This window comes from Gracilinanus agilis, chromosome 5, assembly GCF_016433145.1.
Source record: "Gracilinanus agilis isolate LMUSP501 chromosome 5, AgileGrace, whole genome shotgun sequence".
Lineage (NCBI taxonomy): Eukaryota > Metazoa > Chordata > Mammalia > Didelphimorphia > Didelphidae > Gracilinanus > Gracilinanus agilis.
Window position 1 is genome coordinate 22,631,941 of NC_058134.1, and position 72,089 is coordinate 22,704,029.

The 72,089-nt window shown below is 40.1% G+C and overlaps 2 protein-coding genes across 3 annotated transcripts in view; both read left to right on the forward strand.

Moving 5' to 3' along the window:
- Positions 1-10,177: 10,177 nt before the first annotated feature.
- Positions 10,178-57,250, forward strand: DYNC1LI1 (dynein cytoplasmic 1 light intermediate chain 1). Of its 2 annotated transcripts, XM_044679956.1 has the most exons (13): positions 10,178-10,356; positions 10,784-10,857; positions 35,643-35,762; positions 36,594-36,824; positions 40,168-40,334; positions 43,501-43,594; positions 45,373-45,508; positions 46,475-46,586; positions 49,611-49,670; positions 49,832-49,876; positions 51,895-52,015; positions 52,399-52,554; positions 55,040-57,250. In XM_044679956.1, the coding sequence occupies exons 1-13, from the start codon at positions 10,226-10,228 to the stop codon at positions 55,150-55,152; spliced, it is 1,560 nt and encodes a 519-aa protein (XP_044535891.1). In that variant the 5' UTR covers positions 10,178-10,225; the 3' UTR covers positions 55,153-57,250. The 2 variants fall into 2 exon arrangements, with proteins under 2 accessions (XP_044535891.1, XP_044535892.1); XM_044679957.1 differs by lacking the exons at positions 35,643-35,762; positions 36,594-36,824 and having other exon boundaries at positions 10,184-10,356.
- A 10,225-nt stretch (positions 57,251-67,475) lies between these two features.
- CMTM6 (CKLF like MARVEL transmembrane domain containing 6) overlaps positions 67,476-72,089 on the forward strand; it is a 17,660-nt gene continuing 13,046 nt past the window's right edge. Inside the window, 3 exon segments of the mRNA XM_044678398.1 lie at positions 67,476-67,497; positions 67,500-67,553; positions 67,833-68,116. Coding sequence (XP_044534333.1) covers positions 67,476-67,497; positions 67,500-67,553; positions 67,833-68,116 — 360 coding nt within the window.

Sequence of the window (72,089 nt, forward strand, 5' to 3'; positions counted from 1 at the left end):
CCTAGTAGCCATGAGGACTCTTAAGTAACTGCTGAGGCAGAACTCAATGGATATATATGTAAGAGAGACTCTCTAACCCTCAGTCTTCTTTTTCTTGATGGTTTTAAAGTGTGAGGACAACTCTAGGAACTCCAGAGATATGGAGGTTTTACCCTTCCTCCTTCTGGCTCAGGGCCTCCTAGTCAAGCCTGTGTCTGAGATGGGGCCACCACTTGTTTGTGTCTTCTTTCCTTTGATGCTGAGCCTTGCGAGATCTTGAGAGGCACTGTCTCCCAGGCACCTGGGCTTTGGGATACCACCTACTAGAGGACTTGTGCACAGGCAGACTGGCTGAAAGGGAAAGAATTGCCTATAAAGAGAGAAAACAGCATGGGAACACTTGGGAATTGATTGGTATCTTTTCTGCTTACTTCCTCCTACTAAGGATGAAACCTTAGGCTAGAGCCAAAATTAGAATGATTCCTTAGGAAGCTGAGGTGGAAGTGGAACTTCAGAGCTGGGAGTTTAGTTTCTCTTTTGGAGGAACAGACAACCAGGGACAAATCTCTAAGGCAAGTCAAGGACAAGGATGGTGGAAGATCATTGACCCCCATACCTTCAGCCAAGTGGTGCCAGGCTAGGCATTCTACTAGAGTAGATTTAGAGATTTAAAAGCCAGTATTTATATAATGCTTTAAAAACACATATATTATCTCATTTCTTCCTTACAGCATCCCTATAAGGTAAGTACTATTATTATTCCCATTTTACAGATGAGGAAATTAAGGAAAACAGAAATTAAGTGATTTTCCTGAGGTTAAACAGCTAGGAAGGGTCTGATTCGAATTCAGATATTCCTGACTCCAGGCCAAAAGCTCTATCTAGAGACTCCTCTTCATGAGTTCAAATCTCAGCCCCTTCCTAGTTGTGTAACCCAACATAAGTCAATTAACCCTGTTGGCCTCAATTGGCCATCTGTCAAATGAGCTAGAGAAGAAAATGGTAAATCATTCCAGTATCTTTGCCAAGAAAACCCCAAATGGGGACACAAAGTCAGATACAACTGAAACAAGGGAACAATGACAAAAACTTGCTCCTTCAAGAGTTTAAAGCGTTTTAAGGATTTCAAAGTGCCTTACCTATATTATCTTGTTTGATTCTCACAACAACTCTTGGAGGAAGGTACTATTGTTATCATAAACTTGTAGATAAAGAAACTGAGGCTCACAGAGTTTAAATGACTGGTCCAGGACTACTTAAATTGTAAGTATCCCAAGTGGGATTAGGAACAAAGTCTTCCTGTCACCAAGGCCAATATTCTTCCTGCTATAGCAGACTAACATCATGTGGATGCTCTTTCCAACAGTGCTGATCACAACTCCACTTGTACTTTTTTTTGTCCTTTTTTTTTTGTCCTTTTTTTTTAAACCCTTAACTTCTATGTATTGGTTCCTTGGTGGAAGAGTGGTAAGGGTGGGCAATGGGGATTAAGTGACTTGCCCAGGGTCACACAGCTGGGAAGTGTCTGAGGCTGGATTTGAACCTAGGATCTCCTATCTCTAGGCCTGACTCTCAATCCACTGAGCTACCCAGCTGTGCTCCCCCCACTTGTACTTTTTAAAAAAATCTCATTTGAGTTTCTTCTACATCTATCCCCCAACTCCTCCAAAGGAAACCCAATGTGCCTTGTTCTCATTCTCTTGACATTGCTTAGATTGAGCATGTGGGTTGTCATCTCTTCTTATCCTTTACTCTGTCTAGATAACTGACTTCTCTCCTCTTCCCATCCCATTCTCTCTGATGATATCCTTCTTATCATTTCTCCGGATAATTCTTCCTTGGTAATACACTGTAGTCTACTCATGCCCACCATGTGCCTCTTCCATACCTAGTCAAGAGCCTAAAGTTTCAATGCTTTCCTGACACAGACATATAACACAATTGGAAAATAGTGATATTATAACAATTGATCCTCCAAAGAAGACAGATGAAAAAGCACCTCCCCTTGTTTCTTTGAAGACATGAAGATTAGGATATGGGATACCATATATAACATCAGGTTTCTTCAATATGTTGGTCAGCTTTACTCAACTCTTTTTTCTCTCTCTTTTAAACTGAGTATGGTTCTCCAGGAAAAGGAGAAAGGCTATATCAGAAAATGTAGGTGAAGTAAAAACAAAAGACCTCAATAAAAATTCATTTAAAAAAGGATTGGATTTTTGTTTTCAAGGATATACAAGTAGTCATGAAAAAAACACAGCACCATTTCCCAAATGCAATCCAGCCCATTATTTGCCTCCTAGTCATTTCTTAACCTGAGTGTTATTGTGACTAGAAAATTCATCACCTGAAGGCCAGGCTTGAAATAAAGTTTGGGGAATCCCCAGATATGTAATATGCAACCCCTTGTGGAGTTTGTACTTGTAACTTTCTAGTTTGGCAGTTCTACCAGAGCTTAAGTTCTGTTAATATGGCCTCCTAGAACATGGAGTCAAAGCTTCTTTAAGAACTAAGGTCGGAAATTATGGTATATGATGGAGGTAGAATATTATTGTGCTGTAAAAAATGATGAGCCAGATGATTTCAGAAAAAACTGGAAAGACCTCCATGGACTGATGCAGAATGAAATAAGTAGAACAAGGAGAACATTATGCACAGTAACTAAAATATTGTGGGATGATCAAATGCATTGTGGGACGATCCAATGTAGTAACAAATCAAAAATTTGTTACTAATAGCAGTACAACGATCCAGGACAATCCTGAGGGACTTATGAAAACAAATGTTCTCTACCTCCAGAGAAACAACAGTTGGAGTAGAAATGCAGTTGAAAACATATGATTTATCACTTGTTTATTTGGGTTTATGTTTTGGTTTTTTGGGTTTTATAAGATTACTCTCTTACAAAAATGAAAAATATGGAAATAGGTTTTAAGTGATAATGCATGTATAAACTGGTAGATTTGCTTGTCAGCTCTGGGATGGGGAAGGGAAGAGGGGAGGAAGACAACCTGAATCATGCAACCTTGGAAAACTTATGTGTAAATTTCTTACTGGAATAAAATAAAGAAAAAACATTTTTTTAAAAGAACTAAGGTTGGGCCAGCAAGGTAGCTCAGTGGATGGAGAACCATGTCCAGAGAGGAGTAGTCCTGGATTCAAATCTGGCTTCAGACTCTTCTTAGCTGGGTAATTCTGGGCAAGACTCTTAAAGCCCATTGCCTAGGCCTTACCAGTCCTCTACCTTGGAACCAATACTTAGTATCAGTTCTAAGATGGAAGGTAAGGGTTGAAAAAAAAAAAAGAATTAAGGTTTTGAAGTACAGCTTCCCCTTCACTTTTACCATGAAAGACAGCCCTGAGCTACCTGCTGTGTACCCAGAAAGAGAGGTGACTCCTGAATGGCTGAGAGGGTCCTGAGCATGACACTCCTTCTCTAGGGTAAAAGACTGATTTCAGTAGTTGCAGAGAGATTCTTGGGAGGAGACCCATGTGGAGAGAATAATGTCACCCAGGGAAGGCTCACTCTCCACAGTCTGTTGAGTTTCAAGCCCTGGAAGTCAAGAAATATAGTACCTGCTTCCCAAACAAGTCTGCAGCTCCAAGTTGTCTGGTCTGCTCCCTCCAGAATATCTCTTGATTGCTTCCTGAGAGGTCCTCACCCCTCCCCGAGTGTCTCTGGAGCCACTCGGTTAAGCCCTTTCTAGCAAGTGGGCAGTGTTACGCTCAGCATTCTCTTAACCAATCAGGAGTCATATCTATACCTGCTGGCACACCACAAAAATTATAAGCATGTCCCCCTGCAGTAGAGAGGCCCGGCCTTGATGTCAGGAAGTCTTGAATTCAAGTCTTCTCTCTGGCACTTACTGGTGGTATGACTGTGAGGAAGTCACATCAACACTAAATGCCCTAGACAAGGTTACAAAATAGATTGCTCATCTACTGGAGGGAACTAAAGGAGAGAATTTCCACGGTCGATGTTCCTCCTTCCAAAAGAACCCGTGAGACCAAGCAGAAAAAGAATATTCATGGTTCCTATTGGTTTTCCCATAGTTGTTGTCTTCAAATCATTTCTCTTCGGTGGTGAGTCAGAGGACAGCACTGTGGCATTGTGCCTACCAACTTTCCACCAAATGTGACGCAGCCCAGGAGAGCATATTAGAACTTGGGGCTGGCAGATAGTGTAGTCTAAGAGGAAGCAGCCCCAGGCCTGGTTACTTCCCTTTAGCTCCCAGACTCTGGGAAGCAGTCCAGACCCCAAAGCAAAAGGAGTCATGCAGAGGCTTCCTTTAGTGGTCCAAAGACAGCCCTTCAGAGCACTTTATCCCCAATTGTTCTCTTGGCCAAGGAAGGGATCCTTCACGGGACAGTGGTACTGTACACCCCAGGGATGACATCCACAGAAGTCATAGCACAGGATCAGAGACTTAGGACTGGAAGGTACATCAGAAGATAACTAGTCCAATACCTACATTTTACCCTTGGGGAAACTGAGGCCTAGAGTCCCACAGGTAGTAAGCGACAGAGGTAGACGTGGAACTCAGGTCTTTTGAGTTCAAGCTTTTCTACTGGATTGTTATTCACTTTGGTTTGCTCCAGAGAACATTTGCTCCAGTTAGGACTCTGCCCTGGCCAGGACTTCAGATAGCAAAGGAAGGAAGATGATAACCAGAGAATATCACAGAAAACAGAACGTCAGTCATTTGGCAATCTCCAACTAGCCACGACATGGCTCCAAAACCGGAAGTAAGAGAAGAGAAAAGTGACCTTGAGCTGTCAAATTATATATTATAAACTTAATCACTTCCATGAATCGAATGCAGTAAGAGAACACACCTTAAACTCCAGCTATTTACAGTTTGATAAGAGACAAATGTTAACCAAACAATAACTGACAACAATTTCTTTGCTCTGTGCCTCTTGTGATGCTCTTCCTCTTCTGTCTCCTTGCAATAATAATGGACACTACTGCTGAGCCTTTTCTAGCTATTAGCTCTTTTGAGCTTCATAATTAGCCTGTGAGATGGTACCACAAGAATAATTATTATTCCCATTTTATAGATGAGGAACCCGAGTCTCAGAGGGGTAAAATGATCCCTCCAGGGTCCCACGGTGTCTTTCTGATGCCAAGCCCATCATTCTACTCGCTGAGATGTTGCCATTCTTTAAGACACTGGAGACACTTAATGATTGACTATTGAATGAATAACTGAAAGCTTCTTAGCTTGCTCCCATGCCTAGAAATGACTAGGAGCAGCAAGCCTGAGAAGGGAGCTGGGGGCCACTAGAGGTAAGTGCTATTTACAACATTAAGAAGTGACAGCTGACAGGCTGACACTGAGAGAGGTGATAGGAAAAGCAGGAATCAGAGGGCCATTTAGAACAGATGCCTCATATGGCAATAGTCCCCGAGGACATCATCGTAGTCTAATCCCCTACAATAGTTTCTTTCAAAATGATAATCCTAGTTTGTCAATAATAAATCAAATGACGTGTCACATGCCCTGTTGAAAGAGGTGGGGAAATGTGATCATATCTTTTAAAGAGTTTTCTATCCAAACTGGAGAAAATAAATTTTAATGCTTCAAGTTTCAATTATCTGGAAAATTCAGCTTTTTGGAAGTCCTAGTTCCTAGATCTGTGCTGGCGAACATATGGCGTGTGTGCCAGAGGGGGCTGCTCCCTTCCCCCTCTCCACCATGCCTGAGGACATTTTTTCCCATCACCCACTCCTCTGTCCAGCAGCCCAATGGGGGCACTTTCTTCCTCCCCTGTCTGAGGTAGGGGAGCAGCTCACATGTGGCATGGGGGTGCAGTTTGGGCACTCAGCCATCACTGTCCTAGACGATTCCAGAAGGAATAGGTGTTATCGTCCTAAAGTTTTATTGCATTGTGATTTAAATTCCTTTGACAAGTTCAGGAAACTCTGCCCCATTCCTCCAGTAAGAAGCAAAAGACTTAAGTGCTCATGGAAGAACATTTTGTTTACCGATTATGATAAAATCTGCCCCTGATCTTGGTGGCCTCAACTCATAAAGTTCACCTCTCTTTAGGTCTATAAACGATCCCTATCATTCTTTAAGAGGAAAATGGCTTTGAGTTTCTATTATTACATCTAGTTTGCATGGATAGAGGCTTGGCTGGTTAAAGAAACAGTCCTAAAAGCCATAGTGGTTGGTAACTACCTGCTGAGGAATATTGAAGCAGTAATTTGTGTGTCTCTTTTATTTGGGACTGCATAGGTACCCCAAATGCTAGACTTGGACACAGAGTTCAACTTCTGTTTTTTATACTTATAAGCCATGTGACCGTGGGCTAGTCACTTAGCAAATAAGCATTTATTAAGCATTATTAAACATCTAAGGGGGCAGGTAGGTGGCGTAGTGGATAGAGCCAGGAAGAAGAGTTCAAATGTGACCTCAAACACTTTCTAGTTATATAATCCTGGGCAAGTTCCTTAGCCCTGTTGGCCTCAGTTTACTCATCTGTAAAATGAGCTTGAGGAGGAAATGGTCAATCGCTCCAGTATCTTTGCTAAGACAATTTCTAATGGGGTAATGATGAGTTCGACGTGATTGAAGGACAATGTGCTAGGCACTGTGCTACATGCTTGGGGATTTATAAAAGGTGAAAGAGAATCCTTACTCTTGAATAGTTCTCAGTCTAATGGAGGAGAAAATATGCAGACAACGATATGCAAACAAACTATACATAGGATCAAAACAGAAATAACCAACAAAGAGAAATAACGTATCTGAGTTTCATTTTCCTCATGTGTAAAATGAGAATCAGAGCACCTATCTCCCTGGCTTGTTGGAGCATGTGATAATGACAATGACGATGATGATGACTAACATTTATTTGTTGGTGCTCAGTGCTTTATAATGATTATATCTCATCTGTTCCTCACAACAACTCTGGGATTCAGGCACTCTTATTATTAGCCCCATTTTACAGATGAGGAAACTGAGACAGAGGTTAAGTGATTTTCTAGGGTCACCCATTTTATAAATTTTGAGGACAGATTTGTACTCACATCTTCTTGATTCTAGGCTGAGAGCTCTATGTTGGTAAAGTGCTTTGCAAACTGTAACATCTTACACAAATATCAGTTATTTTGCATAATAAAAATAATAGACAGATCAAGCCTTTATTACATTCTTACTATGTGCCAGGAACTGTCTTAAGCACTGGGGATACAAATGCAAGAAAGTAAGACTGTCCTCAGGGAGCTTATATTCTAATAGAGGAAGACAATAGGTAGAGGGGCTGGAAGAACCCAGAAGTCATGCCCTGAATCTCAGAGTCTGTCCAGTCTGACCTACACCTGAACAGGAATCCCCTGAACCATATCTATCACTTTAATATTAGTCCTAATAACATCACAGAGTATGTTACCAAATGTTAATGTCCCACCAAAGTTCCAACTCCAAAAAAACCCAGACTTCTCCAGATAACATGGGACTTGCCTGGCTTGCTATCTCAATTATAGCTAAATTTTAACTGAAACAATACAATCCAATGGAAACCTGGACACCAGAACCTAACTAGAATCCTGGAGAAGAAATAAGATACTATTTTCCTTCTGAAGTGATGCGTAAAAAAATCTTTGAATTAAAAAAAGAACTTAATAATAATAATCATAAAACTTAATAATATAGATTCTGATTTCTGATATCAATTAGCAAACATTTATTAAGTGCTCATTCTGTACCTAAGCAATTAACCAGTTTTCAAGTATTTGGTAAAGTTGACATGGTTATTTTGCCTAACGGGATGCTGCAAAAACCTAGGCAAAAATTCTCAACTGGACCAATTCTTTTGGTTGAGAAATTTGAAACCTGAGAACTTCAGGGTAAAGTCAGTTGCTGCTTGACCATGGTGGTATAAGATTAAAATTAATAGCCAATAACTCCAAGTATTATATTTTCTAAGATATATTAATAATCACTTGAAGTAGAAGAAATAAAAGGACAAAAGTAAAAGCCTGAGTAAAGAAAAGTTTTCCCAGATGTGTTTGCAGAGAGAGAGGGATGGGGTCACACACAAACTTTATCTCCAAAACTAAGGATGTATGGTGAGAAGGAAAGTGGGGATGCTGGGATTTAAAGTCCTGGGGAGCAGATTCTAATTATACAGTGGTATAATTATATATCTGTGGACCTAGGGCCTTCCATTATGTAGTGAAAATTCATTACCTAGAATCAGAGGCCTTTGCCATAACAATCTTTCTTGAACAAATAAGAGTGCTTTGATACATTTGAGCTACAGGGTCATTGAGATGACTTTAGATCAGATTCATTTAAGCTGTAAATATATATCAATATATATCATAACGACCTGAAATTAGAAATCTTTCTTTTTTTCAATTTTGTGAGTCACATTTCATTTTATTTTCTCTTTTACAGAACCTGATGCAGCAAGAGAAAATGAAAAAAAGAGGATTACCTGTGTGTGTGTGAAATATTAACAGACAAACCTCATTTGGTAACACAGAAATGTTAAAAAGAGATGAGTTTAGAAGCCATGTTAAAAATGGAACTAAAAATTGGAATAAGCTTAATCTCTCTCCTGGTTTTTGATTTCTGCCCAAGGTAAGAAGACACTGAAAATATTCAAGTCAATCCACACATTTATTTATATTTATTTATTAATAAAAATTATTTATTATAATTTTTAAAGAAGGAAAGAAAAGGAAATACAGCATAGCAAAACAGTACAGTTCCCTTAACTGCCCCCCCCCACACACACACACACTGGATTTCTAATAGCCTGAATTTTCTCAGGGGAAAACATTTTCTTCAAACTAGGCATTATTCTAAAGCTTGTTTTTGAGAGCAGCTAAAAGGTTATTTTAACAGGCTGCAAACAGGTTGTGCCATATGGTATCCTCTTCCAAATGAATATGAGGAAAATCCAAACAGAGCCAGTTTGTGAGGAGAAGGCTGGATTTGTTTCGTTTCTTTCTGTTCTTTCTCTGGGCCTGTCATGGTTTTAATGAAATCTGCTACTGGTGAGAAAAATTGACTAGTATTAATTGTTGGGTGATAATCCTGCTGCTTGGAAATAGATAAGAAAAGTGTCTTTGTTAATGTTCAGGTCTTTGAAATGTCAGATAGCACAGGAGGAGGAACAGAGAGCAACTCTAGCTTAGGGATGTCCCCGCATAGATGTGTCTGTACAGTCACTATTCACTACCTAAATGGCCTGGGGAAGGCACCAATACATGCCCTCCCTTCTCAGATATTTGAATGGGGACAGGGGCACATTTCTGGCTAGTGTTTTCCGTGGTTAGGACATGAATGCCAGAAAAGGAACACACTGTGTTTCATCTGTCTGGGCTGTGGGTTCTGAATTCTCACAAGAGTGCAGTCAGGCTCTGACCATTAACTTGCGAGTTGTCTTAGAACATGACACATCTACCCTCTTGGCCTCAGTTTCCCCATCTAAAAAAGGAGGGCTTTGGGGTCATGATCTCCAAGGTTCATCGATCTCTGAGATGCCATGATTCTCTGGGCTTTCAGCTCCCCCGGCCTGAGTTTCATCTGTAAAACGAGGGGAATGGCCGCCTCTATCACCCCAAGTTCACGGATGAGGAAACTGAGGCTCACTAAGGCTCCTACCCACTCCTGCGTTCTATGCTCTTTTCTCTTCTCTTCCAGGGCCTGTTTCTCCATCTGTGAAAGAGGAGGAATTTTAACCTCTAAGGCTGGCCCCTCACAGCTGATACACTCCAGGGTCCCTCCGGGGCACAGGTGTGACCAGGGTCCTGTGACTCCGGCGCTGAAAAGATCTCAAGAGGATCATCGCATCCAATCTCCTCCCTCCTCCATTTCCAGACGAAGAAACTGAGGCTCAGGAGGGGCAGCGCTAGCTCGAGGATGGAGGGGCTGGGGCGGGAGGTTAGCGAGCTGCTAGCTGCCAGGACCCCACTAGCTTACTCTCTCCATTCCCACTGCTTCCCCCCCCCCCCCCCCCCGAGGGAGGAGATGAGAGAATCAGGGGGGCGGAGCCATGTCAAGCGAACCCGCCCAGTGACGTCAGCGCGGGCCGCTCCCGGGGCAGCCCCGCAGCAAGGGAGGCTCCACGCTCCGCCTCCGCCTGACTCCGCCCCCGACGCAGGTCCCGCCCCTCTCGCTCTCCCGGCGCCGGGATCTCGCCTCACATCCGGGTCCCGTCGCCGCCGCCGCCGCCGCCCGGGCCTCCCTCTTTCAGCTTCGCGGGAGCCGAGAGAATCCCGACCAAGATGGCGGCCGTGGGGCGAGCCGGCTCCTTCAGCTCCTCGCCGCCGGCTCTGGCCACCGCCAACGGCTTCGCTCCAGCCACCTGCACGGGCAACGGCGACAAGGCCGAGGAAGACGATGGACAGAACCTCTGGTAACAAGACCCCGTGGCGGGGGCGGCGGGACCGGAGGCCCTGGCTGAACGGAGGCGGGGAGGGCGGGGGAAGGGAGAGGGAGACCCGCGGGGGAGGGGAGCCACCGCTCCGCCCTCACCTCCCAGGGTGTTCCCTCCTTTGCTCCCCTAAGACTCCCCGACCCCTTGACACTCCTCTCTCGGGGTTGGGGGCGGTCTCTTGCACCCCTCGCCTGCCCCAGCTGTGTCTCCCTTGCTTCATCCCTCTCGGGTAGGGTTCTTTCCCTTGGGGGTGGGGTCCTCCCTGGGGTGAGGTCCCTCACTTGCTCTCCACTTGAGTTAGGGTCCTTCTCTCGCCCGGGATGGGGCCTTGGGGGTTTCCTCCCAGACCCCGACAGCCTCTCTGACCGCCCCCTCTTTTTCTTTTCCCCCGGCTTGCCGCTGCCAGGTCCTGCATCCTCAGCGAGGTCTCCACCCGTTCACGCTCCAAGCTCCCGTCGGGCAAGAACGTCCTACTGCTAGGTAAGTGGCTCCTGTCCCTGCTGGGGACCCGGAGGTGGAAGCCCTCTCCTCGGGGCCAGCGAGCGGGCCTGGGAAAGGAGCCTCAGTTTCCTCCTCTGTGGGATGGGCGTGGGGGCGTTGGAGGTGGCAGCCGGGGCTCTAGGACCCCGAGTCCCCGCGCCCCTCCACTCCCGGCCTGGCCCAGCTCCTCCTCCTCCCCCAGGTGGGGAAGAAAGCTTTCGGTCGGCTGCCCTCCACCTCCACGCGCCGAGTGCTGGGCGGGGCGGGGCGGGGCGGCACGACTGCGGACTCCGGGGCCTGTAGCCTCCCCGGAGTGGGCTCCCGCCCCCCGTCACTGCCGCCTGCTCTCATTGTGTTTGGCTTCCCAGCCCCCTCCCCCACCTTCCGACGTTGGTCAGGTGGCGCTGGCCTGCCGGATCTCATCCCTGGTGGAGGAGGGCGGGGTGACCGCCCGGGCCGGGATGGGTGGGTGGGTGAGCGAGACAGTGAGCGAGCAAACTCCCTCGGAGGGACCGTTTGTTATTGTTCCCTTTCCGGAGCTGCTCCTCTCCTCTCCCCCCCCCCCCCCTCGGCCGCTGTGATGTCTGCCTGGGCTGGTTTTGCGGTGCAAGGATTGTCTGCTATAGGAAAAACCATCCGCTCTGCCGTCCTGATTGTTTAGGGTGCGGGGGGTGGGGGCCGGGAATTTTATGATTCAGTGGCACATTTAAACTTGAGGGCCTTTGGAACGGCATTCAGAACTGTGATGGAAATGGCGTAGTAACTCATTAATTTTTCATGGATGACTTGTATAAAAGATGATGAGGATCACCCAGACACTTATTGACTGGCTTCTGGTTTCTCCACATATTGTTTGCTTTTGAGTATGACATTCAGGCAGCAGCACTGAAAACCTTTGCCATTTGGAAAATCATTACAAATGTTACAGTTGGAAGGGACCTTGGCTGATCATTTAGCCTCCCTTCCCTCAGACCAAAAGGATTTAATAAGAAATTACCTGAATCCATTTAGGAATCACCCAGGAGTCCGATTCTTCTGTCTGCTAGCTGACTAGTCTAAATAGTTGCCATTTCTTAGCCTGGTGGAAAAGGACTGGTTTTGCCATGCTTTTTGTAGAGGTGGTTCCTGAATAATTTAGATAAAATTTTCTAAAGTTGCCTCTAGTGTTTGCCATACCTAAATTTGAGATCTTTCACTTGGACTAAATCTGAAATAATAAGATTAATTTTTTTCTCCTTTGAGCTTGAAATGAAAAAGGAAACATGAGATTTAAATCACAGAAATAAGTTAAATATTTATAAGATGTTGACATTTAATATGATTTTTTTGGTATAAGGAAATCTGATGACGTGTTGACAATTTGGAATATATCATTCTTTGATGAACTGGCAGCAAAATTATATCATGCTTGTGTTTAATTGTTGTTAAAAGTTTGGCATATGTAAAGTCCCTACAAGATTTTTTTTGAATAGCAGGTCTTGTTAATAGTGGATTTATTTGCCTTACATGAATTTTTTTTTTTTTGGTGTGTGACTTGTCAGAACCATGTTTTTTTATATTTTATTGCTGAATTTGTCCCACATAAGTATGATATTTGTGGGGCAATTGTAAGATCAGAATACTGATAGGAAACATCCAGAAAGTTTTTCCAAACCCTCTTTCCTCTCATATTCAAGACAGTATTTTGTGCTTGTTTCGAAAAAAATTCTTGAAGCAGCTTGGCACTAACAGTAATGTCTTAACTAATTTAGTTTACATGGCAAAGAATACTTGCTTTTCATAGCTTTTCCTGTTGTGGATGCAGAGTAGTGAGAAAGTGACCTGACTTCAAGTCATAAAATTAATATCTTAGCTCTGCCTCTTACCACAAGGGTAACCTCGGAAAGAAGTATGCCAGGGTAGGGGGTTGGATAATCTGTTCATTTTCCAAGGCAAAGTGTATCCTGTGACCCTAGACAAGTCTTTAAACTCTCGGTGTTGGGGGAGCACCCTGCAGTCAGAAAATCAGAGAAAGAGACAAAAAGTCCCAAAACTCAAACCCTCAGGTCACTTGACCCCTCCGGTTTTCAGATTCCCCTCACTAAAATGGGGAGCCTGCATTGGATGCCTTTTAGATCTGATGCTCTGTGATTTTGATAATATAATGATGAAGTTTCTAAAAAACATTACCTACTTTGGCCATTTCCCTGTACTGTGCTAACTATATAGGTTTCTTCATAGTCAATCCCCAGCTGACAGTCCCATTGTGACACTTGGTATTTTGACTTAGCAGAGACCCAAGGCTTTCCCTTTTCACTAGATACCAGTTTATTAACTTATTTTATCGAGTCCAGGAAGGAACCCTAGAGGCCATCCTACCCAGTTCAGCATTTTACAGACAGAAAAAAAATCACCCAGGGAACGGGAAGAGCTCTTGCCAGCTGGGAATTGAGTCTTCTCTTTGGAGCTCTTCATGCTATTCCATGCCATGAGGCCTTCATTTACTTGGAGATCTCAGACTGGCCACTCATCCCAACAAATGTGTATTAAGTATATGGATAGGCCACAAGCATGAAACAGCAAGTGCTCTTCTCTTGTGCTGAAGGAAAAGAACAAGTATTCAGAGAAGTATGTACAGGACAGTTTGAGAAAGAAGAAAGCACTGACAAGGCTCACAGTGTTGGGGTGTGAGTGGGGCAAGAAGAGAGAGGGAAGGGGGAGAAATGAGAGATGAGGATGGTGGTAACTGAGCCAAGCCTTGAAGGAAGCTATATCTTCTAAGAGGTGGAATGAGAAGCAGGGAGGGGACAACCTGGCAAAGATAGAGATTGAAGTTGGCATATCAAATTCAAGAAAGATCTTATAGACCAGTTTGGCTGAAGCATGGAATTGTGAAAATATTCTGGAAAAATAGAGAGTAGACAGGAGAGGACTTTAGAGGCTAGTCTAAGGAGTTTACAGCTTATCTTGAAGACAAAATTTTGAGCAAGGAAATTGCATTTTCAAATGTATGTTTTAGGAAACAAGCAAGCAAATATTTATTAAGTGCTTACAATATGTTAGATGTTGCACTAGACACTGCAGTTGCAAAGGCATGTGTGGAATAGTTTTTGCTTTTCTCAGGGAGCCTACTTTCTATCAGAAGAGAGACAACATTAACACATATATGTATATACAAAATAAATACATCATAACTTTGATGGAGGATTCTGGTAGTTGGGGGGAAATGGGGATTAGGAAAGGCTTCTTGTAGGAGGGGGGAGGGAAGGAAACTAGGGATTCTTAGATGTGGAGGCAAGAAGGGAAAGACATTCCAGGCATGGGGACAGACTATGTGAGAGAGGCCAGCTTAGCTGGACAGTGATGTCTGAAGGGAATAATAGGTCATAATGTTGGAAAGATCAAATGGACCCAGTTGTGAATGACTTTAAATGACAAACCAGAGTTTATATTTGATCTTGGGGAAGGAGCTACTGTAGTTAATTGAGCAGGGGAGTGACAGGGTCAGTCAGACCTGTGCATTAGGAACATGATAACTGTATGGAAGATGTATTGGAGAGCAGAGAACTTTGAGTAGGACACTGTTTTAATAGTCCAGGTGAGAGATTAGGGACTGAACAAATGTTTTGGCAGAGTGAATGCAGAGAGGACTATAGTGGGGATTGAATTGACAAGATTGGGTTAACAATTTAGGTATGCAATGTGAAGAGAGAGCAAGGAATGGAGGAATGGAAGGAAATAGGGAAGTTTAGAAGAGAGATGGGTTTGGGGAGAAGAGAATAAATTTTGTGTTTGGCAGAAATAGATGCCTGTGTAGGACCTCCTTTAGGTAGTTGGTGCTAGACTGGAGCTCAAGAGAAAGACTTGGAGTCACCTGAATATAAATGACAACTGAACCCATGGAAGTGGATGAGGTAATTTAGATAGAGTGTAGTTAGTCAAAGAAACAAAGAGGACCTAGAGCAGAACCTTTGCCATTACCTTCAGTTTGGGGGTATAGATGGTGTTGGACTTAGAAATGCAGCAAGAGACTGAGACGAAGGGATTAGACAAGGAGGAGGAGAACCAAGAGAGCAGTGGCACAAACTCCAGGAAATGAGAGTGGTCAATAGTCTTACATGCTGCAGAGACACCCAGAAAGATAGGGATTAAGTGAAGGCCTTCAGATTCAAAAGTCATTGGTAATTTTGGAGAAGGTAATTTAGGTTTAATGACATGCTCAGAGCCAGATGGCAAGAGAGAAGAACTGAGAGAAGAGGGAGGACAGCAAAGAGGCTTCTTCTGGGCAATCTTCTGACAAAGGGAAGAAAGGAATAGGGTGGTAGCTTCAGGGCATGGTAAGAGCAGTTTGAGAGAGACATAGGACCGTATACGCATTTTATAGGATGATTGTTTTGGCATCTGGGGGCAGATTGATTAGAAAGAGGGACAAACTGGATGCAGACCTACTAATTAGTTTATTAGAACATCCAGAAAATAAAGAATCATGGAGGTCTCAGTCAGATGGAGGCTACAGAAGGGAGGCAGAAAAATGATCAGAGCCCTCCTCACCTTTTTCTCAGAATTTCTTGTTTTCCCTAAGGCTCAGCTCAGATACCACTTTCAATATGAGGCCTTTCTTGAGCTCCTTAGGTGCAAAATCATTTTGTGTGTGTATATAGAGTTAATCTATAACTTTGAGGGTCAGTCAGTCAGTCAGTCAACATTTATTAAGCACCTTCTATGTGCTAAGCATTGAATATCCAAAGACAGGCAAAAGACAGTCTCTGACCTCAGAGTCAGACAAGGAAGATAATGTGCAAACAAACCATGTACTGGATGAATTGGAAAGAATCAGCAGAGGGAACATGCTGAGAGTAAAGGGGATCTGGAAGGGCTTCTTGTAGAATGGGAGATTTTAGTTTGTACTTGATGGAAACTAGAAGGTGGAAATGAAGAGGGAAAACATTCTAGGTATGGGGAAGAACTAGTGAAAATGCCCAGAGTTCAGAGATGGAGTGTCTTGTTTGAGGGACAGCTGAGGAGCAGATCAGAGCCACTGACCTGCAGGGTATGTGGTGAGAAGACTGAAAGAGAAGGTAGAAGCCAACCAGAATTTTATGTTTGTTCCTGGAAGTAAAAGGGAGCTACTAGAGATTTGTGATTGAATGGGGCTTCGGGTCAGTCTGTTTAGGAAGAAAATTGTAGAAGCTGAATGAAGGATGGACTAGAGTGAGGAGAGCCATTAGGCAGATGCATTAGCAGGCTATTGGAATAGCCTAGGTGTGAGGTGATGAGGGCCTATACCAGTGGGGTGACTGTCAGGAGAGCAGGGTAGTAGGGAAGCAGCCAGTAGACTGGGAGAGATTGAAAATGAGTGAGAGAGTAGGAATGATAGAGGAGGCAATCAGTTAGGGGAAATGGGATGAATCAATTGTACTTGTAGAAGGATTGGTAAGGAGAAGGGCCACCTTATCATGTGAGACAGGAGTGAAAGAGGAGACAGTGGCAGAAGATACCTCTGGATGGTATGAGATGAAAAGGGAACTCTCAGCAAATGACCTGTTTTTTTCAGGAAAATATGAGACCAGGTTCTCAACTGAAAGGATAGGGAAACTAGAAAGTTTGAGGGGAGATGAAACTGTTTAGAAGAGAAGGATCGGGCCAGGGATTTCATCTGTCTACAGAGTTCCTGGTGAGGAGCTTATTTCTTCTTTGAGCAGATTTGCCTGCTCTGTTTTTACTTTTGTTTTTGTGTCCCCTCTGCCTGGCACCATTTTAGGCACTCAGTACATTTATATTGTTTGGTTGACAATTGATTAAATATAAGTGATAAAGGGTGTGGAGGTTCAAGGATGACTTAGAAGTTGTCTATTTGGATGCCTGGGAGGATGGTGGTGCCCTTAGCTGAAACTGGGCAGTTAGGAGGAGGGAGAATATTGAGAAGATAATGATGTTGTGGAGGTGCTGATGACATACGTGTCTAACAGTCAGTTTACTCTTTATTTGGTATAGATTGAATTCTATCATTTTGGATCCTAATGATTTTCCTCTCTATCCAGCCAATGCTATAAGGAAGGGATGAATTTTTACTTTTTTACTTTTTTTTTTCTTTTAGTATTTGAGACTTTTATCCAAACCTTTTTGGGTTTAAAGAAAGAACTGGAACAGTTTTTTATTTTATTTTATTTTTTTGTAGTGATGAGTTCCTGTGCTAATCAAACAGATGTTTAAGTTCAGAACTGAATAGTGCAGTGGAAAGGAGAGCTATGTTTGAAGTCAGAAGGACCTTAGTTAGATTTTTAGCTCCAATGCTTCCTACCAGTGGGGCTTGGGGGCAAGTCATTTGACCTCTCTGGGCCTGGCTTGCTCACTTGTAGCAAGAGGAGGTGAGACTGGCCGCCAAGGGTCCCACACAGCTCTACATCTGTAATTGAATATGTAGTGAGCTCCTCATTTGGGATGGGGGGATCAGACTAGGGATTTCATCCCTGTACAGAGCTCGTGGTGAGGAATACTTCTTGCCCAGGCCAGATCCATTCCGCTGTGATTTGTAAGGCTTAGAGCTGGCTTCTTAATCTGAAAGCTATGAACTTGTTCCTTGGGATATTTTGATGACATTATTTCAATAAAATTGGTTTCCTTTGACATCCTCTGGGCTTGATGAGCTTTACACCTTTAAAAACATTGTTTTGGAAAAGGCTTCATAGACTTCTCCTGCTCTGAGGCAAACTCTTTATCCACTGGGTCACCACCATACTCATTGAAGAGAAACAGCAGGACCAACAGGGCTTCCCTAAAGGTGAGGCTGCTTATCTACATGGTGGAATCTGTTGGTACCAGAATATCTCTTTTATCATCTCAAATGTCTTTTAGTCTTGAAGATTTTCCAGTCTTAGTTTCCTATTAAACTTGGGGAAGTATTACAATAATAATAATAATATTTTACATTTGTATAGCACCTTTTACTCTTTATAGCACTTTCACATGTGTTATCTTTGCTAGGCAGAGCAGGTCTCCATTTTACAGATGAGGAAACTGAAACTCAGAGAAAACTCAGAAAAAATTGTAGTTGTCTGAGGATACCCACTTATGTGAGGCAGACCCTGTGTACCAGAATCAAAGGCTTTTTGTTTAAGTATCATGACACTTGATTTGAGTCAAGTAGAAAAGCAAGCTCAGCTCTAAATGGCTCCCGTTACTAAGGCGTAGTTATTTAGAGGTGTAGAGGGAAGAGGCATTCATTCCACCAACCCAGGATTAATCTGCGGAACCATCTGTGCACAGGAGCAGGGTAATAAGGTGGGAGCTGCTGCTTGGTGACTAATAAAGGTGATTAAGGCTGCAGCCCCTTGCTGTGGAAGCATCTTCTTGGACTCATTTATTAGAAATAAGAGAATTTGTTATGCTTTTCCTGTTTTGTTGAATGCTAAAGGTGTCTTGCACATTGTTGTGCCTGATTCTTCGGTGACATGTGGTATGTGCTAGCATTTGAACTGTCTCTGTTATTTCTGTAGTTTTCTGTAGTAGTTTTCTGTTTTCTTTAGTAGTCTTTCCAAGAGAGAGGAAGCATGACCAGAGTGTGGACCTGACAGTCAGGAAGACCTGGCTTTAGGTTCAGTTTCTGTTACCTGTTGTCTGTGACCTTGTGGAGAAGGTCCCACCTTCTCAGACAGGAAATTTTCTCCTTAGATCATAGGTCAGAGCCCTTTCCCTTCAGCTCTCCATCAATTTTACTACCATTATTAGGATAGGATGTTTCTTAGAATCTTTTTTCATATTGATCATTTTCCTACTTTTAAAAACATTTATTTCCCAATATATTCCTCTTCCCTCTCCCAGAGAAGAAATAATAAGGAATTAGAGGGAGGAAAACAGTTCAGAAAAACTGATGTGCCTATTTTAAAAATCTTAAATTGTGCACTATGTTCCACATCCATATCATGCAAATTTGGGGGAAGGGCTTTCATATGTTCCTTCTTTGGGGCTACCTTTGCTCATTATTATTTCAAAGCATTCAGTGGGGTAGTAGAAAGGGTTCTAGATTTGAAGTCAGAAGACCTCAATTTGAATCTTGGTTCTACCACTTAGAACCTTTGTGATTTGGGATAAATAATATTTAACTTAACTTCCTAGATCTCATTTCTTCATAAAATTAAAGGGATCTGGCCTCCCTTCAAAGTCTAAATCTATTATTCTGTAATAATGTTGAGTGTGTCAATTTACATAGTTTAGAATATAGACTCTGGGTTAATAAGGTTTCATTGTCATTTTAAAAAATGTTTCATAGTTGTAAAATATAAATATAAAATATAAACAATATATAAAACAGTTTTACCATCTCATTGCTTCCATAAAACTTAGTGGAGGTCAGACACCTTTACTGTTATGATCTTATTTTGGTAACTAAATATTCCAAATAAAGAGAAGTCAGTTATTTAATGAATAAAGATTGAGTCAGACAAAAAGACATTTTTCAAAGACAAGGATTTAAAGTTATATCCTTTGTAGGTAATATGATAACATTCCCCCCCTTCTTGGATGAGTTTATGTCTGGTATTTTTATTATATTTTAAAATGTTTTAAAATGTTGAGTCCTATTAAGGATGTAATTAGGGAACTATGAAGGAAAGTTATACTCCTCCTGGTTACATATGGAAGTAGAAAGATTTGGTAAGCTAGTGAGTCCAGCACTTAGTTCAGTGCCTGTCATGTAGATCTTAATAAATGTTTACTGATTGAATGACATAGTTTTTATCATTAAATTAATGTTATTTCAGTACTACAGATGAATCAAGAATTAGAGGACTCTTTTAGACAAGAAGAGAAACTCACTGGGTAACCCAGACAGTAACATATGCTCCAGAATGTCAGCTGGGAGAGACCTTAAAGAGATCATTTAATCCAACCATTTGAAACAAAGGGAATCTTTTGCTTTCTTCACCAGCCAGATGCCATCAAGATCATATGGCCCCTAGAGAGAGGCCCAAATGAGCACCAGGTTAAGACAATAAATATTCCTGGTATACAGCCCACCTACAAATAATATGGTGTAGAGAAACAAAACTGACAGCTAAAAGGGATCAGTGTGAAAGAATCATGAGAATAATATGCAGAGTGATTTTAGTGTAAAGTTAAAAACAACACTAAAAGATAAAATTCAGATGAAATGCAATGACCAGTCTTGAAGAGAAATGACAGAATTATAGTATTTCAGAGTTGAAAGGGGCCTTAAAAGCTATGTTGGGTAGTTTATACAAGAGCAAGAAGCATCGCATTGACAAGTAGATATCTCCTGCCTGCCTCCTATCTTGCTTAGAGACTGCAAGTGAGAAGAATTGGGAAGTCTTTAAGCCATGATTTGCCTTTTTGCCTTTCTTCCTCATTGATCCTAGTTCGGCTTTCTGAGTCCTTGTCTTTCCCCAATTGATGGTGAAACCAAGGACCTCTCCCTCTCAGGAGAGAGGTGGTGCACCACCATACATTCAGAATATTTCATAACATTTAGCTTGATTCACTTGGTCTTACTTCTCTGTTTTTCTTCCAAAGGTGGTACCTAGATAAGAGGCACTATAAAACCCTTAGGAGGAGGCTATAAGGTCAGTGAAGAGTAAGTTGAAACCTAAGAAAGGAATCTTGGGGCCTCAGAGAAGACTATGCCTTTTTTCTTTTCTTTCTTTCTTTTTTTTTTTTTTTAAATAAGGCTCCAAGGACCAGAACATCACTTGAGAAGATCCAGAAGAGAGGGAGCCTGGGGACCCTCCCCTCAGAGATCAGTCAGATCAGATTAGTAGGGGCCTGGAGGCACTGGAGATCCCAGCCTTTTGGTCATGTCGACCTCTTGTTTATAAAGTGGAGTCTGCTTCCAGTTAGAGGGAAGTGATGCTGATTGACATTTATCTAGTCCTTCAAGATTTTTAGTGGCCAAAATGACAAGACCTAGGAGTGGTCAATGTTGAATGTGCCATGGAAAGTCTGGCTCCACTCTTCAGGAAATCAGCCAGGAATATTTGAAGACAGCAGCTAGGATGTAACAGACCTTTTGGTCCCAGAGATCCCACCAAGAGACCTGTGGTCTGAGGAGACCCATACCAGCAAGACCTCAGGCTGTACCAGGATAGTTGGAAGAGCACTTTTTGTTGTGGCAAAGACTGGGAAACAAATGGATCTTCATCAGTGGGGATATGACTAAACTGAGTGATCTAAAATGATGTGTTATGATGCTGCATGTGAAGAGTTCAGAGGAGCTGTGAAAACTCCCTAAAGGGAAGCACTGTAAGCAAAACCAGGAAGACCATTCACAGTGAAGCCAACGGTGGGCAGGGAAAACCTAAGGTGTTCTGAGATTTGTGGGATTGTTTGAAAACTCTGTTCAGTTAATGTGTTTTATTTTCTCTTTGTCCTTCTCCCCACCCCACTAGGAAAAAAAAAAGAAAAAAAAAAAAGGAAAACAAAACCCTCTTAACAAATATGCAGTCAAGCCAAACTCATTGCCACCTTGTCCCAAGATATCTGCCACCTCTCTGCCAGGCTCTGGAGAGCCTATGTCATTGGTGCAGGGCCCCTGAGATATTGGTCTTTTTTTGCATTGGTCAGAGCCTTTCAGAGAGTTTTGTCTTTACACTGTTGTTATTGTATAAATTGTGCTCATTTTGCTCTGTATCAGTTATAAAAGTCTTTCTAGGCTTCTCAGAAACTGAATGGGTTAATTGCATCCTATTATATTCAGGCAACTATGTAATAATCATAGCGATCAAGTTTGGTCCTGAAGAAAAGGTAAAAAAATGCACTTCTCTTCCGTTTGCAAAGCTGAGAAGCCAAGGTTGAAAAATCAATCAGCAAATGTTTCCAAGCAGTCCCTGCTTGCTGTAAGCTCAAATTCTAATGGGGAAAAGAAATACATATAAAAATATGTACAACATAGTTAATAAATACAAATGCACCAAGTATTTAAATATAAGGTAATTTGGGAAAGGGGAATCAGAAAAGATGGTCTCTAAGCTGCATTTTAAGGAAAAGGGCTCTTAAGAGAAAGTAATGGGGGGAGGGGAGATGGCCAGTACAAAGTTTCTGAGAATAGAGCTGGAGTGTTACTTGTGAGGAACAGAGAGATGGCCAATTTGACTGGATCGCCACACACAGCGTTCTGAAAGTGGACATCATGAATCCTGAGACTCCAAAGATAGGTTGGGGCTAGGTTATAAACACATAGTTATAAAAGCTAAACCAGATATAAAAAGGAATCTGCTGCGATTGGTTGAATAAAGAAGTGATGCAGATAAGCATTTAAGTAAGGTAAAAGCACTTTGGCAGCCAAGTACAAGGTAGATAGTAATGGAGAAAGCCTTGAGGACTGTTGCATATGCTGTCAGATTCTGTTGATGGGTTAGTTCATTGCTTCAGAAAATGGCTTCTCAGGGAGGGAAGAATGTATTTGGAAAACAAAATAAAGCAATAGAGTTTTTGTAAGTACAACTATGAAATTCTCTTTTAGAAATGATTTAAATTTAAAAATATTCTCTCTCCCCATAACCTCTTGTCATTCTTTTCTAAATTTTTGATGCTGTTATTTTTTCTATTCAGTTCGATGATCCATTTTGCATTTATGGAACACAGTGTGAGATATTGGTCTTAAGCCTCCTTTTTGCTTTCTAGTCTTCAGCAGTTCTTGCTAGGGTCCTTAACCCACCCAGCACAGTAGCTTAGGTTCTGGGTTTCATCATGCACTGGGCTACTGGCTTCTATAGTAGAGTAGTTGAGTTGAGAATATAATTAACTACTTTTATTTGGAGTTGCACCAAAGTTTTTGGTTCCTAAGACCAGTGGATAGCCGTTATCCTTTAAAAAGTGAGAAAGCCATATTGTTAGGTATGGATCTAGGAGTTAGCAGTTCTTGATACTTTCTCGGCATATAAGAAGATTTAAACTTCTATGTTTAGATTCATAATCTAATGTTTTATTAAACTATATTTGCAGTATGTCATACCTAGAATATATTTTGGGTTAAATGATAGCATAATTAATGATAGAATATGGAGAGTTATCAGTATGTGTTCGTGTGTTAATAAGGGGTAAATAGGAGTTAAGTGGTGGATTAATTTACCTTGTTGGGAGGTAATCAGTATATATAAAGAACATAGAGCTGTAATAACTGTGTTAACTCCTAATAGTAGAATAGAGAAATTTGATCATGAGAATGATGATACAATTACTATTAGTTACCCTAAAAGATTGACTGATGGTGGTAGGGCTAGATTAGCTAGACTAGCTAATAATCATCAGGTGCACATTAGTGGTAGTATTAGTTATAAACCTCAAGCAAGGATTATTGTTCGACTATGAATGTGTTCATAATTAGTGTTGGCTAAACAGAATAGTATAGAGGACGTAAGGCGGTGGGCATTTATTAATACAGTAGCTCCTATGAAACTGTGTCAACTGTATTATAAAGACAGCAATGATAACTAGTTCTGTATGACTTACTGATGAGTAAACAATTAGTGATTTTAAGTCTATTTGACGTATGCAGATGGAACTAGTCATGATCCTTCTTCATATAGATAGAATAATAAATGGATAAAATAAGTGTATAGTTATGGGTTCAATAAATACTGTAATTCGTATAATACCATACCCTCCTAATTTAAGTAGAATAGCTGCTAAAACTATTGAGCCTGCAATAGGGGCTTCTACACGTGCTTTAGGAAGTCATAGGTATAGGCCATATAGTGGTATTATTTTAACTATGAAAGCCATTATGCATGCATATCATAATGTAGAATTGGGAATTGTATAATCTAAAGGATTTACTAAGATACAGCTTGCTAAAATATGGAGGGAGCCTAGATTATTATTTAGATTCTTTGTCTAGTTCCATTCTCACTGATTTACTTTTCTGTTTTTTAACTATTGCCACAAAGTTTTGTTGACTACTGTTTTAGAATAGAATTTTATGTATGGCAATGCTTGTATTTTATTCTTTGCTTCTATTTGTATCCCAATTGTTTAGTACAGTTCTTGCATAATAATGCTATCCCCCCTTCAATCATGCTTTTTCTTATTTTTTATCAGATTTTTGTTCTTCCAAATGAATTTTATTTTGCCTGAGTTTCCCCTTCATAATTGATTAATATTGCACTAAGGCTCTGCATTGACTTGGATACTATCATTTTTATTATTTCGATGTGGCCCAATGAATGTTTCCAATTATTTATCTTCCTTTATTGCTTTGAAGAGTGATTTATAAGTTGTATTCATAAAAATCTTGTGGTATGTGTTGATAGGTTAAAAACTCAGATATTTATGCATTTTGTAATTGTTTTGGATGGAATTTCTCTTGCTGTTTCATCCTGCCTCTTTCAGTTTAGAAGGGGAGCCAAGATTTTCCTTGGTACCAGGTGTTTTAGGGGCCTTGATTATTTCAGAACTGATATCTGAGGAAAGCCACTAGAATTGAGAAGGATAGAAAAAGAATTCAGGTAGTAAAATCTGGATATCCTTTTTGCCAAAGGCATTTTCTCCCATTATGGGAAGAATGGGAAAAGGTGGCTGCTACATGGTTATAGAGAAGGGTTTTTGTTTTTAAATTTTAACAATAGCAGCTAGTATTTATATAGTGCCTACTTTAAATGCTAGGTGCTGTGCTGAGCACCTTATGAATATTATCTTTTGAACTTAATAACAACCTTGGGAGGTAAATGATATGATTAGCCTCATTTTACAGTTGAGGAAAATGAGGCATACAGAGGTTAAGTAACTTGCCAAGGTCACATATCCTAGTAATTATCTAACCACTATAGTACTACTAAGATGACTTTTAAAGAAGTTATATGCAGTAATGCATTCACTGAACGGAGATGATGAAAAAAGCAGATGACTAACAATGAGACTGACCAATGGAAAGCCACAGTAATTTCTAGATCAAAGCAGGAATCTGTCTCTGAATAAAACATATCAGTTTTAGGATGCTATAAAGATCAGGGCCAGGGCTATAATTAGTCAACATTTTTGTAAATAGTCAGGAATAGGAAGACCTTTATTAAACCCCCACTGTGTGCTAGGTACTAAAGACAAAAATGAAAGTCCTGCCCTCAGAGAGCCTACATTCTAAATGAGGAAATGTGTGTGTGCGCACATGCATATATTTGTATATGTGCATATAGACATATAAATATATGTAATATAGACATGTGTATTTATTTATGAAATAAGTTCAAAGTCATTTGTTGGGAATGGAGATCAGGAAAAGCTTCATACAGAAAGTGACCCTTGAGCTGAGCTTTGAAGAAAACTAGCAATTCTAAGAAGTCCTCTCTCTCTCAGCAGACGACACTAATCTTTTTCAAGTACTGAACTAGGCCACAGGATAAGCTAGGAGATCTCTCAGGAAGCTGCTCTCTGTCAAGTAATGCACTGAAGGGAAATAATCCAGACCAGGGTTAAGGAAACCATTGGAGGGAGAGAGTGCCTGGAGTGATGAGGTCACAAGTATACTGCAGTAGAATCTAACCCCCATTTTTAAGGTGATCATTTTACACATGGATTTCAATCCCTGCACTTTTAGCTATGTAACCTTGGTGGGATATGTCCTGCAGCATTGCTGACTCAGTTTCCAATCTGTCATGATAGCATGAAAACTTTATTATATTATTATATATTATTGTTCTGCATTCTACTCACTTCACTCTACATTAGTACAAGATTTTCTTGTTTTCTATTATTATATATCAAATGAGAGGATGGCTACAGATTGCTGTATAGATTAGAGAGTAATATATAAATGTCAGATATGACTATTATTTGATTCATCCAGGCATTTATTATGTACCTAATATATGTGAGGCACTGTTGTTCAGTGCTGGAATCACAAAGACAAAACCAAAAATAAGCCTTGCCATCAAGAAGCTTACATTTTTTGAGGGGGGAAATATAGTGGAAGAGGAAATAACCTAAACTGTTTAAATATAAAATATTAACAGGTTCATTGTGTGCTTCTAAAATTATGATGAATAATTTTCTCATTTTTGATTAGCCAGACTAAAGTGCTTTGAGATCTTGTCAGTGCTTCAGAGAAATAAAAAATAAGTTACTGATAAACATGCTTGTTTACATCACTTTTACTTATTTTATATGTTGCACATAGAGGGTAGTGAACTGGAAATACATTTTTAAGAATGATTTAAGTTTTTGGATGATAGATCATAACAAACAGGTTATTAAAGGAAACAATATTTGTGATATGTTCTTAACCTTTGGTTATAGAAGACATTGCACCTTTTTATGATATCCCTAAAGGACCATTGTCTGAGACAGAATCCTTAATCAGTATGAACCTGGTGTGGCATTTCAAATGTGTAACAGTTTTAAACACCATGAAGCAAAAAGCATTCAGAAAAGGAAATTAGGAGATAGCTGTTCTATATTCTTGTGCTTTAAGAAATGATGAAGGGTATGGTTGTTGAGTAACATAGAAAACCTTGTACTGATACAGAGTGAAGTGAGCAGAATGCAGAGAACAATTTAGTAGGATTACAATATTGTAAAGACAAATAACTTTGAAAGTCTTGAAAAATGTCAATCAATACAGTGACCAACTGAAATTCCAGAGGACTCAAGAGAAAACAATCTGCCCTCCTCCAGCTAGATGGAGAGCCAATAGACTCAATACAGATTAAGACTTTTTTTTTTTTTTTTTTTTTTTTTAACCTTTGTACTTCGGTGTATTGTCTCATAGGTGGAAGAGTGATAAGGGTGGGCAGTGGGGGTCAGTGACTTGCCCGGGGTCACACAGCTGGGAAGTGGCTGAGGCCGGGTTTGAACCCAGGACCTCCTGTCTCTAGGCCTGACTCTCACTCCACTGAGCTACCCAGCTGCCCAAGACATTTTTTTTTTAATCAGGCTAATGTGACCTAAAATTCAAAGACCAAACAAAAATTTTTTTTTGCTTAACTATACATGCTTGTAACAGGAGTTTTGTTTTTCTTGCTTTCTCAATTTGGGGAGAGGGTGTGAGAGAGAGAATGCTAATCTGAAAATACAGTTTAATTTTTAAAATATGGATTAGCTATCTCAAGGGGAGTGGAGGATTTGGGGGAAGGAAGGAAAGAATTTGAGACAATATTCTTTGAAAATGTTGGAAATTGTTTTTACATGTAATTGGGGGAAAACTAAATTTAAACTGGTTGGGCAATATATATATATACACACACACACATCCATATATATAGGTTAGTACAATTTCATTCCATCAATAAACATTTATCAAGTGCCTGTGTTATACTAGGCATTATGTGAAGCATGGGGATATAAAGGAGCTTACAATCTAATGGGAGAGATAGAATTATAAAGGATAAATAGAAAATAATTAAAAGAGAGAAAACATTGGAATTAAGAGGAGTTAGGGAAAGTTTTCTGTAGAAAGTGGAATTTTAGTCATGGCTTAAAGGAAGCTAGGGAGGTCAGTAATTGGAGCAGAAGAGGGAGAGTGTTCCAGGCTTGAGAGACAGCCAGAGATAATGCTGGGATTCAAGAGATGAGGTATCTGAAACAGCCAGGAGAACACTGTCACTGGATCAAAGAGTTTGTAGGAGAGTAGGACATAAGAAGTTAAAGGGCTTTGAATGCTAAAACAGAGCCTTTTGTATTTGTTCTAAAGGCAACAGGGAACTACTGGAGTTTTGATCAGACCTGTGCTTTAGGGAAATCACTTTTGTGCCTGAATGGGGGATGACTTACAGTGGGGAAAGACTTGAGGCAGGCAGGACCCCCCATTCCAAGCATTTTAATGCAGTGATCCAGGCATGAGGTAATGAGAACTTGCGTCAGACAAGTAGCAGTGTCTGACGAAAAGTTGAAATCAGCAGGTGTTGGCAAACAGTTATGGTGGGATGAGAGATAATGAGGAATCAATGATGATGCTTAGATTTTGAGACTGAGAGGATGAAATAATAGGGAAAAGTGGGGGGGCAGGGTTTGCAGAGAAAAGATAATGTGTTCTGATTTGGATGTGTCAAGTTTAAGAAGATGTGAGGTTGGATGTCTGCAAGGAGTTTGGGGCAGGGTAGGTAGATTTGAGAATCATAAGCATAGAGATGTCATTAAATCCATGGGTGTGGATGGGGATCACCATGTGTAGTATAGAGGAAGAAGAGAAGAGGACTCAGGACTGAACTCTGAGGGATACTTACTATTTAAGGGTGTGACCTTGTATTTGAGACTTAGAAGGAGAGGTCAGATGGGTAGGAAGAGAGAACCAGGAGAGAGGAGTGTCTGGATAACTAGAAAGAAAGTATCCAAGAGGAGAGAGTGAGCCACTAAGGCTGCAGAGAGGCCAAGGAGAATGAGGATTGAAAAAAGGCCATTGGACTTGGCCACTAAAAGATCATTGGTCACTTTGGAAAGAGCCATTTTTGTGGAATGAAAAAGGTCAGAAGCCAGATCATAGGGGGTTGGGGTTGAGAGTGAGAGGAGAGAATGGGGTGCCACCCTGTTGGCCTTTTTGAGACACTAGGTGATAGCCACCAACTAGCTTCTAGGCTTTGGTTTTGTCTTTTGTAAACTATGAGCATTCGACTTAATTAGCTCTGTCTGCTTCTTGCATTAATTTTGTGACTTGTCCCACAAATGCATCATACTTATATTTTTAGTCATCATAATTTCCCCTATTAACAAAGATAGTTCCCACTTTCTAACCATCTCCTCCCCATAGGTAACTTGAGTTGACAATTTTTTTGTCCTCCAGTAGGTGAGTGCTCCAGTAGTTGAGTGTCACCTGTCAGGGCCCTGGCAGCCAAGCCACAACCCCACTGTCTCCTCCCCAGACCCCTTCAGGTGCCTATTTCTGCTAACCTCCCTTTCTAGAACCCTGTTTATCAATAACTGATGTGTGTTTTGGGCCTGGGAATGGTTTGGGCCTTTCTTTGTATGTAACCCCTGTGTTTAGTTCCACATCTGGTGCAGAGCAAGAATTGAAAAAAACAGTTTATATGTCTATATAATGGCACACTTCATCAGAAACTCTGTGTCATCCCTGACTTGTCATTCACTCTATATATCCTATTTATGGCAAAATTTACAATCTCTCTTATACATGACTCTCCACTCACCCTCGTACAAGCCTTCTACCTGGATTACTGCAGCCGCCTTTGGATTGGTCTTGACTGTCAACATGCTATTCCTGAGGAGCAGATATGACTCTGCTTCTACCAACCCCCTTCCCCCCAATATTCTAGGATGTCTTAATTTTTGACCTTTAGGATCACATATAAAAAGCCTGTAATTGGCATTTAAAGCTTCTCACGAATTGGCCCCTTCCTAACTTTCCAGTTGCTCAAATACTTTAATCCCCTCCATATTCTCTGTGGTCCAGTGATGGATTCCTCAAACAAGACACTTCACCTCTGTTCCCAGGCATTTTCAAAGCCTGTCCCTAGTGCCTGAGATGAGCTCCCTCCTCACCTCTGACTCCTAACTTCCCTGTGTTCTGTAAGACTCAGTTCAGTCCTCACCTTCTTCAAGAGATCTTTCCTGCTTTTGCCCTTTCCTCTCCATACCCTGTGCATTATCTCCCCTTACTTTCTATTTGTTGTGATTCTTGCCTTCTCAAAGGGTGGAGGAGGGGTAGAGGGAGGAAGAGAATTGGAATAGAAAATAAAAATAAAATTGAATTTTTAAAAAGAGTACTTCCCATTTATACTCTGTATCTTGAATGTCCAGAGTTATTTGCATATTTTCTTCCCCATTTGAATGAGAACTCCTGCAGGGACTGTATTTTTGCTTTTCCTTGTATCCCCAGATCTTAGCAGAGTGTCTAACACATAGTAAATGCTTCAGAGATATTTTGCTGCATGCAATGACCCAAGGACAATCCAGAGGAACTTATGAGAAAGAGCTTTGTCCACATCCAGAGAAAGAACTATGGGAGCAGAAACACAGAAGAAAAACATGTGATCAATCATGTAGTTTGATAGGAATATGATTAGGATTTTAATGTTAAAGGATCGCTCTGTTGCAAATATGAATAACATGGAAATAGGTTTTGAACAATGATACATGTATAACCCAGTGGAACTCCTTGTTGGCTTTGGGAAGGGGGAGAAAAGAGCAAGAGGGGGAGATCATGAATCATGTAACCATGGAAAAATATTCTAAATAAAAAAAGGGAGGAAAAAGAAATATTTGCTGCCTGCCTGCCATTTAGCTCTACTCCTAGAAAGGGTCATCTAGGTTCTTAGTGTCTCTTTCCTCTCCTCATTCTCACTTCTTACTGGCAGTATAGCTTCTGACTCCATACCATGAATGAAATTGTTTTCTTCAAGGTTCCAAATACCCTCTCAGCCAGTAAATCCAGTGGACTTTTTCTGTCTTTGTTTTATTTCAAATCATCTAATGTCTATTAGGCATCTGCTACATTCCAGGCTTAGTACTGGAATTGCCAGGACAGAAGGCAAAAAACGGGCTCTGCTCTCAAGGAGCTCACAAATGGGGAAAGACAACATGCCAACAACTATGTATAAGTAAGCTATAGACAGAATTAGTTGGAGCTAATCAACAGAGAATGCCCTAGCATTAAGAGAGATTGGGAAAGGCTTCTTGTAGAAGATCGGATTTTATTTTATTTTTTACAATATTTTTCCATGTTTACATGATTCATTTTCTTTCCCTCCCTTCTTCTCTCCCCACTCCCAGAACTGACAAGCAGTTCCACTGGGTTATACAAATGTTCTCGCTTGATATTATTCATTTTTGCAATAGAGCAGTCTTTTAAAACTAAAACCCCAAATCATATACCCGTGTAAACGAATGATAAATCATGTTTTCCTTCTGTGTTTCTACTCCCACGGTTCTTTTTCTCAATGTGGACAGCATTCTTTCTCATAAGTCCCTCGGGATTGTCCTGGATCAGAGAAGGTGGGATTTTAACTGAGACTTGAGGGAAGCCAAAAGGTGGTGATGAGAAAGGAGAGAATTCCAGGAATGGGGGAGGAACAGTGAAAATTCTCAATAAAGAGATGGAGTTTCCTGGAAGCCAGGGTCACTGGACCATAAAGTATATGTTAGGAAGTAAGGTATGAGAAGACTGGGAAGGTAAGGAGGGGCCTTGAAGTTTCTTCACCTGTAAAATGGGGATAATAATAGCATGGATCACATTTAGGCTTTTTGAGGTTAGGGGAAACATGGGCATGTATATAGGCTGTGAGAATCAATTAGTAAACAGGGATAGATTGAAGCTTATGCCAAGAGTAGGAATGATAAAGGAGGCTATCTGCTGGAAGAGACAGAGTGTAATGGGATCACTTGTACATAGAAAAGGCTTTGCCTTGGTGAGAATGAGCCACCTCTTCATGTGTGAGAAAGGTCTGGAAGGGTAGGTATGGGGGAAGGTATCCGAGTGATGTGAGAGAGGAGAAGGGGGATAGAATAAATGCTCAGTGAATAATCTCAGTTTTTTTCAGTAAAATATGAGATACAGTTCTTAGCTGAAAGAATGGGGGGAAGGAACCATGGAAGGATTGAGAAGAGATGAGAAAGTCTAGAAAAGCCGGGGTGAATTGGAACAGTGAGTCAATTTAAGTAGGTGTGAAAGAATTGCTTTGCTACAGTGAAGGCCCAGTTGAGATTATGTAACAGAAATTTGTAGTGGACCCGGGCTGGAATTTTGTCATTTGCTCCAGCTTCGTTCTGTAGAGGGTATGTAGAAACAAAGATGGAGGGTGATGGGAGTAATCCAGAGCTGAGGCTTACAAGGGGAAGAGACAGGGAAGAAGACAGTAGACTTCATCTGGTGCACCACGGGGATCAAGATGAGTAGAAAGAGAATGTAGGCAATGTAGAGGTGATAGCCTGGGAAAGAACCAAGGGATGGAGAAATTTGAACTTGTAGTGAGAGCCAACTGGATGACTCAGTGCAGTATAGCACTGGACCTGAAGTCAAGAAGACCAGAATTGTGTATTTAGTCTCAAATGCTTACTGGCTCTGTGACCTTAAGCAAGTTATTTACCTCTTTTCCCCTTAGTTTCCTCATCTGTTAAAATGGGGATATTAATAGAAATTACCACCCAGGGTTGTTGTGAAGACTAAATGAGATAATATTGCAAATGTTAAGAACTTAATAAATACTAGCTATTAAAGGTCACAAGCCATCGGGAATATATGGAATGACAAAGGATTGTAATTAGATTAGAGAATTTAAAAGTCCATGACCTTGAAAGTGGAATACTTGTGTGTTATTGTGTATTATTGAGGGATCAAGGTATGTGGATCTATCTGGAACTGAAGTGGGGTAGAGGAGTAGTAGGCCATGTGAAATGAGAGGTTATAGTGTGGGGGGGTGTTATTTTGTGTGGTGAAGTCTCTTAGTATGAAGAAAGGTTACAGAGCGATGATATTAGAGGAATAGAGCCTGGAAATGCTGATGAGGAACAAGGAGTTTTATAGCTCTGTGACCAATGAATAACTCGGAGCAACCAGTGCTAGAAAGTGTGGCAAGGGAATTTGTGTCATCAGGAAGGCTCTAGGGTTCAGTGAGTGAAGGAAAGAAAAAGGTTCAGTTTGTTATTTAAGGAATGAACATTCAGGAAAGAGGAGGGAGTTTTAGAGTGGGGCATTTGGGGGCTAGAGTTGAGGAATCTAGGGGGCAGGGTGGAAAAGAGAGCAGAACTTGTACCATGACAAGTAGCAGTTCAAAATCTTTGGGATGGTGGAAAAGAGGATATTATTCACTGAAAAATAAGTAGTAAAAAAGGTGGGGAGAAATACCTTGGCAAAGGGAGACCTAGGTATGAAAGTAAAGTGACATGGGTAGACAGTCATCTTCTGAGTTAGTCTTGGGCGTTCCATGTCACTCTCACCTCACTGACAAAATTCTCTTTATACCTAAAGAGTTTCATTCTTGAGAGCTTCCCATCCCACTTGATCTGCCTTTCTCTAAAAAATTGTGAGATCTTACTTATTCTCTCTCTGAATCCTTTGAAATCAGTCCTCCTAAAAGTTGATGTGTATGCTAGACTAAACCAAACTTTCTCCTCTTTTGATAGCGCAGATTCCAAAATGAAGCAATTATTTTCCTTTTCACCTAGCCCAAGGTTCTCATCATTTCTCCTTTTGCAACCAGAAGGATTTTGAGAAACATCACAAGCCTGGCACAGAAACATGGTATATTAGTAATGGGGGATGCAGTAGTGATCTGGGTGTCTGCTAGAGCTCTTTCTCTAAGAGCAATTTATAATAGCCCAGTTTCTCTTAATGATGTTATCTTTTAGAAGGTAGCGAACCCAGCTAGGCTCATTTCAGTTCTCTCACCAACAAAAACACATTATTTCTGTTCTACCAATATTTATATTCTTTTACACACTACCAAAAAGGAGAGGCTTCTCCCTTTTTTCTTCCTGAATTTCCTCAGGAGTGAATTTTCTTAGTATATAATGTCATTCTAATCTCCTCTCCCCTTTTTTCACTTGTCCTGTTCCTTTTGCCTTAGATACATTTTTCCAGGGCCATATTCTAAATCTTAGTCTCGTGATACCTGTGAAATAATTGTTATCCCCTTTCCTCAAGCGTCTCTAGTTTACCTTTTTTGGGCTTCTAAATACAGAGCTAGAGCCAGTGGTTTTATTAATGCTGATTTCCTTTTTGAAATTTTGTTTCTCCTATGAGTTTCTGAGTATCACTACTCATTCTTTTCCCTGTATTGTGGCTAGTCTATGATCCTTTTCCATTCTTTTGGCAAGATATACAAGTTTATATGCAAATGCATTCCTAATAGCCCATGTTATAAGTATTTATCCATCTCAGGTTTATTATATCTTTTCTGTGTTTTAAGCTGTCATTCAAACATCCAAATCCCATTCCTAGACATTTTCTTAACCAATTGTTCACTTCCCAAAGCCTTTTATAAGTAAATGGTTACCCTTATTTTATCTTTATCACTCTCTCATACACACACTAATTATACTTTTTTGTTTATTAGTATTTTTGAAAATAAGAATGGATTATCTATTGATGGACTTTCAGACACTTAGGGTTTAGCTATCTTCATATATGAGAGTTTAAAATCAGAGTCAGAACTGAGTTTGAGAAGAACAAATAAAAATCCTTAACTGTTGGAAAGAAGCATAGGAAAAGAAAATTTTTTTTATGCAATTAGAGGCTTTAGGAGGAATAGAACAGTTCTTTCATATGGAAAATATAGAGGTGGAAAAAATTATACTCCAAAGTCAGTAAGGTTTGCCATCAGAATGGAAGTCTAATATATATATATATAACCTATAGAGACCTTGAATTCATCTAATAGGACTTTAGCAGGTATCAAATGTTTTAAAGTCAGTCTTCTCTTTTAAAACTAATTACAGTTCCAGTGAAGGAGGTGGGGGGTTGAGGAGGGTCGGGGAAGGGGAATGTAACATCATTTTGACGACTAGATAGTAAGTTAAAGTTGCTCACTTCATGAACTTAAGACATAGTGCCTTATTTTCCAAATTCTAACTTCCTAGGCTGGCTAAGCAAGCAAGAATCTGGCTTTTCTTGAGAGCATACTGCAGTAGAATCATGCTGAGCTTTTAGGCAGGTGATTATTGGATTTGTTGCATCTTAAACTTATTAATTGTGGATTCCTAGGAAAGTTACCTTACTTCACTGAACCTCTGTTTCCTTGTCTTTAAAATGGAGATAATATCTATGGTATTCCAGAATATGAGAATCTGAATTGGGAGAGTTCTCAGCAGCCCTTTACATAACTAGACAGTTTACATCTTATATAAATTCCTAATAAGTGCTCATCTAGACTTTGCTTGAAGATTTTGTTGTAAAGATAAAATTAGGTAACGTAATAATAGTCATGATAATAACTAACATCTCTATAGAACCAGTCAATGAAAATGCATTCATTAAATTTCTCCAGGCACTGTCCTAATGAGTATTGAGGATACAAAGAATGATAATAAACAGTCTCTGCTCACCATCTACTAGGAGAAGACACCATCTAATGATTTTATAATAGCTATGAGCAAATAGCCTATTTGTAGGATAACTTGAAGTTAATCAACAGAGGGAAGTTACTAGCATTAAGGGGTTTAGGAGAGGTTTCTTGTAAAAGATGATTTTTTAACTGATACTTGAAAGAAACCAAGGGGCAGAAAATGAGAAGGGAGAGAGTTCCAGTAAAAATGCTTATATTCAGGAGATGGAATAGTTCATTCAAGGAACAGCTAGAGGCCAGTGTCCCTGGATTACAGAGTGCTTTGGGGATGGATCAGTGATAGAAAGTGTAAGAAGATTGGAAAGTTAGGAAGGACCAGGTTATGAAGGTCTTTGAAAGCCAAACAAGATTTTATATGTGATCTTGGAGAGACAGAGAGCAGCTGGAGGTTAGTGAGCAGTGGAGAGTGACTTAGGCAGACCAGTGCTCAAGAGGAAAATCACTTTGTTAGTCAAGTGAAGGTTATACTAGAGTGGGGAGAGACTTGAGGCAGGAACATGAGCCAGCAAACTATTGGCATAGTCCATGTGTGAGGTGGTAAGGACCTATCAGGCTGTTGGCAGTGTTGCCAAGTTGACAGGATTTGTCAATTGATTAAAAAGGCGAGATGAAGGGGGCAGCTGGGTAGCTCAGTGGAGTGAGAGTCAGGCCTAGAGACAGGAGGTCCTAGGTTCAAACCCGGCCTCAGCCACTTCCCAGCTGTGTGACCCTGGGCAAGTCACTTGACCCCCATTGCCCACCCTTACCACTCTTCCACCTAGGAGCCAATACACAGAAGTACAAGGGTTTAAAAAAACAAAACAAAACTAGAATTTATATGTTTGCCTAAAATACCATTTACAATTTTTCTAGGTGAAGACGGAGCTGGAAAAACAAGCTTGATAGGGAGAATCCAAGGAAGACCAGAGGAATGCAAGAAAGGGAGAGGTGCTGAGTATTTGTACTTGAGCGTTCATGATGAGGACAGAGATGGTGAGTAGCAGCAGTCAGTAACATGCTTGTTAGAGTGATAGAGATCCACATTATATTCAGTCTTCTCCTTTGGGAAACTTCAAGAGAATTCTGTTCTTTAAATATTTAAGTACACTGGCTGCAGTCTTTCTTTAGAAAGGACTGTGGGGCAGCTGGGAGCTCAGAGGATGGAGAGCCAGCCCTAGAGATGGGAGGTCCTAGGTTCAAATCTGGCCTCAGACACTTCCCAGCTGTGTGACCCTGGGCAAGTCACTTGACCCCCATTGCCCACCCTTACTACTCTTCCATGTAGGAGCAAATACACAGAAGTTAAGGGTTTTAAAAAAAAAAGAAAAGAAAAGAAAGGACTGTAACTTTCTGGTTTCCTCAGATAGTCCTTTCTTTTTTCAGCTCAGATACTATTTAAAACTGAAGCAGTGACCTGTTTTTCTCTTTACCTTCTCTGATCACTTATCTAGTCTCTGCTACCAACCCCACTTTAGAACAAAAATTCTCATCTCTTTAGTAATCTTCTAATATGCACATTATCTTTTGAGTGAATTATAGATGTGTATACCATTAGTGTTTGGTGATTTGGGAAAGAGGCAGTCAGATAGCCTGAGTGTCTAGTATCTGGCCCTTTTCAGAAAGGTCAAGTTGTCAATAATCTCATTGCTTAATGAATAGATGATTACTTTAAAGATTTTCTTTTACCTTTGATACTGCCTTTCTTGGAGAATACACAGAATGTTTAAAAATAATGAGATAATTTTATAAAAGTTTGTGTATTTCCTAACTTTTTAGGAATAACTTCTAAAGAATTACCAAAATCTGTCTTTCACTTTGATACAGATCAAACAAGATGTAATGTGTGGATCTTAGATGGAGACCTGTATCACAAAGGACTCCTTAAATTTGCAATGGAAGCCAACTCTCTGAGAGACACTTTAGTTATTCTGGTTGTTGACATGTCAAAGCCTTGGACTGCTTTGGATTCTTTACAAAAATGGGCAAGTGTCGTGAGAGAACATATTGATAAACTCAAAATTCCTCCTGAGGAAATGAAAGAAATGGAACAGAAATGTAAGTATTTTAGAACTACTAATGTAGCTTTAAATTCTATGTACATTTATGCTGGTATTCAATTTTTAATCAGTGATATTTGAAAACTGATTATCAAATTCATGGTGTACTTATTCCTATGAATAATTATTTAAATAAGGACTTTATTTCATTATCTTAGGAAACTAAGCCCTGTCTTCCTGATCTCAAGGTGAAAGACTATAGATTTGCTAGTGTGCCTCCATGTGCTAAGATCGTAAACTATAATTAAGGTTGTAATTCAGATTTAAATAATAATCATTGAGACTGCTGTGTTTCGAGCTTAGCACATGTATTTGTTAATTTCTCAAGAATTTAATTTTAAATCCTCAACTCCATAATGACCAAATTTTATTATTTAATAACAGTTTAACATTGTTTTTGATCATAGAGTCACAAACAGAACAAGCCATTAGAGATCACCTAATCCAACCCCCTTATTTTAGAGGTAGGGAAGCTCAGGCTTACACAAGTGATGTCACCCAGCCATGGCAGATGGCCTCTGCTGGTGGCAGGGTCTCTAGGACTGTGCCTGCCATATACCACTCCATTCATTCAGGTGTGTCCTAGGATTTTTCAGCTAACTCAGTAGTCACTTCATTTTTTAAACTCACTTCTAAAATCTGTTACATTAATCCTTGAGAGACAATCTCAATTATCCTAGTCGTCATGATTAACAAGAGATTCCCTCTTTATTCATGGGTTTGGTAGCTCAATTGTTACTCTGATTGCTTTTTCTCTTAATTTTTTGGGTTGTAAAGGTAAGCAGGAAGAGATTGGATGGTTGTGGCTACAATGCTAATTTTCTGTCCTGTATTTAGCTCCATGACTAAGTTTGTGCAGCAGAGTGGAATCTACTTCATCAGGAGGAGAGAAAAGGAGATGATGGTTAGCCCAGAATATTGAAGGACCATTAACCTTGCATATCTCTTGTCCCACATCTCTTTACAAGCTTCAAAATTACTTAAACATTTGTTTGGGCTAATAAGGTCATTGTTAAAAATGTAAAGGCTTCCTAAGAGTTTTAATCCTCATTCCAAGTTATTATGAACAACATTAAATCAGATCAGTAGCAAACTTTGCTATACTCTAACAAATATAATCACTCATTTATCTAACAGAGCTTTTCTCAGAATAAGATGATAGGGTAAGTAATACATGTAGAATTTATTTGCATTTTAAGGGGCAGAGAGGGAAGTGATGTTTTGACCACATTCCAGATACTCACCACTATCCTCTGCTGCATCTTGGGACATTGGGGCAGGAGAGAGAGAAGAGCAGTAGGCCTGGAGGAATTCATCCATTATGTGCCAGGTCTGGTACCGTGTGGGGAAAAAGGGAAGAGAGAACCAAAGATATACCTTTCCTATTTTTTTCCCTAGGGTTTTAGCAGCAACTGATTTTTTTAAATAAAATATTTTACTGATGTCCTTCTCTCTGCTAACATTGTCATTTCCCATTGACTCCTCTTCTCTGTTATCAAAGTTGTATATGCAGTCTATCATAGGGATTCACTTTATCCAAGGGAATCCTGTTATCTCTGCTCTGCTTTGTACATTAAAATGCTCTCTTTTTGGTACTTGTTAAAATCAGAATGAAAAATTAAAAATAAACAGAAGCAAGAAGTATAGTCAAGCAAAACAAATCCACACATCAGCCATGTTGAGCAGCTGGCTATTTAGCACTGAAAATCACAGTTGCTGGCTGTTCATGACTCACTTAAGATATTGGAACTAGTTTGGAGTACTGAAGACTTCAACTGGATTTTTGATGGAGCTTCTACAGTTTAGCTCATTGGATCCCCTGTTGAACTTCAGTGTGAGGAGGAGGGAAAGGGAGAAGACTGGGCAGCTCTTTCCCCTTTGTCTTCTCCTTTCCTTATTAGAATGGTAAACTATTTCCAGAATTTGCCTTTTCTCAAGGAAATGAGGTTGTAATCAAGGATAACTGGGAACTAGATTTAATTAAGACAATTTAATTGTAAGCCTACTGTTTTTTAATTGAATTTAATTTTAGGTTTTATTTCACTATAGTCTTTTACATTAAGAATATATGACTGTAGAAGAGAGAGAACAAGTATATATTTTCCCTTTCCAAAAGAATATGTGCTTTTCTTCACCTCATAATCTTAAGCTGTTTTTGCTTTCCCTGGAAAAAACCAACAGCTTAAATTCATATAGAGCTTCATGTTTGCAAAGTGACTTTCTTTAAACTAATCCTGTGAGTCAAGCAGGACACTTATGAGCATAAGAAATAGGGTCAGAAAGATTAGGGCATTTGCTCCTAGTATTATAGTTGGTAAAGGGAAGAGCCAAGACTTGATTCTGGGTCTTTAATTTCTCTATCCATTGTGCCCTTCATAAGCAAGGAATCTCTTTTAGGATGGGTCTTAAATATATATAATCAGTGTTTTAATCAGTTATTCTAAGATAAATATATAAATATTTTGCTATTATTAAAATTGATATAGGTTCTTTCTCTGAAAGTGCTTATTTTTGTGCATCTTCTATTATCTCATGAAAGTATAGTTTAGAAAAGGTATAACTTTAAGTGGTATTTATAATAATTATAGAAAACAGCCTGGTGTGTAGATGAAGACTTTGAAGCTAGGAAGAACTGGATTCAGTCCCACCACGGACTAATATAATAATAATAATAATCTTACAACTAGCATTTACACAATTCTTTAGGGTTTGTTAAGTACTTTCTATGTGTTATCTCTCTTTGATCTATTTGATCCTCACAATAGCCTGGTGAGAAACATGCTCTTATTCTGTCCATTTATAAATGAAGAAATTAAAGCTGAGAGTGGTACTGAGCCTTGCCCAGGTATCCATGGGTAGATTGGAATTTAGGGCCTCCTGACTCTCTGTTCTACACTCTGGTAGTGTACCACCAGCTGCCCAGGCCCCATTCCAAAAGGACAAATTATAGAGAAAGTAACAGTCTACACTGGTAGAGGTGCTTAGTCTTCCCTAAGGATTTCCTCTCATGATGAAATTATCACAAGTCCTACAGCCCAGATCCAGTTCCTTTCCCTGTTCTAATTCTAGAGGCAAAGCAGTCCCAGAACCCTGGTCCTCTCCTCACTTTTCCAGTTGGATGTTGTACTTGCCATTGTAAAAATAAATGTTGATATTATCTTTATTTAAATCATCTCTTCTATGAGGCATATTTTAGAAAGTTAACAAATGTAACGTACCCTTTTTAGGCCTGAATAAGTATTATTTTAGTAGGAAATAAAATTAGATGGTAATATTAAGAAAAACCTACCTGTCAAAAAGAAACTGTTGTGACTTGAATTGTGTTATTATTTGCTTTTCAGTGATTAGAGATTTCCAAGAATATGTAGAGCCAGGAGAAGATTTCCCAGCATCTCCACAGAGAAGAAGTACATTACAGGAAGACAAAGATGATAGTGTCATGTTACCTCTGGGTGCAGACACACTCACATATAACTTAGGCGTCCCAGTGCTCGTAGTTTGCACAAAGGTTGGTGTTCATGTCAGGGCTAGTGAGGGATAGAGGATTCTTTTGCTTTGTTGGGGTTGTGCTTTTTGAGTATGAACCTGACCTTATCTGACAATTATTATAGGCTAATAGGAAGACATTTCTCAAAATTGATTGATATATAACACAACATTAATCCTAGTTAGTCTTATTTTAAAAGGATGTAATTTCAAGAATAAATTTATCACTGGGAATCATTTCTGTTTTTACTTATTTTTGTAGCCAGTACCATTATCCTATTCCAGAGTGGGATAAGTGTTAGTAAAAATATACCAGTTTTTATTTTTGTTAAATAAAAATGAGCAAGAGTAAAACCTCATGAATTTAGAACCCAGTTTTTCACAATTCATGCAAATTCAGACATAACTGGATTACAGTTCCCTTGTGCACTGATTTTGAGATAGGAATTTGATAAAGGAGTGATGATGTAAATAAAATTTCAGGGCATGGGACTGATACTGTGCCCGAATTAAAGAACAAACATAAAGCATTTTAGCAGCCTTCATTGCACACAAGTGTACTGTTTCTAAGTGATGATTCATTTAAAAGAGGTTTGAAGGACCTCTGCTAAACAACACTTACTTAGCTGAGTTCACTTATTTATTGCATTAAAGAAATAAAGCTACATTTACTTTTTGAAAAATTATATATGAAATTTCCCTCTTTCAATGAATCTAGGTTTATGAACTTTTGTTTAAATATCAATGATAGGATGTTTAAGAATTTCAAGGGGCAGCTGGGTAGTTCAGTGGATTGAGAGTCAGGCCTAGAAACTGGATGTCCTAGGTTCAAATCCAGCCTCAGACTTCCCAGCTGTGTGACCCTGGGCAAGTCACTTGACCCCCATTGCCCACCCTTACCACTCTTCCACCTAGGAGCCAATACACAGAAGTTAAGGGTTTAAAAAAAAAAAAATTCAAGCCAGTGCTTTCCATATGTAACTGAAAGACAAAAGCAAATAGCTTTAATCTTAGGAAATTTAATTTCTTGTCTTTTATTTTTTTTTATCTTTTTTATATCAGCCTTTTAAAAATTACTAGGAAAGGTGACAAAATACCGAACTATGAGTATCAAAAGGAATAAGAATTTCTAAATCATCTTAAAAATTACTTTTCTCTCTTTGAAGTTCTTCATAGTCTTTTTCTAATTAATGTATTTTGCTATGTATCTTCTTTTTTTAAACATCCTTCAGTTTTTCCCCTACTTATTTTTGTTAGTCTCAGTAAGCAAGCATTTCCATATTTTCCCCATGCTGTGCATATTCCTGGAAATAATGTCCTCGATGGGTCTTATTTTCCCATAAAATCAGTGTTATAACTGGGAGTGTTACAGACCACACACAAGTGTGAAATGAGTCATAGACTCATGGGTTTTTAGATTTGTAAGAGACCTCAAGAGAACATCTTCCTCAAAAAATGGAGGCTGAGAAACTATGGGAGGGTATTCAGGACTAGCCTATGGCAAAGCTGGTTCTAGAACCCACACCCTAGGTCTTCAAGGCCATCCTTTTCATTGTACCACACTGCTAGTACAATCCAAGCTGTGGATAATATATCTTTAATCATTCAAAATTATGATAATGTTCTTGAAATACTTTAAAAATGAATAGAATGGCTATAAAGTATGTGGTAATCTACTGTACTCTAAAGTTTATAGCATAGAAATCGAAATTTGATCTAAAATGAAGTATCATAAAAACAAACATTTAATAGTCTTGCCCATCACTTCTGGGAAAAATTTTGAATGGCTTGGGTTTCTTTTAAAAGGCTGCAATGTGAGACATGTTTTAATCCCTTCTTTTTCCCTCGATAAATTTCTGTTTAGCAAGTAGAAGCATTCAGAATCATTTTATTGTTCTTAGAGCCATGATTTTCAAGAGACCTGTAGTTTCTCTTTGGCCATTAGTTGGCATGCCTCTTCTTCAGCAAACCATTGATTTTAAAAGGTGCAGAAAGCTGAAACATGGAGGTCAGTAATTAAGCAAAGTCACGAAAAGTCTGGCCAGTTTTGAAGGGCATGAAGGTAGGCCTTTGCTTTTATATTTGGATAGATCTTAAGTGAATTTTAGATTCTAGAGATTTCTTATGGAAAAGTTAAGTTAGCCAGTTAAACTTAAGTGTACCCTCTTCTATCTTAATCCTTTATAGTCTTTAACAGATTAAAACTTCCTCTTGAAGTGTTTTCCCCAACAACTTATTTTGCCCCGTTGTTTCCTGGGCCTAATGATTAGACCATAGGTCCATGAAAGCTAGTGCCATAAGAGACTGTCTTGTCATAGGATCATGACCTAGGATCACAGTTCTAGAGTATATTTCAGAAGCCATTTACCGAGGATGTGACTGAAGAACCCTAAAGTTAAATGGCTTGGCCAGGCTTACACAGGGAAGGAATTATAGAACCTTAATTTGAAGGACCATTGACTCTAGAGCCTCTTCTTTTCCCTTCTTAATAATAGTTCTAAAGTCTTTACATTTTAGATGTAGTAGATGTTTTCATAACAAACTAAAAACCTAAATGATTTAAGAGGTAGCAGATTTTCCTGACACTTGGCAGGCATAAAGGAACAAAACCACTTCCAGCACTGGAACAAGAAGTGCTGAGACCAGGCCAACCCTAGAAATTTGTCTTATGTGCTTTACACATGATGAATAAAGCATTTTGACATCCATGAAGGACTGACTATGGGCCCAAACAATATTTGGGGAAGAATTTTGAAAATGTTTTCATAGAAACACTTCTTGAAAATGGAAGATCATAGGGAAAATAATTTTTTTCCCCTTCATCTGTGTGTATATGCCTTCCCTCCTTCCACCACTTCTCACTGCCTTTGTAGGCTATCTTTACTTTCTCTGACCAATAATTCATTGTCTCTTGGCCAACTTCTTGGTGCTAAGCCTTTCCAATCTATCTCTAAGCCCATATTCAAAGCCTTTTCTGCTCAGCACCACAGCTTGCTTTTAGTACTCTTAGACCTTGATGAAGCATTAGCATAGTGGAAGAAGCTCATCACTAAAATTATTTTATGCAAACATTTATTTTGACACCTTTCCAGCAATACAGTTCATTAAATGAGGTTTATGTTTTATTTTAAGTGAATTTTAATCTTATTTAATACATCAGCAATTTCATTATTATTTTAACTCAACAGTGCGATGCCATTAGTGTATTGGAAAAAGAACATGATTACAAAGATGAACACTTCGACTTTATTCAATCACATATCCGGAAGTTTTGTTTACAGTGTATCCTTTTAAAATCTGGGATCGTATAATGATTGTACCTGCACATTAATATTTGTATTTGCTTTATAGAGGGAAAGGATTTGAGTTAATAGAATTTCCCAGCATTATAAACTTTGAGGAGAAAGAACCCCATTTAATCATCTTATTTGTGTCTAATTATCTAGTTAGCAGATCATCCATGACGTTTATCTCTCCCTATCTTGCCATCTTCTTGCCATCATACTACTCATTTGGTTCTCTGGAAGAGGTAATATTCCATCTATTCAGTACACTGGCTAAAAATATAGAGATTGAAGCTTTGAAGATATGAAGTCAGTTAACAGATACTTAATTAGTGCCTACCATGTACATGGCACTGGTTGAGTACTGTCAGGGATTAAAAGATGTATATGGCTTCAAGTTGAAAGCATTGTCTTCATAGCACTTATAGTCTACTTGGGGCATAAAACAAACACATTAAAATGTAGCATATAGAAAGGGCCAAATGAGCAATGCCAACTAAAGTAGATTCCATTTATCCTGATGATCTCAGGGGTCTGTGCTTCACCACTATCAACAATATTAATTCTGAATCAAGTGGCCTTATTGAAGACTTGGCCCCATGTCACTAGTTATGCTTTAGAATCTAGGGCTCTGCATTAACTAAAATGGACTTAAAAAAAATTTTTTAACCCTTACCTTTTGTCTTAGAATTGATACTAAGTATTGATTCTTAGGCAGAAGAGCAGTAAGGACGTGGCCAGCATCACACAGCCAACAAGCATTGGAGGTCCAATTCAAACCCAAGTCTTCCTGACTCCAGGCCTGGCTTTCTATCTACTGAGCATTTTTAATCTAGTGTATATGGAGTACTATTTTTAGGGAAAAAAAACAACACTAAAATAATTGTCTTTTTTTTTTCTAATTCCTTTAGGAAACTGAGTGTTGTATTGAATATATCTGTAATCATAATTCTGGCTCAATGTGCTGGTAGTATTCCTTTTTCCCTTTTTCCACTCCTGTCCCATTCCTTATGCCTATTAATTTGCCTCCTGTCCCTGTAGCAAAAAATACCACAGATTAGATTCCTCAGCAGACACTTTTTATGTGAGTATAATCAGATGAATAGGAAAAGGGGAAGCTGGTGTTCTGTAAGGTCATTTGTCCTCTGAAAGTCATGTGACAATTTAGGAACTAATATTCTTCTTCTCCCTTCCTTCCCCCTCGAAAAATTAACCACAACTACATATGCTGTACCTGAGAAACATGAATATGGAATGGAAGCTAGGATATTTGGTCTTGCTTCTCACTTCATCTCTTGCTAATTAATTTCAAAGAATCCAAATCCCATTAGATGGATAGTGTTGGAAGGATAGGTGCATGAACGTTGAAAGTGAATGAGGACAACCTCTAGGATAAGATTTTTCTCAGTATTGAATAAATTTATTTTAAAATAATGTTTCCTTCCCATACCCTCAACCCTTCCCTCAGATTTTTACAGATTTAAAAATTGGTATCTTCTATAGTTTTTGGCCTAGTAATGTTGCTGCTTCTACTGACTTTACTATTACTTTGGGGTTTGAGAAGAAACAAAGTATTTTAAGTAGTTTACATGTTGATTCTATTTTATGTTTTTAGTAGAGACTTCAGAAGTCTTTAAGAATAGAAACAATTAGTAGAAAATTAAGGACATTATTATTGAAGCTACTGACTTTGGGTGCTAATATGCCAGGTCGTGTGCCCAAACACATTGGTGAGTTCATAGTCTGCTCAGAAATTTCCTTAACACATTTATTTAGATGGTGCAGCACTTATTTACACTTCAGTAAAGGAAAATAAAAATATAGATTTAGTATATAAGTACATTGTTCAGAAATTATACGGATTCCCTTTTAAGATTCCTGCTGTTGTTGTGGAAAAAGATGCAGTATTTATGTAAGTATCTCCTAGATGGAAGGTGCTTTGTTATTTTTGTTTCAAAGATGAAGATACTTGATAGGTTGTACTAAAGACCATGGTGGGAAAAATGCAGAGGCAGGGGCCAAGGCCTGGAAGGGGAGGGGTGGGGGGAATCAACAGGACTATGTATTAATAGCATGTTAAAAACCTGTTGTTCAAGGAGAGAATTTCCATTCCCTGCAGCTGCCTTTTGACTTCCACTGCTTTCCAACTATCTAAGTATACAATATCAAAGACTTTTGACTTATTTACATAAAACTTATGTGAATATTATTTGTATTAAAGTTAGGGGTTGACCATGTGATTTCATTTGGTATTGATATTTCTGGGGCAAGTAAATTCCTTCTACCAAATTTGGTCATCGTCCTCTGCCACTTAGAGTTAGACAGAATTGCTTAGATCCCAGAAAAGGAAGTGAATTGCTGGGTGGGGTACCCTAGGCAATTTGTAAGCCCTCCATCCATCACACCACACTGCTTCTCATATTTTTTATATTGCCAGCTGTGTAAGAGAAATCTTGTGAGCCACTCTTCCTAATGTATACCTAGAAATACTGTGATTTAGGATAATTGGATATTTCAGAATAAATAACTTTGAGGGTTTTAAAAATCCATTCAAGGAGGGGAAAGCTTTATTGCTTTGAGATGCTTTAAAACATGGCTCTGAATGAAATCAAAGAAGTCCAGGGGTCTGAAATAAATCCATATTATTACTAAGAATGATCACATCTTATGAAGACATCTTCTGTCAGGAAAACTGCTAATCACTATTTGAAGTCCCCTGTAACAAAGGTCTTTAATATTAAAGAGAGCCTCAAGTTGAATAGTGAGATCCATGGCAGTGCACCCCAGTAGATTCCTTCTCTGTTGTGGCATTGGGTTGAAGAAGGGGATACTCATATCAATGTTGAAGAACTCGTGTAGACATAATGTTTATTTCTAGCCCAGCAGGATGGGATAATGATAAGAAAATAGGAATTTTACATGAAAATTTTCAAACGTTAAAAGCAGAAGATAGTTTTGAAGATATTATAACCAAACCACCTGTCCGAAAGGTAATTTTATTTTATTATTTGTTTTTTTCTTATGGAAATAGCCTCAAGATGAATGTGTTGGTGTTTTATACTAAGAAATGGGACTATAATCCCTATAGGAGTTTGCTTGCTTATAAGGAAAGACCTTTTCTATTTTTGTAGCCCTGGCTAATTGTAATTATGACAAGAGTGATTTTAGCTAAAATTGAGCTCTTAAATTTAGCTTTTCAGTATTTTTGCTTTTATCCTGTATATTTGCTAGCAAATATATGCACATATTTACTTTCATACCAGAATGGGAGAATGATGTAGGGATTATTTGTCACCATTGGAAATTGAGAGTTTCTTAAGCTTCTAAATCCTTTCCTGCCCAGAAAAACATTGAATTTTCATCCTCCATTTCTCCATTCCCACTTTGAAGAAGTTAGTTGTTCATTTAGATCCTAGGATCAGATCTAATGCTCAAAAGAGACCTTAAAAGTTACCATGTCTCCATCCCTTCTATTTTTTTTTTTAAACCCTTACCTTCTGTCTTGGAGTCAATACTGTGTATTGGCTCCAAGGCAGAAGAGTGGTAAGGGTAGGCAATGGGGGTCAAGTGACTTGCCCAGGGTCACACAGCTAGGAAGTGTCTGAGGCCAGATTTGAACCTAGGACCTCCTGTCTCTAGGCCTGGCTCTCAATCCACTGAGCTACCCAGCTGCCCCCTCCATCCCTTCTATTTTACTGATGAGGAAAGTAAAGCCTGGAGAGGTTAAAGATTTGCTTAGAGTCACACAAGTAGGAAATTGCTGAGCCTGGATTTGAACCCAGGTCCCAAATCTAGAATTTTTCCTACTGAGCCCACACAGATTTTATAAGCAGTCCAGTGATTAGATAGGCTACCACGATATGTATAATTATAATAGATAATTCTTTGGGGTCTTGAAATTTCTTTACTAAGGTTTCTTAAGTACGTGTTTATTGAGCACTAGGTAGTCCCCATGGGCCCATCCATACTTCTAGTAGGTTACAAGGTTCTTTTAGGGAAGAAACTGGTTCTGGGTTGGGAGAGAGAAACATGCCCCCTCTGTGGCCTCACTTTAGTAATCAGTAGCAAATGTGACTCTGTGAAGGTAGGGCTGACAAAACAGGGAATTTGCTGCCTGCATTTTGTCTGAGCTGACCTTAGAACTTGGAAAATTGAAAGAAATTAGAAAGGGCATGGAACCATCCTGGATTCAAACCAGATGGCCTTTTGCCTGATCCTTGTAGCTCTGGGATTCTGTGGTTCATTAAAACAAAACAAAACCTGACATTTGTTCACAGGCCTCAGTTAAAGTCTGCTTTAATGCTTGGAAAGGAAGCAATGATAGATTGGTCGTGCTCACCAGGATCTCAGTTTCTCCCAGTAGAATATAAATACTTTGAAAGCAGGGACTATTTCCATGTAATTTTTTGGGTCTTGGTTTCACTTTGGTCTGTGTACCCATAACTCCTAGAACAAGGTCTAAAATGTTTCCCAGTGTTTTACATACTAGGGATCTAGAAATATGTCTTGGACCAACTCACAACACTTATTAAATTCCCACATAATATAGTAAATGGTTTGGGAGGTGGAGGAGAACATAAGCAGAATACACAATATGTGAAATTACTTAAAATCAATCATGTCAAACTTGTGATGATTAAAAATCCCAAGATATTGACTTCTGGGTAAGAAAATCAACTTATTGATCAGGCTAGCAATAGCCAATAAATTAATTGATCAGTGATCTCTCTCAGTGATTAGAGACCCTGAAGTTCCCGCAATGTGGATCATTACATACAATTTGGAAGCTTATTATTCAGCCCCCTGCCCTAGATATCCCTTCAAGACATCTCTTATTGGTGAACAGCCAATGAAGGGGTGGTCCATCGCTCTCTCAAGTCCTTCTCTTAATTCCTAGACTGATGACGGGAAAAAATCACATACTTTTTCCCAGGTCCCTAGTGCCTAGAAAGGGAAAGCAAGTTCTGCCTGGTTAGGAGTGACTTTGTCCAATGTTTCTTAGTTAGAAAGTCAAGGATTCTGTTCCACTGATTGCAGACATACCTATCCTAAACTAGTTCCTTTTTACCAAAGCAGGATAGAGCCATTAACCTCACTTTTCTCTCTATTACCATATATTACAATGGAAGATATTCTAGGGTGAAACATTCCTTGAATTTCTTAGGAACAAAGGAATGAGTACAGAGGCCTGAGGAACAGATCAGCCTCAGTTCAAACCTAGAAAAAGAAGCAATTCAATATATTAGGTATTTCACTCAAAATGGAAACAGGGTCTGCTAATCTGGATATAAGAATCCTTGTGGACCTCATATTGATTCAGAAAACCACATGATAAATTATGTTATATTTTGTTTGTATGCATTATTGTTAAACATTTTTCAATTATATTTTCATCATGTTCCTGTTTTGACCCTTGTAGGCAGTGAGCCACTTGTTTTGACACATCTGCTTAAAATCACAGAGCAAGCATTTGCAAGTCTTTAGAGTACATAGTAAAGAAGTGGTAAAGGAACCTATGCTAAAGGAAGTGAATAAATTGGAGGAGACTAGATGACCATGTCAAGAGATGTGAGACTCTAAAACAAGGGAAAGGGAGCTGGGCCAGAAAGAGCAAGGGAGTTAGGACCTGGGCCATGGGAGACTGAAGATGCTATTAGTTCCTTTTTTATAATATACAGCTTGTGGTCTGCCTAAGTAAGGATTGGAACCCAGAACCTCCTGTCTCCAGGTCTGGCTCTGTATCTACTGCCCCTGCAGCTGACTCTTTGAAACATCTTTTTTAGATTGAAACTAAGATCTTTGGAGCTGTATGTCCAGGCATTTCCTATCTTATCAGAGCCCCCTACCTGACTCCCCTAGAATGAGATAGATTGGAAGGTTAAAAATCTTTGTCAGTCTGTGCAAATAAAAAACAAGGTTGACTTTGGGTGAGAGAACACCCACGTTCTAGCACAATTTCTGATTTTTCCTCAACAGCATAATCTTCTGAACTCACTGAAACTGTTCTTTTTCAGTTTGTTCACGAGAAGGAGATTGTAGCAGAAGATGACCAAGTATTTCTTATGAAGCAGCAGGTCAGTATACTCCCTTTGGAGGTGGATTTGGGAGTTAATATATAAACCCATTCTCTTAACAAGATCTTTTTTTTTTTTTTTTTTTTTTTTTTTTGGAAAGTTGAGGCAAAAGTCATGATTGTAAATGCTATATGTCTAAACTAGTTGTTTTTATTTTTCAGTCCCAGTTAGCAAAGCAACCACCGACAGCAGCTGGACGGCCAGTGGTTAGTATTATGAATTTTCACAAATTTCAGAAAAAAGCAGGAATATATATTATTTTGGCATTTTTTCCTAATTGTATATATCACATGGGTGTATATCTAGTTGTAAAGATAGAGCTGAAAACTTTGTCTTTTATACCATTTCAAGAAATAATTTAAAATCTGAAAGCATTTATAGGCAGTCTACAATTGAGGGTGAAGTTATATTTCAAATATCATTTAAACTGGCTGTTTAGAATTCTTTTCTCATAGAAGCAATAGTGGTTTAGGTTTCCAGGCATTACATGTGAAGAGGAAGTGTATGGAGCTTTAGGAAGACTGGGGTTAAATCTGGCCCCTGATATACATTGTATGACCTCAGACAGGTCACTTAACTTCTCAGTACCCCAGACAACTCCCTGAGACGAGAGTCTCAGTACAACCTTGTATCATACTAAGGGTGCTAGAGTACCCATCATCCATGTGTAACTATATACATATATATATAAGCTGCAGTCTAAGAACAGTAACTCCCTACCCATCCAGTGTGAGAACTTCTTCCTTCCCCACCATTCAGGACTCCTCAGAACTAAGGTCAAGGGCTATGAAGGCCCAGGGCTGGGAGAAGATGATAGTGAAACAGAATGTTCTTCTCCAGCCACCCTTTGCCCTTTGTTTCCTAATTAATATTGTTTTGGAGTTCTCTTTGGTGGTGTCCTATACCCTCACTAAATTGTAAGTTTCTTCAGAGGAGGAGCCACTTGGTATTTACGCTAGCACCAGCATAGGACTACCCTCAATATGCGCTTATAAATATTGGCTAGTTTCAATTCACTTTTTTTTTTTTTTTTTTTAAGTTTTTTAAACCCTTAACTTCTGTGTATTGGCTCTTGGTAGAAGAGTGGTGGTAAGGGTGGGCAATGGGGGTCAAGTGACTTGCCCAGGGTCACACAGCTGGGAAGTGTCTGAGGCCAGATTTGAACCTAGGACCTCCCATCTCTAGGCCTGACTCTCAATCCACTGAGCTACCCAGCTGCCCCTCAATTCACTTTTGAGGCAAGGAGCCAGGTGGTCATAAATGAGGACAAGGTAGTTCATTGAACTGGAAACCCAGCACCCTGTTTTTTTCTAGGGCTTCTTTTCCTTCTACTTTTAATAGAACAGAGATTAAAGCCAGATCACTGTAGGAAGTTTCCAACTAAAGAATGTTTATTAAAATAAATTTTGGGTTAGGTTAAAGTGTATATACAAAACTGAAAAAAAATTGCCAGTCAAATTGAACAAGATAATAAAAGGAAATACTTAGTCTGTTTAATAAAACAAACTTTCTTATACTTTAGAGGTTCCATCTACATCCAATTAAGTATAAAATTACAAACTATTGTTATTTGTTAAAACATTCTCAACTGTTCTTACTGCCAAAGCTCAGTAGTCTTGCTTGTGATATTGTATGTACTTAAAACTATAAATGGGTTTCATAGGATCATAGGCTTAGAGTTGGAAAAAGCCTTAGAGACCATTTAGTTCAAGACCTTCATTTTACAGATGAGGAAACTCAAGCACAGAAAGCTAAGTGACTTGCACAAGGTCATCTAGATAACAACAAGAAGACCAGTTTGAAACTTGGCTCTGCTGCTTCCCATCTCTGTAACCCCGGGCTACATCTAAGTCCATATTTGGGATTCTAGTTATACTTCAGTTTTTTCTCTGAGATGGAATTCTCATCATGGAATTCTTTTCATCCTCATGTTTTATCTTTCAAAGTTTGACTGTCCGTCTCAAATATTCTTCTACATGTCCTCGTTTCCCTTACAAACAATTAACAAAGTCATTGTGTGCAGAAGGGTCCAGGCTCCAGATGTTCCCAAGTGTGGCCTTCTCAGGGCAGAATCATTCATGGGTAGCTTTCTGTAAGAAGTAACAGTGGAATGGATGATGTAGTAGAACCAATGGCTATTTTAGAGGATATCATTTCTTTGGTACTAAAAGCTTCAACTTTGTTGGTAAACTTCCTCAATTCTCCTGTTACTGTCTTGGCACAGGATTCCTCTCCACGAGTTCCTGGTGGTTCCCCTCGAACACCTAATAGAGCAGTGTCATCCAATGTGGCCAGCGTGTCGCCCATCCCTGCTGGGTCCAAAAAAATTGATCCAAATATGAAAGGTATTAAAGGCTTTTAGACCTTTTTCAGCACATGAGTCATATTGCTTTAATTGATTGTAGAAGACATTATTTACACAGGACTAACTTGAGATAAAAATGAATGTATGCAGATTCTCAAAATCAAGGCTGATTTGGGTTAATAACTCAATAGCTCCTCAGTTAAAGTTGTTGGTTTTTTATCAGTGCCCTTCTAGACCCTTAGCACCAAAAGGCAAGGAGTTTACAATATCTGAATTATTTCTCCTCCCAAGATGCTCAGTACTCAGGCCAGAGAAGGCCCTTCCTGTGTGTGTTTTTTGATTAGGTTGAGTTTACCTAACATTATTTACCATATAGGGAAGAACACAGAGGCTTTGTTAATAAAAATGTTTGTTTTCATATAGCTGGTGCTACAAGTGAAGGGGTACTCGCTAATTTCTTCAATAGCTTGCTGAGTAAAAAAACAGGCTCCCCTGGGGGCCCTGGCGTTGGTAGCAGCAGCCCTGGAGGTGGTGGGGGCAGTGGCGGCGGCAGTTTACCATCGTCGGCAAAAAAATCAGGTATAGTAGACTCCGGTAAATAATTGACTTTACATTTGTGTTAATTGTTATTATTTATTTTCACAAAACCAAGTTTTAAACTTTTTATAGAGGAGAAGCTGAGGCACAGTAAGCTTATGATTTAATAGGAGAATTAGAACCAAAATCCAATGTTCCTAACTTGTAAAATACTCTGAAATTTTGGGGAGAGAAGGTCTCGCTGTGATCTTCCCAAGTACCCTAGGAAATATTTACCTTGGAAGTCATAGAACTTCTGATCCTTAATCCTCAGACTCTGGGCTAATTTTGTTACCTGGACCACAGCCTTTCTGAAGCTGTACGGTGGGAGGTTACATGAAACAACTGAAGGAGCTCCCTAAAGACTGATTCCATCCTGGTATTGCAAAATAAGCCTTGTGTAGAAAGCTGTTCTTTAACTTGGAAAAAGCAGGAGAAAAAGTAATCCAAAATGAAGTGTATAGTTTGAAAGACCATAGTAACGTTTTTGTTAAAAAAGGATCCATTGCCCCCTAGTGGTATTTTCTGAAGAATTATGCTCCACTGGGAACTTGGATCAATTATGGAACATAGCAGAGGATTAAATGAACCCCCCAAAAAATCATTTCCTGGCACCCTACTGCATTATCCCTACTGTATTATCGGGTTAATCCTGGAAGTGATCCTCTGCCTGAGAGGTCCAGGGCCCTTGGAGTCATCCCTTGGCTGAAGGACACGAAAGAGAACAGGTCAGGCCAAGCTAGCAGAGAATCTCTTCTGAAACATTTGGACCTGGATCCCCTCAGCAATTCAGACATAAAGTCCTTTAGTCCTACAGCCTGTCCTACGCTGTGCCTCTAGTTTTTAGCCTCAGATTAGCAGGTACAGGCACACATGTGGAAGTGCTAAGTCATATTAGGCAAAGTTAAATCAACTTGGTTCCTTGGTGATCTAGAACCTACTATTCTTTTAAGATCAAATTGGAACCTAATCAGCTTATGGAAATAGGATGTGGAGATTTAGAAAATGCTCATGTTTACATAATTCTATTGCTTATCACTTTTACAATCTCAGAATGGGGTACGGTAAGGATTGGAGAACAGTCTTGAAAATGATGGAATGAACTGTGTGTGTTAGATGAGTTGAAGTCCCCGAAGTATGCTTGCTATTGGATTCTAGAAATATGGACATTTTTGCTTATATGACGCAAAATGTAGGCCTGGATTTTGAGTAGTTACCCACATTGTCTTTTTGAACCATAATATTTATCAGTTAGTTGTATTTGGTACTTTTGTGTCATTTTTTTATCCATCATCACAGAAGATGTTTTATAAAAGCACTAACTAGACGCTGACTTGATTTCAACCCATTTTTACATGGATCAGCAGCTTTTGAGATGTTCCTGTTAATAGATCCTAAAATTTTAAATATCCGAGTACATGTTTTGTCTCCCACTGCCCATTACAATGGTGGCTTCTTGAGGGTTAGAGTAAGCTGCCTTTCTATTCCTGGTGCCTTGTCCAGAACCTTACATATTATAGGCCTTAAAAATGCAAGTTTGAATGTAAAACCAATTGGCATAAAGACTAGGCCCCAGATAATGATCAGTGGGTGTCTTTAACTAGGGCTCTGCCACCATCTTGTTACAAATACTAAACGAACTTCCTCTGGAAGTTTCACCCAAGATTATCCCCCTCCACAATTGCAGCTGAGCCCTTGTGGTGCTTAAAAATTAAGTTGCAAATGAAGATAGTCACAGTCTTTGGACATGGGGAAAAGAGACTAGAAACAGATTTTTGCATATTGGGAATAGATCTCAGTGAGAAAGTACATGGAGTTGAGGGTGGCATGGACTCAGGGACACCATAGGCTAAATGCAGCCTCTGTCACTTACTAACTGTGGGACCCTCAGGCAACTCTAAGGCTGCTCTATTCATTGTAGGAGCGTTGCCAGAGTTCTCACAATGATGAAACCATTGATTGTGGGGATGTGGCAGGGGGAGATGGGCTCATTATTTGATAGTTACAGCAGAATAGAGAATGTATAACAGAGTATAAAAACCATAGGCCAGTTTTTAACAGGTTTGCTCTTTGCTACTCTTCAAAAAGGCAATTGGGATGACCCTTAGATAACAGACAAAGGCTTTCAGATTTTGTGGGGTTAATCCCCTGGGTAGATACTATTTTGTATTGCTTAGAAATTAATATTCTAACTTTGCCATACTGCTAGATTGACTTTTATCCTAGTTGTTGCTGACGAGTCATATAAAATACAGAACTCAAACTTTTGGGGATTTTTATTTAGGGGTTTCTTCCATGCAGGCAGTTTTAAGTTTGGCATCTATTTAGTAGGCAAGACTTTTTTTAACTGAATACTTTGCAGAATTTACTGTGTAATACACACTTTTAAGCTTAGTTCATGCTTAGATTTTTATTAGGAATATTATTGAAAGTGCAGCACTTTTTCTTGTAAATTTACCTCTTTTTTTTTTGGTTTGTTTTTCTGTAGGCCAGAAACCTGTCTTGACAGATGTTCAGGCAGAATTGGACAGAATTTCACGAAAACCTGATATGGTTTCCCCCACAACACCAACGTCCCCAACAGAAGGAGAAGCATCTTGAAGATACCAAATAAAGCCATTTATTCAGTTTTCTGAGATAATGTAAACTTGTCTCTGCCTTTTCCTTCAAAAGTGGAAGTAGGGAGCTGAAACATTTTTTTTCAGAAGGATAAAATTGCTGTCTTTTTTGTTGCCCAACTTTACAAAAAGGGACCTGTACAAATGGAAAATTAAACTAGACTATGTTGGACTCCTGTGTGCATTGCCACTTTGCATAAGGAAGTAATTTTGAGATTTTGAAAACTCAAAATAATTTCTAAAACTGCAATCTGTCCATTTGATCTTATTCTAACCACCATTTGGGGTTTGTTTTTGTTTTGCTTCATTTTTTAAATGGGAGGGTTTGGGAGGTAAGCAATATGCAACTGGGCACCAGACAGACTCAGAAATCCCTGCCTGTTTTAGAGTTAGGGTTGTTAAGATGGTTAAGATGGTAAATGAATTAACCTGTTAGTTTTCTTGGAAGACAGATAATCATTTTGTTCACTCTTTTGTGCACCAACATGAATGAATTCAGATTCTGTTTACTGCCACGTGTGGAATGTGCTCACAAAGCTCCTGGATCTCATTTGGACCACTAAGTTCTATCGAAAGTTGTGGGACAGCGTCATCTCCCAAGTAGATGGATGACCTAGGGAAATGTTGACCAAGTTTGATTTAATTAACTAGCAGAAGAAGACAGCCCACTGCCTAATATGTAATAAAGAAAAATGCAGAGGTTATCAAAATGAAAAGAAAAACAATTTACATATTTGTTTCTCTGTGGCCCAGCCTTAATACTTACTTTATGTTTTCCATATTACCATGATGGTTTCAATTATCAGTCTTTTAAACTGTAATCAGTTAATAAAGTATTTATTCTCTGCATTCAGATTTAAATAATTCTTTGCATTCTCTTTGTGTAAATTTGTATTTATTAATTAAAAGCTAAGGTTGGCCAGTATTTTTACTTGTTTGACTCGGTAGGATTATTGAGCATACCTATATTTTCCCCTCTCTTCATCCAAATTTTCCCAAGACAAAAACAGTTCAATTTACTGTCAACTTCCTTGATTTTGTATACCAAGGAAATAATCAGGAACGGTGTATGGTTTGTTTGCTTTTGATGAGCTCGCTTCCTCAAGGATGGAAAATTTCCACACCCCAGAACCTTCTGTCAGCATCCAGCCTCAGATTATTTAACAGGAGAAGCTGCTTTTAACACTTGGTCAATATGCTCATAGTGACCAACTCCCTTCCTGATCAACACATGTCATTTCTCCAATATTTTAATTTTGTTCCCCAGTTGTTGTTTTTCAGTAGCTGGGATTTTAGAGTCTAATTATAATACCATTAAATCAGAAGACCTTTTCATTGATCAGTTGGCAAATACAGCCATGGTATTTTACCAACTTAAGCCAAGTCAGGTGATTTTAAAAAAAAAAATTGTTTGTTTTCCTTTAAATGAGATCGCAATTTTTTAAGCTTAAAAAATATCCTCTATATTCCTAAGACATTCTTTAGAAGGCCCTGAAGCATTTAAGGAAAATCAATCATATCTAAGCAAAGTCATTTTTCAAGAGATCTTTCAAAATCAATTTAGTCATAGAAAAAGCATGTTGGTTTCCTGTACCTCTGATTTGAGCATAAATACTGAAGGCGTGGTGAGAAGAGAAGCTTTCTAGCTTCCTACATAAAGGAGTACTTGGGGGGAAAAGGACGTTCCTTCACACTGAAAAGTCAATTTGAAAAAATTTTCTTAAAATATGCTTGAGCTATGTAAAACATACCATTGACAGAAGAATTCAGCACAATAAGGGGTTATGGAAATATATTGTAATGATACCAAAAGAGAACGCCATGGAATGAATGGGAAGACCAATAAAATCAATGCCCAATCTGTGTCTCTGAGTGCCTAGAATATCTGTTTCTGTGTTGGCGTGCACAGAATGATGAGTCGTTTCCTAGCCGGCATGGAAATGTACCAGAAAGCTCTCGGACCGAGTCCATTTGTTATTGTATTGACTGGCATCACTGAGGCTAGTTTCTCTAGAGCAGAGGTATCAGACATGGCTCCGACCAAATTAAAATGTAATTGGAAAATACTTAATAAAATGAATAAAAACACCGTAGAGCATAGTTAATGTTAATATGTGTTTTTCCAAATATGCATTCTGCAAGAATCCTTTTATAAGAAGTTTAGTGGCCCTATTTTTATTTAAATTTGACACCACTGTTGGAGAAGGTTCAGGTGGCACTAATCCCAACTCCTTACGTTTTAGCATGTCTGGGTGCTATGATTATTTTGGTATTGATTAAAGGAAGAGAATTTGTTTATGAACATCTCAACTGTTCAAACTTCAGATATCACATTTTTGAGGCCCTTTGTGAGACTGGGCACATAATACAAATGTTAAAGCAGTGTCCGTTACATATTTCTTTTTTGACTTTTACAGTAAAATGTTTTGGTGTTTTTTAATTGTTGAAATGACAAAATGCTCTATTTTGAGTTCTTCCATAGAGTTGTCATCTTATGTAAGATGTTGATGCCATTTTAAAATACTTTGCCCCTTTTCAGAAATTCTTTATGTAAAAGAGAGTCAGATTGAGTCCTGTACCAAAGAACTATTTCTTATCGAAAGTTTATTTGCCTTAATTTAAGGAAATGTGAGAGATGGATTAGAAATATAAAGAGAATCTTGCCTAAAGATTATTTAAATCTTTCACTGTCACCCTTTTAGCACCAAAAATGTCATAGTAACATGAATACTCAAAAGGCAAATTGTCACAACCCCCTTATTCATGTTTGCAAATGTGTGATATGCAAAATATTTTTAAGAGTCATTCATTTGCCAAATTTTAAGCCAAATGGCAAAATCAGCTGTTTGTTTTTCCTCAAGACCACCTTCCATTGGAGGGTACCAGTAATATGACAAGACAGGATTCATAAAGACAGGAGCCACTATGTTAATGTGTCTAATCTTGAAAATAAAGATTTCCCCCAACAATAATAAGGGTCACAGCCCATCATAATGTAAGTTTTATTGAAATTTAAAAAAAGATATTCAAAATTTAAAAAGGAGTGATTCTAGTCATTGCAAGTGAGTGTCAACTGGTAAGTTTTAATTTTTCAATTATTTACCTAAATTATTTACCTAAAATAATATACTGCCACTAAAGGTTCTTCTTGGTGTCTCTAATCATAGTATGATAGTTTTCTTGTAAGTTCCTTAAAAAATTGATATTCACCTTAGTTATTAATGTTTAGAAAAATCACCCTAAACAATGACCTGATCCAAAAATTAATGTGAACCAATTAAAATTTTTAAAAAATATTCCAGTCCTTGGAAAAAATTGAAGCAAATCAGAAAAGTTTATGTTTTGTTTTTCCTTTGGAGGATGATAATCTTTCTCCTCTACTCTGTTTTCTAAAATAAGTGATTGATACTATTGAATAAGAAAGAGAACTGGTAAGTGAAAAGACATTGTCACTTATGTAAAAAGTAATCTAAGGGTTGAAGTGTGTGTTAAAGTCTCTTAGTATATTATTTTAAAATTAACATTAATAAATATACATCCTTGATAGATTGATGAATTTGTGATTTCCCTGATGGAGGTGCTTCCTCTAAGGTTGCACATGATAACCCAGTTTGTGCTTTCTCATCATGTGAGAGACTTAACTATGTCTTAAATAAATCCTCCATAACTGTTTCACTCAGTAGCTTGGAGACTTTCCTCTAGTGCTCTTAACATTGTAAGGATAGTGGTACATCACAAAGGCTTATCACTTGTTAAGCCTATGTTTATCCATTTCTGACTGATCTATTTTTCACAGCCCTCTGAAGTCATGATTGGTCATTGCACTGAACAAGGTTTTAATTCTTATCTATGTTGTTTTCCTTTACATTTTAAAAGTGTAGTTTAAATAAATTCATATTCATTCTATCTCTTTAAATTTAATTTTTTATTTAACAGAAATGTTTCTCCCTTCTCCCTGCACACAGTAGAAGAGGGGAAAACCTTTTTAACATATAGTCTAGCAAAAGTAATTCCCTTGTGGACCCGGTCCAAAAAATATGTCTTAGTTTGTACCCTGAGGCTATCACCTCAGTCAGGAGATGAGCAGTTGGTCCTCTGGAATCATGGTTGGCCATTTCATTGATTATAGTTCTCCGGGCTTTAAAAGTTGTTTATCTTTATGATTTTGTATAAATTGTTCTCCTGGTTCTGTTTACTTCATTCTGCACCAGTTCACACACATCTTCCCAGAAATTGCTTTGTCATTTCTTGTAGCATAATAGTATTCCATCACATCCGTATACCATAATGTGTCGTTTGTGCTGCTTCCTTTGAAAACCACCTGTTTTTGTCAGATGAGCCCCTACTTAATAGGGAACAGCAAAGGTCCAACAGCTTCTCTTTTCTAACTGCATTGATTTTGTTCATACTGCCCAGTTCTTCATTGATAATAGGCTGCCATGTATTCATGTCTACTATATGTGTGCTCTGTTGCCCTTTGAGTGGTCCACAATGTAAAATTTTTCATTAATTGTGGTGGTCTATGACTTTCAGCCTTAAAAAAATCACTACAAGAATACTGATATTAGAAAAAGATCCATCCAAGCCCACTGATCCCCATATCTCCAGTGGTTCAATTTTGAGGTCTAAGTATTCTAGCGTCTAGACTGTAGAGTTCCACCCAGCTGCATATCCTAATCTGTACAGTCATTCTTCATCTACTTTGTTAATCTGAGGATTAGTCATGGCATACTGGAAAGAATCATATAATCTCCCTTTTAAGGTAGCATGGCATAATAATTTTGATTCAAATCTCTTATTATGATGACTGTGATCATGAGAAGAAAGTCAGTTAACCAGCTGAGAACTCTAGGCATTTCCCAAGAAGTTGAAGGGAAGGGGCTGATGAACATTGGCAGTTTCCTCCCCTGGAGATTCCCTGTGCTAAAGAAATCAGATCCAGTCCCTATTACTGTAAGAAACATTTTACTGCTTGGGAGTCTTGTGCTTGCAGCACTGTGCTTTGGGCAATTACATGCTTTAAAAAAATAAGGAAATACAGTGTATAACTATAGAAATGTGATCTCCTATAGAGTATCATCTGCAACAGCCCTGTTCTCAAAACTTCACCCAGGATGCCTTTAATGCGCATGTAGATTATTTCCATAAAGATAAAAACAGGGAACAGAGAATTTAAGAACATAAAATTCATTGTAATGGATATTTCTCAATTGCCATTTAAAATGATTTTTTTCCAAGCATTTAGTATACTATTATTAGCTTGGGAATTACCCTCAAAGAGGAAGAGCCCTCCTCTGAATACATGATAAAGTCTCCTTGCTTTTATTTTCTTAGTGGTTTCCATTTCTTTATGTATATGCCATCAGACACGATTGGTGTATTGGTTTGTCTTGCTTACTTGTCTTCGTTTTGAATGTTCTGTTGGTGCAGTGCTGAGATTTTTTTAAAGGGACCATGATGTTGAGTCCATATGTGGTTCTGCCAACTGATGGAGAAAAGAGACGGTCTTCATATCTAATTCAGCCCTTCATCTTCCCATCTCCTCCATCTTCCTGGCCCCTGCAAGACTCATCATCCTTAAGTCATTGCATATACATTTTCAGTTCTTTTCTGACCTACTATTTCTTTTGGCATTGAAGACCCTCCCTCATCTGCCACCAAACCTACCGATCTTTCTTCATTATTACTCCCTAAACACATACTTTCTCCGGCCAAAACATTGTTCTCTATGCCGTGTTTTTCTGCTTTTGTGCCCTTTGATCTCAGCACACAGTAGGTACTTAATAACTTTTCTAAATGAAGGAATTTAGAGCTACTTAGAAGACTATAAAAAGGTGGTCAGAGTCATTTGGGCATTATTTCTGACACAAGCTCTTATCATAGTTCATACTTCTTGAGTACTTTTTTTTTTTTTTTTTTTTTAAACCCTTAACTTCTGTGTATTGACTTATAGGTGGAAGAGTGGTAAGGGTAGGCAATGGGGGTCAAGTGACTTGCCCAGGGTCACACAGCTGGGAAGTGTCTGAGGCCAGATTTGAACCTAGGACTTCCTGTCTCTAGGCCTGACTCTCAATCCACTGAGCTACCCAGCTGCCCCTTCTTGAGTACTTTTTGATTTGAAAAGCATTTTTCCAATGTAACATCAAAGGATGTAGATGCTACAGCTGTATTGCCCCAATGACCCTGGATAGTCTAGTCCCTTTCCTTCCTCCCCTCTATCTCTGGAGAGCTAATCAGCCACACTGAGACAATGAATAGTTGGCTCACTTCTTAGATGAGGAGCAATTCAATGGCTCCTCAAGTCCATGTGGTTTCCTTTCCTGCACTTTTAGGCATTTTTAAACTAAAGGGGACAGCTGGGTGGCTCAGTGGATTGAGAGTCAGGCCCAGAGATGGGAGGTCCTGGGTTCAAATCCAGCCTCAGCCACTTCCCAGCTGTGTGACCCTGGGCAAGTCACTTAACCCCCACTGCCTAGCCCTTATTGCTCTTCCATAGAACCAATACACAGTATTAATTCTAAGACAGAAGGTGAGGGTTTGAAAAAATAAAACTAAACTAAAGCTAGACCTCACTCAGAGCCCCAAGTTCAGACAATTCCCCACATTTAGACAGCCGTTTTGCTCTCTGCCTTAAAAGTTTATCTCTAGCTGTTCCTCAGCCTCTTTGTGGTTGAAACGAAATTCAGGTTGCCATGTGAAGAAGTGCTCAAAGTATGTTATGGTGACGGCTAACGGACGAGGACCGGGAAGAGAAGGTGGAGAAAGAGCAGACCTTTTCTTGGAACTTTCTTCAGTCCTAGAAGGACAAGTAAAACTGGTGGCTTCAGCTCGAGTCTTCTGTTCTGAGAGGTCTGTTGTGTGGGCCTGGGGGGGAAGGGGGGACCCTGAGCACTCTTCTTTGCCACAGCTTCATCTTATTTTTTTCATGGCTTCTCTTTCCCATCACCCCAGTGCTACTAATTCTTTCTGGCTCAGCTGGTTATTCCTGAATAGGGCTGTGGAGGATGACCCTTGGAGGCTGTGGCTGCCCAGCTAGGGCTGCTCTCATTTCCTTTCCTTTCCTTTCTCTTTTGAGAATTCTAGGGTGTGACTCAATTGCCCCTCCTAAGGTCAAAGACCACCCATAGCCTTGGGGATTACAGGTAAATGTTTAACCACTGGCTGGGAGGAAATGCATTCTAGACCATTTTTAAATTTAATCTGAATTATTAACATCTCCATATAGCCAATCAACAAAACAATAAATCAAGCCCCAGAGGGGGAGTCTTCTAGATTAGGGGGTTGAAACAAACTTTCCTAAGGTGAAAATTCTACTATCCTCTCCCTGGAGCTACTATCTGCTGCTTTAGCACTTCCCTCTGATAGTCCCAGATCCCTTCTCTGGGGTTAGAGGGGGGTCCTTGGCCTGGTAATATTTGCTTCAGTGAACTGCACATCTCAAGATGCCAGACTGTTCTGAAACTCCTCCTGTTAGAAATGACCGTCACCCTGTGCTGCTGACCCAGGACTCACAGTCTCCACATCCTCTCCAGGGCTACTCAGTAGCTTCTGAGTGGCTTTGCCTGCTTTTTCCAGTTGCTGGTTGCCTCCCCCAACCCTCTAGACTGGACTCTATTTATGTCATACGTCAGATTTGAATTCATGAAGTTGAGTCTTCCTGACTCCAGCCCAGGCACTCTATCCACCACACCACTCAGCTGCCTGCTGGCATATAGTTGGCATTTAATAAATGCTGTTGATTGGTCGATTCTCTTCCACCTTTGAAATTCTGTGATTTAACGAAGGCTAAAGACTTCTCTTTTCATACAGGAACAGTAATTGGTGATGCTTTTCAAAAGCTTAAAAGGGAGGGGGCAGCTGGGTAGCTCAGTGGAGTGAGAGTCAGGCCTAGAGATGGGAGGTCCTAGGTTCAAAGCCGGCCTCAGACACTTCCCAGCTGTGTGACCCTGGGCAAGTCACTTGGCCCCCATTGCCCACCCTTACCAGTCTTCCACCTAGGAGCCAATACACCAAAGTACAAGGGTAAAAAAAATAAAAATAAAAAAAGCTTAAAAGGGGAAAAATCCAACCCCTGTCCTGAGCAGACCCAAGGTTGCCCATTTTCATATTCCTATGTGCCACCTTTTGGCAGTCTGTGTCAACTACAACTTCTGTGACTGTCTTCTCTGGGGATGTTCCTGCCACAATTCTTTACAAAGATCAAACTTCAAACAATGGGGCCCTGGGTTCCTTTACCGAATCCTGAATTTCAAAGGGACTGCATTTCCAGTCCTTTGCGGGTGACATTTGTCTCCCTGGCGGGGGCAGCAGGATGAAATCTGAACAGAGAATCTGAAGTTGAGAATTAGAAAGGATCTCAAAGGAAACCCAAGTTGACTTCCCTCATTTTAGAGAGAAGGAAACCAAAGCGAGGCCTGAAAGAAGTGAAATGCAGGGGTAGCTGGGTGGCTCAGTGGATGGAGAGCCAGACCTGGAGATGGGAGGTCCTAGGTTCAAATGTGAGCTCAGACACTTCCCAGCTGTGTGACCCTGGGCAAGTCACTTAACCCCCATTGCTTAGCTCTTACCACTCACATACATAGTATTGATTCTAAGATAGAAGGTAAAGGTTTTTAGTTTAAAAAAAAAAGTGAAATACCTTGGCTAAGGCTCTTCATGGAAGACATGAAAAGTGAAATTTGAACCCAGGTGTCCTCTAATTCCAGATCTGACACCATTCCGTCCTTGAATTGCTAAAGGAAATTCAGGATGTAGGGCAAGTGACATGGTTTCAAACTGAGTGAGTCTGTGGTGATCTAATACTGGCTACTGCTCAGGGATACCTCTAATGTCTTTCTTTCTCTCCAGGTTCTGATAAATTCTTAAAACAACAACAACAAAAAAAAAAACCACCTTACTTTTCATTTTAGAATCAATATTGTATATTAGTTCCAAGGCAGAAGAGTGGAAAGCACTAGACACTGGGGGTTAAGTGACTTGCCCAAGGTCACTCAGCAAGAAAGTATCTGAGGCCACATTTGAACCCAGTCTCTGGGCCTGGCTCTCTATCCATTGAGCCAAGTAGATCCCCCCTCTGATAAATTATTAATTTTCTGCAAGGCCAACCACTCTACATTTGCCTTGGAATTCACCCCTTCCCTCTTCTCCAGCAGATTGCCCCCTCAGTCTTATCCCTATCTCTCACAAATCTTCAATTTCTTCCTTCTTACTGAATCCTTCCCTACTGCCTTTAAAAAAGCCCAAATCTTCCTTCTATTAGACACTATCATCCCCTCACGCTATCATTCTATGTCTCTCTTCCCTTTTCTGTAAAGCTTAATATACCCATTGTTCCTCCTCTCTTTTTACTCACTCTTCAGCTCTTGCCAGTTTGGATTCTCTCCTCATCCCTCGGTTGAAACTATTCTCTCCAAGTTACCAACAATCTCTAATTGCTAATTTTTTTTAAACTCTTACTCCCTGTCTCAGAATCAGTATTGTGTATTGGTTCCAAGGCAGAAGAGTGGTAAAGACTAGGCAATAAGTGACTAGCCCAGGGCCACACAGCTAGGGACTGTCTGAGGCTACTGTATAAATGGAGATTTTGAACCTTTGGATTTCATCCCCCATAAGACCTTGAGTGTTTCTCAAAATTCCCTTTAATCTCTCCTGCACCTCCACAAGTCCCTTCGTATTTCCAGAAATTCCCTTTAATCTTGAATGCAGGAGAGATTAAAGGGAATTTCTGGAAATATGAAGGGACTTATGGGGGATGAAGTCCAAAGGTTCAAACTCTCCATTTATTCACTACATTTGAACCCAGGACCTTCCACATTTAGGTCTAGCTCTCTACCAACTGAGCCATTTACCTACCCCCAATGTAACACCCAATTTTAATGAATTGTCTTTTCTCAGCCTTCATCCTTCTTGACCTCTCTACTTTATTTGTCACTATCTTTTTCTGGGTACTCTTTCCTATTAGGGTTTTCATGACCCCATTTTTTCCTGGTTCTCTTTCTACCTCTCTGACCTTCTCCATCATCTTCTTTGCTACAGATCATTCACGTCATAACCTCTTCTTGACTCTTTCTCTCTCCCAGTAACTTTATTAGTCCCTGTGGATTTAATTATCATCTTTATGCAGATGATGGGACAACTAGGTGGTGCAAGTGGATGGAACTAGGGCACAGGGGCAGGAAGACCTGAGTTCAAATCCTGCCTCAGACCTCAGTAGCTGTGATTCTGGCCAAGTCACTCTAACCCTGTTGGCCTCAGTTTCCTCATCTGTCAAATGAGCTGGGGGTGGAAATGGCAAATCATGCCAATATCTTTGCCAAGAAAACCCCTAATAGGGTTATGAAGAGTCGGATACGACTGAAAAAATGCCATTGATAAAAATGCAGATGATTCAGATTTCTATACTCAGCCCCCTTTAGGGCCTTTCCTCTTACTGGACACCATTAGTGAAGGAGTCAAACCAAGAGCAGAGGGAGATCCACAGAGAGCAGCGGAAGAGAATGAAAAGCCAACTGAGACCTTCTGAAGGCATTACCAGTTTCCATTCCACAATGGTGGCTAATCAAAGAGGCTGCCATTCAGTATATGGTCCCAATTACAGCTTATATGCATTATAAATAGATCCAGATATAGCTCCATCTGTATCTATCATTGCTTCCCAGTCCCTTCAGAGTACGACCAGTCCATATCATCATGGTTCTCTTGGTTCCCTGTGTCATCTTGTGCATAAGCCCTGTTAGACTACCAGATTCCATTCATTCATTCATTCATTCATTCATTCATTCATTCATTCATTCATTCCCTTACTTATATTCAAGCAGTCTATCCTAAGAACCCTCAGCTTGGCATTCTGAAGAACTCAGAGAGGCAGGAAGCAGAGAATGAGAAGAATCAGTTGGATAGGATAGAGAGAACCAGGAGTAAACAGTGTCATGGGAGCCAGAGGATGTCAAAAATGAGGAAGACTGAGAAAAGCCTATCCTATTTACATAGATAAGAGAAGGTTGGGATCCTTGGAAAGAGAGTGGGAGTGAGAGGCAACCATTTTGCCAAATCAGAAGGAATTGAGAAATGGGGGGGGGGGCAAGATTATAAACTATTATTTCTTAAAAAAAAAACAACTTTAAAAAGATATTTCATTTCCCCAATACATGTAATAACAATTTTCAACAGTTTCTCAAAATTATAAGACCCAAATTGTCTCCCTTCCTCCCTTCCCTTCCCTTCCTGGACATGGTAAGCAATTTGATCTGGGTTATACATGTGTTTTTATGTAAAATATATTTCCAGATTGGTCATCGTTGTAAAAGAATAATCATATAAAACTCAATTTAAAACCCTCAAATCCCCAAATAAAAACCCAAATAATCCAAAGGGAAAAATCGTCTATTTGATCTCTATTCCGACTCCACCAGTTCTTTCTCTGGAGGTGGACAGCATTCTCTGTCCTAAGTCCTTCAGGATTTAGACTATTCTTTCTTCGAGTTGGGTAAGAAAGGCACAGGACTTGGCTAGAGGGAATGGCAGGGCTGAATGGAGTAGGGAGGATGGAGTTTGTGGGCGGGAGGTTGGAAGGAAGGGTTATCTGGGAGGGCCGGAGTGGTGGTGGAGGTGAGCTTCTGAGGAGATGTAGAGGGTCCAAGCAGAGGGTTTGGTTTTGTAAAGGACAAGTGCCTCCTCTTCCACAGAGCCCCGAGTGCATGAATGATTTAGATTTCAAAGCACCTTATTAGATTTTGAGTTCTGCCTTTGTAAACTCCCAAAGTTGAAGATCTGCATTTTATTTGTTTTTGTATCCACAGAGTCTACACATAGTTCTTCACTCAGTGTAGCCACTTGATTAACATCTGCGGGGTTGAATAGAAGAGAAGGGGAGGGATCAGAGCACTAAGAAAGTATGTTCCTTCTCAGTCTCAGTTTTCCTATCTGTAAGATGGGACATTTGGACTGGATGTTCCCCAAGGTCCTTTCTGGTCCTTTTCATGGATGGGGGGTTCCCCTTAAAAGATGGATGGGTTACGGTAGGGGGACAGGAAAGGAGGGACAAAGGGCATGAGGGACCTTCACAGGGTTTCTCCATCAGGATTAGCTTCCAATTGATTCTCTTAAGGGAACCTCGGAAGCTTCACATTCCAACACTCCAGGACAGAGCCCAGCCAGAGCCCCACTCCTGGCAAGGTGGGAGGGGAGGGAGTTGTTAAGGGTCGGTGGGTCAGAGCCCAAGGACAGAATGGGGGCGGGGCTTGCGTGCGGAGGCGGAGCCTGGGGTCCAGCGCCTTGGGAAAAGGTGGAGGGAGGGGCGTGGCCTGAATGCTTGGGCGTGGTCTGTGGGCTACGGTGGGGAGAGGACTGGGGTGCCGGGACCCGTGGAGCATAGGGGCAGTGAGGGTAAGGAGTGGGCGGGCTCTCCAGAGGGTCAGGTGATGAGAGGAGAAGCGAGAGGGTGGAGCGCAGTGGGATGGGGGAGGAATAGAGGTCTCTGGCATAGGCAGAGCTGGGGATAGAGAGAAGGGGAAGGGGCTGGGTCTCCAGATTGTGGGAAAGGGACACGCCCCTGGACAGAGGGATTGGGGCGTGACCAAGGGGGTGTGGCTTCAGGAAGGGTGGGCCTTCAGGACGGGTGGGTGGGATCCGCTCTCCCGGAAGTGACGTATGCCCCCTTTCCAGTCTTTGGTGGCGCGAGTCAGGTCTGGGTTCCCATCTGTCGCTCTCCCTCTCTTTGGCCGAGAAGCTCCGGCTTCTCCAACTCGGGCTCGCGGCCTCTTCATCGTCCCACCTCGTCCTCGTCCGCTCCCTCAGCCCTTGCCGCTGCCGCTGCCGGCATGGATAACAGGGAGGTGTACAGCTCCACCACGGAGGCGCACCCGGGCTCCACGAGCCGGGTCTTCGGCTTCAACTGCTCCGTGGCCCGGCCCAGTCGGATCCGGGGCCCCCTCAAGCTGATTGAGCTGGTGAGCCGCCGCTCCCCATCTCCCCACTACGTGCCCTTCTCCCCTTCCTCTTAGGGCCTCCCCCACCCCCATCCTGCTGGCTGTTCCTTTCCTCTCCTCCGCCCCCACCGCCCTCCTCAGCTTCCTGGAGAACCCCACCTCGATTCACTCCCACCCCCGCCGAGAGGACCTTTTAAGGAAGTGACCCACTCCCCAACACCTCACCCCCCTCGCTCGCGCCTAAAAGGAAGTGTCAGGCTTCGGAAGAGACTTGGGGGGAAGTAGGATCCTAGGAGCGTAGGTTCGAACTGGAGGGAACTCCCACATCTTAGAGGTGAGGAAAGGGGTCAGAGGGTCGCAGAGACCCCGCAGGGCACCCGAAGCCCAGGCTCTGGACATTCCATCAGGCTGAGTAAGCCTTTTACAACTGAGAAAAGGGGGTGGGTTCGATCGCCTTCCACGAGCAGTTCCCTGGTCTGTGGCAGGGAATGGGGGGGTCTGAGCCTCCTTGTACCCAGCCAAGAACTGGCTTGTTCCCCGCTCTGCTCCCCCAGCCCCTGGCTTGTCTTGGGAGCTGAGCAGGCATTTCCACGTTCTGCTGTGGGGTGAGAAGATGCCCACACAAGACGTGGTGACCTGAGTTGAAGATCCGGTTGGGTATGTTGAAGAAGGACAAGGATGAGGGAGAATTGGGTTATTTCCCTTCCCTTAACCCACCTCACTCGATTGAGTAGGTATGTCCTGAGAATAGAAAACTTCCTAGGTGCTTGGGGCTTTTCCCTAGCCTCCATTTGCCACCTCTCCTGTCTGTGAGGGCAGTTTATTTAGTTCATTGTAAATGGGATGATACCACATGTCCCAGAATCTAGGGATCTGCCAACTTTTTCCTAGTGTCTTTTTAATTGTTATATGAATTTGTAGTCTTTGGACCTCAAAACTCCATCAAACTTTATAATGATAACTGACATTTATATAAAACTCTAAAGTTTGCATTTAATCCACATGATTTTTGAGCTTTGAAAACTTCCTGCAAGGTGACATTGGCCCTCCAAATTTCAGTATTGGAGCTATGAGGAAATTTGGACTCGGAATTTGCCCATAGTTACACAGCTAGTTTGTTTCTGAGTTGGAATTGTCAAGATTTTGGTTCAGATTCCACCTCAGAGACTTAAGGATTAATGCAGGAATTGGGACCATACATTTAAAAATGAAACATTTCTTCTCAAGAAGAAAATCTTTTATGAAAAACAGCATGTGCCCAATTGGGTGTGTTTGGTATGTATCCATAGGGAAGGGTTGGCAGCTGGGTATATCAGGAAAGGCCTCATATAAGAAGGGACACTTGAGTCAAGCTTTGAAAGAGACCCTTAGGGATGGGTTTCAGATGTAGAGGAGGTAAAGAGAGAGAACCTTCTAGGCTTAGGCCTATGGTTGCTGTGAAGGAAGAACACTAAGTTTGTTTAGAGGGAAATGGATGAGAAGGAATTAATTTATAAAAACTCTGGGTAGGTAGACTGGAGCCAGGTGATGAATGCCAAGTAGGAGTTGGTATTTGATCTTCAAGGCAATAGGAAGCCATTAGATCTTCTTGAGTCTGGGAGTAAAGATCAGATGCATATGTAAAAAAGCTTGAAAAGGGACAAGGGGGCAGCTGGGTGGCTCTGTGGATTGAGAGCCAGGCCTGGAGACAGAAGGTCCTGGGTTCAAATTTGTACCCAAAACACTTCCTAGCTGTGTGACCGTTGGCAAGTCACTTAACCACCACTGTCTAGCCCTTACCACTCTTATGCCTTGGAACCAATAAATAATATTGATCCTAAGACTGAAGGTAAGGGTTTAAAAGGGGTGGGGTGAGGAGAGAAGAAAGGAAGCTAGGAGACCAGTAACATTTTGTAGTGGAAGTGAGTGGAGGAGTGAGGAGGGCTTGAACCTAGGGCAGTGATGGCGAACCTTTTTTTAGAGTAGAGATGGAGTGCCAGGCCTTAGCCCCCACCCCCAGATCGAGTGCCCACCCCTTACTCCACACAGGGGAGGGAAAAGGCACTCCCATTGGGCCTCTGGGCAGAGGAGTGGGTGATGTGAAAAATTATTGTCAGGCATGGTGGAGAGGGGGAAGGGACCAGCTCTGCCTGAGTCCCTGTGCTTTTCTAGTAATGAACTCTTAGGGGAGGAGAGCAGTCAAGTGTCCACAGAGAATGCTATGCATGCCATCTTTGGCACATAGTTTCATCATCACTGACCTAGGGGATGGAAAATCCTCTGGATTTGAAACCTACTACCTTCTTCCTAATTGAATTTCATGTCTTCTTTTTAAATAATACCCTCCTTCTGATTGCTTCAGAAGTGGAGAACAGGGGGCAGCTGGGTAGCTCAGTGGATTGAGAGCCAAGCCTAGAGACAGGAGGTCTTAGATTCAAATGTGACCTCAGCTACTTCCCAGCTGTGTGACCCTGGGCAAGTCACTTGACCCCCATTGCCTACCCTTACCACTCTTCTGCCTTGGAACCAATACACAGTATTGACTCCAAGACAGAAGGTAAGGGTTTAAAAAAAAAAAAAAGAAGTAGAGAACAAAACTATTTCATATTAATTGATTTACAAACCAAATAACTGAGGTTTTGCCATCTTTAAAAATCAGACATGACAAGCAAGTTTTTGATGGTCATTTACCTTTTCTGGCCGTGTTTTGGTTTTGAAATAGTTATCTACATTTCCTTTATTCTCTAAGAAAAATGGGTGCAAATAGGAGCTAGGCTAGAATTTTTCAGGTGCTCTTTTTCTCTCCCTCTTGCTCTTTCTCAAGTGAAAACAAAGTTGCTCTTAACTTTGGGACGATATAATTTGTTTCACTTTTTTTCTCACAATTTTTATGTGTGATTTAGCTTTGTCCTTGTTGTTTTTATAACATTGTACCATTTTCTCTAAGTAAGAATTGTAAGAGAACCACACAAAAGTCTCAGCTATATTACGTTTTAAAGGAATGGAATCCGTGAGACCTGACCTGACAAATCCATGGCACTACAGAGCTTACCCAGAGAAGACTGGACTCCTAACATGGATTAGAAGATGAATATTTCATGTTCACCTGGAATTAAATCTAGGATGGTGTAGGACGAGAGGCTCTCCCTTTTCATCTTGGGGCTCTTCCAGTTACTGATGTCTGGTTTGTCTATCTGCATAATTACCAAATATTTTTTCTCTGCCTTGTGAATAGCCCTTATACAAGAATTTTTAAAAGATTGGCCAACGCAAAAATTTGCCAAGAGAGAGTTTATTATAAGTTCTTGGTTGTTTAGTCATTTCAATCATGTCTTGTTTAATACCCCATTTGGGGTTTTCTTCACAAAGATACTGAAGTGGTTTGCCATTTCCTTTTCAGCTCTTTAGAAGTTAAGGAAACTGACGCCAAAAATGTTGAATGACTTGCCCAGGGTCACACAGCTAGTAAGGGTCTGAGGCTTGATTTGAACTCTTGGTCTTTTCTGATTCCAGGCCCAGCATTCTATCTACTGTACCATCTGGCTGCCTCATATAAATTCTAAGTATTATTATTATTAAAAGTTTAGATACAGAGAACTGAAGGCTTGAAAACAAGTCAGTAAGCAAAGAAAGGGAAAGAAGAGTTTGGCAGGTGTGATGATCTAAGGCAAGCTCGAAAGTGGCAGCCTGCCTTTTGGCCCTTTTCCACTGGAATGGTGCTTCATAGGCCACCAGTGGCAGCTCTTCCTCATGAAATTGGGTCTCCAAATGTAGTCAGCCCCTGGAACATCGATTTCAGGCAATTAGTTTGGCCCAGAGAAGTTGGACAGGTGGATATGGGACTTCTTAAAAGGAGGTTTTTGTTTTGTTTTGTTAGAGGAGAGAGGGCACTTGCAGTCAGATTTGCAGCCTACTTTGTAGAAGCCAATAAATGAGTTACAGTACATTGAGCCCCAGATCTATGATGCACTTGTCAACAGACTCCGCATTGTGATTATGGTGCCAGTTGAGTGTC

Bases quoted from the DNA above. Each gene is read 5' to 3' on its own strand.
- DYNC1LI1 (XM_044679956.1), top strand. From the start codon at position 10,226: ATGGCGGCCGTGGGGCGAGCCGGCTCCTTCAGCTCCTCGCCGCCGGCT. The intron at 46,587-49,610 runs GTAATTTTATTT...GTTCTTTTTCAG, and splicing joins CCAAACCACCTGTCCGAAAG to TTTGTTCACGAGAAGGAGAT. The intron at 52,016-52,398 runs GTATTAAAGGCT...GTTTTCATATAG, and splicing joins AATTGATCCAAATATGAAAG to CTGGTGCTACAAGTGAAGGG.